Genomic DNA, 71835 nt, shown 5'->3' on the forward strand with positions numbered 1-71835 from the left:
ACATGGAGATGTGAACTAGATTATTGACCCTAGTAAACCCTTTGGGTGTTGGTCACATGGCGATGTGAACTATGGGTGTTAATCACATGATGATGTGAACTATTAGTGTTAAATCACATGGCGATGTGAACTAGATTATTGACTCTACTAAACCCTTTGGGTGTTGGTCATGTGGCGATGTGAACTATGGGTATTAATCACATGTCAATGTGAACTATTAGTGTTAAATCACATGGCGATATGAACTAGATTATTGACTCTAGTGCAAGTGGGAGACTGAAGGAAATCTTCCCTAGAGGCAATAATAAAGTTGTTATTTTATATTACCTTATTCATGATAAAGGTTTATTATTCAAGCTAGAATCGTATTGATCAGAAACTTAAATATATGTGTGAATACATAAACAAATACCGTGTCCCTAGTAAACCTCTACTAGACTAGCTCGTTCATCAAAGATGGTTAAGGTTTCCTAACCATGGACATGTGTTGTCATTTGATAACGGGATCACATCATTAGGAGAATGATGTGATGGACAAGACCCATCCGTTAGCTTAGCAGTATGATCGTTCAGTTTTATTGCTATTGCTTTGTTCATGTCAAATACATATTCCTTCGACTATGAGATTATGCAACTCCCGGATACCGGAGGAATGCCTTGTGTGCTATCAAACGTCACAACATAACTGGGTGATTATAAAGATGCTCTACAGGTATCTCCAAAGGTGTTTGTTGAGTTGGCATAGATCGAGATTAGGATTTGTCACTCCAAGTATCGGAGAGGTATCTCTGGGCCCTCTCGGTAATACACATCATAAGCTTGCAAGCAAACGACTAAGGAGTTGGTCACGAGGTGATGTATTACGGAACGAGTAAAGAGACTTGCCGGTAACGAGATTGAACTAGGTATGAAGATACCAACGATCGAATCTTGGGCAAGTAACATACCGATGGACAAAGGAAATTACGTATGTTGTCATAATGTTCGACCGATAAAGATCTTTGTAGTATATGTAGGAGCCAATATGGGCATCCAGGTTCCGCTATTGGTTATTGACCGGAGAGGTGTCTCGGTCATGTCTACATAGTTCTTGAACCCATAGGGACTGCACGCTTAATGTTCGATGTCGATTTGGTATTATATGAGTTATGTGGTTTGGTGACCGAATGTTGTTCGGAGTCCCGGATGAGATCACGGACATGACGACGAGCTCCGGAATGGTCCAGAGGTAAATATTGATATATAGGACGATGCTATTTGGTCTCCAGAATAGTTTCGGAATGCACCAGAAAGTTATCGGAATGCCGGAAGGGGTTCCCGAGGCACCGGGAGAGTGTTGGGCCTTAGTGGGCCAAGTGAAAGGGAACACACCAGCCCACATGGGCTAGTGCGCCCCCTTTAGGGCAGCCACACCTAATACATGGTAAAGGGGGGCGCCACCCCCTCTTACCATATCCCGGGGAAGGGAGGAAGGAAAGAAGGGGGCGCCTCCCCCCTTTCCTTCCCCCTTGTGCCATTATATGGCAAGGGGGCGCACCAAAGGGAGGATCCCTAGGGCTGCCTCCACACCTGTTGGGGCGCCCTAGGGGCTGCCTCCTCCCCTCCCACACCTATATATATGTGGGGAGGGGTGCCGCATAAGACACAGCTTATTTCACGCCGTGTGTCGGCACTCCTCCGCCTCTAGTTTACTCCTCCACTCTAGATCATCGCAGTGCTTAGGCGAAGCCCTGCGGGATTGCTTCACCACCACCGTCACCATGCCATTATGCTGATGGAACTCATCTACTACCTCGCCCCGCTTGCTGGATCAAGATGGTGAGGACGACACCGAGGTGAACGTGTGCAGAATGCGGAGGTGACGTACGTTTGGTACTTGATAGGGCGGATCGCGAAGGTGTACGACTACATCAACCGCATTGAATAAACGCTTCCGGTACGGTCTACGAGGGTACGTAGACACGCTCTCCCGCTCGTTGCTATGCATCTCCATAGATAGATCATTGTGTGTGCGTAGAATTTTTTTTGTTTTCCATGTAACATTTCCCAACATCTTTGTTGGGCAATTTTGTCCTACACAACTAAAACAATGTCAAATGGTGCAATCACTTCATATGGTACAAATGATGTGCAAAACTTGGGACGTGAAAATGAACTCACGTAGTCGGATTCCACGGTTCCACTTGGAGGTGCATTGCGAACTTCTTCCAAGCAAGCAGCCCAATGGCTACAAATAGGCTTGATCATGTCCCAACGACCTTGGAGTGACCGAAAGGTCCGTGGAGACCTATTGGGATGCTTCCCCATCATGCGCAAGTATTGATCTTCGATTCTTTGCCAATTCCTCTTGGCGGTTTGAGATGTACCCGTGCAAGCATCAAGAGACACCGCACTCCAAGCCTTGATCAAGGTTTGATCTTCCAAGATCGTGTAGTTCTTTGATCTCACGCTTTTTTTGCTTGCGCTTGCTCATACGCCCCCCCTCATCTACCTCCTCCACTTCATATTCACCACCGTGATCATCCAAGCCACCCTCCATTTCATTGTAATCGAAATCAGCGAACGGGGCTTCATCGATGTCGACGGTGTTGCTGTCCAACAAGTTCACGAACTCGGTAGTGGCATTGTTCGAACCACCGCTATATAGTGAGTGACAACAAGTCATGAGATACCGCAATGGCAAAAAGCGAAGGAAATAGAAGGGATCGACGATGCATACCTTCCGGCCATTTTGTCGAACACCTCGCCTGCGGTGGAAGCAGTGCCATTGAACGGCATCGTCGGGGAACCTCTTGCCGGGGCAGAGGGAGTGGATGAAGGCGCCGGCCTCTTTATAGGAACCTTCTTCCGCTTGACGCCCGGAACCTTTCCCACCTTCTCCGCCGGCGGCCGGGCAGATCGCGCAGCGGCGGCGGCGCCCGGGGCACGTGCCTTCCCGGTGTGGCCAGCCGGATTCCCGCCCTGCACGACCATGTTGCCCTGCCGCTTGCGGGCAGGCGCGGTGGTGTCTTGAGCGACGGTGGGGGAGACATGGCCTGCAACGAGATCCGCCGGAGGGGATTGCGCGTGTGTGACCTCGACGGTGACGGGGGACGGCTCGGAGGCTTCCATGGCGGCGAAGAACGGCCGGGGAAGATGGACCGACGCGTGCGGTGGCGGGGCAATAGCGGCCGAGGGAGGGGGGCGGGAATGGCCGCGCGAAAATATCCCTCGCGCCAAATCTCGCTGCGGATAGGGGGCAAGCTCGGGTCGGCCTCTCACCCCGTGAATCTAAAGGTTGAGGGTGAACTTTTGCCGCGCCCCGCAAAACAATTTACGGGTCGGACGCGTTTGCGGGGTCTTATCGGGCAGCATTTTCCGCGTCGACCCATATTTTGGCGGTTATTTTGTGGGTCACGGCTTTATACGGGTTCTGCTAGAGATGCTCTGACAGGCCTAAGCTTCCAACATCACAGGATCGGAAATGCCTGGACACACCATTACTAAGGCAGGAAAGATAATCCGCATGTTCGTCTCTGCAAACTGCACTAAGCTGGCCGATCTTGAGACCGCCCCATCTACCTTGATCTTTACAAACCCTAATGGTGGGGAGTCCACTTTTCTTCATTAGCAGGACATCGGGAGCTCAGTAATTGGCAAATAGACATATGTGACTTGCGGGCTTCAAGGACAGATATGAAAAATTTGAGAAACAAATGTTTGGAGAGGGGGTTTTGAAACTCATTCTCACAAATGGCTTTCCTTCGAGGATCCCAAACTGGCCACAAGGTCACCAACAAGATGACAAAGTTGAGCATGCGGTATAAAATCAAGCATAGTGAAAATCCATCTTTTTACCATCGGGTTCACCCGTTTCATTCATGTGTGTCGATGATAAGTTAAATCATGTATCAACATGTCTCCCTTCGGTGCAAAGACAGGCCCCCAAAAACCCGAGACCCACAAAGACACCAGAAGTTTTGTGATACCTCCCAAAGGTATCTACTTTTTCAAATACTTTTGCTCTTGTTTTGGCCTCTAATTTGAATGGAACTAACCCGGACTAGCGTTGTTTTCAGCAGAACTACCTTCATGTTATTTTTGTGCAGAAATAAAAGTGCTCAAAATTTGACAAGGAATTTTAAAGAATTATTTTTGGAATATGTGAAGATTTATGGAATAAAGATGGACCATATGGGGGGCCACCAGGCCACCACACGGCACACTTTCACACTTTTGCATAATGGTTCAACGGTTCCTCATATCAGGATGCAGGTATGCACTTGCACACTTTCACATAATTGTGGAAAGACGTGTATAAAGGATTAGGAACCCCAAGCTTTAAGGTTGCGTATACTTCCTTTCTCCTTGAGAGGAAGAGCTAAGGAATGGCTTCTAGCCTTGCCTAGAGGAACCATTACCTCTTGAAACATATGTTGCGACATGTTTATGACCAAGTTTTGCCCACCTACAAAGATAAATGCAATTACGTTATAATATTACTGGTTTTAAGCAGGAAGACCACGAGCCACTAGTGCTTGCATGAGATAGAATAAATGAGGCAATTAGAAATTGTCCAAACCATGAGAAGAAGAAATGGTTAATCCTTCATTTATTTTATAATGCTCTTAATCCCATGAGACTCAACTACGTTGGAGATGACATCCTGCTGGAGGGCTTCGATTCAAGAGGTGAGCATCTCGTCGATCGTAGACATGTAGTTTCTCACCATCTCCTCGAGCTGGCCTTGGAACCATGACTCCATCGAAGGATTGCGAACGAAATTCTGATGAATTTGGGTGGAATTTTTGTGGGGGATTTGTAGAGGCCAAGGATCTGTAGCTCCAAATTTGCGGGACGATGTTGTTGTGAGACTACCTAAAGCTATTGTGATGGTTGCGCCGCTGCTCTGATCGACGACCTGATGCTTCTGCGAAGAGCGCGACGTTATGGATTACTACTGCGCTGCTGCAATGACGACGATGCATCCACAATGACACATTGCTGCAATGGTGGTGGTGCTTTTGCGACGATGTTAGAGGTGCTACAAACAAGGGTCGTGCTTCCACAATGGTGGAGGTGCTGCAAATGATGGTGGTCCTTCTGCAACATTTGTGCTGCTTCTATGAAAACAGTGGTGTTTCAGTAACATTCGTGTTGCTGCGAGTGGAGTAAAGTGCGGGTGCGACTGGCGCCGCATGTTTGCATGGAGGCATGAGGGAATGTTGGCCAAGTGATGTAGCGTTCGCGCGCCTTTGCATCGAAAGACTAGCGACCCGACCGATCTAGTCAGGTGACGCCTAGCACTCCAATTTTTTAGAGTTACAGTGCTATTAGGCATCGATTGTGTGCTAACTCCATATTTACATGCGCTAACTAGAGATCAGATGGCTGAAATTAGAATTTCAGCTAGTCACTTTTTTTCTTTGACAAACGGCGAACTCTACCATGGATTGTGATGCATGCCTACAACGGCTTGGTACGTATGTGAGTAAACAGTCAGCAGCGTGAATAAAGCATGGCCTACTTTATAGATACATGAATGTGCTAAAATTTATATCTAAAATGGTATAGTTGAAGGAAATATGCCCTAGAGGCAATAATAAAGTTATTATTTATTTCCTTATATCATGATAAATGTTTATTATTCATGCTAGAATTGTATTAACCGGAAACATGATACATGTGTGAATACATAGACAAACAAAGTGTCACTAGTATGCCTCTACTTGACTAGCTCGTTGATAAAAGATGGTTATGTTTCCTAGCCATGGACAAAGAATTGTCATTTGATTAATGGGATCACATCATTAGGAGAATGATGTGATTGACTTGACCCATTCCATTAGCTTAGCACTTGATCGTTTAGTATTCTGCTATTGCTTTCTTCATGACTTATACATGTTCCTATGACTATGAGATTATGCAACTCCCGTTTACCGGAGGAACACTTTGTGTGCTACCAAACGTCACAACGTAACTGGGTGATTATAAAGGTGCTCTACTGGTGTCTCCGAAGGTACTTGTTGGGTTGGCGTATTTCGAGATTAGGATTTGTCACTCCAATTGTCGGAGAGGTATCTCTGGGCCCACTCGGTAATGCACATCATTATAAACCTTGCAAGCATTGCAACTAATGAGTTAGTTGCGGGATGATGTATTACGGAACGAGTAAAGAGACTTGCCAGTAACAAGATTGAACTAGGTATTGAGACACCGACGATCGAATCTCGGGCAAGTAACATACCGACGACAAAGGGAACAACGTATGTTGTTATGCGGTTTGACCGATAAAGATCTTCGTAGAATATGTGGGAGCCAATATGAGCATCCAGGTTCCGCTATTGGTTATTGACCGGAGATGTGTCTCGGTCATGTCTACATAGTTCTTGAACCCGTAGGGTCCGCACGCTTAAAGTTCGATGACGGTTATATTATGAGTTTATGTGTTTTGATGTACCGAAGGTAGTTCGGAGTCCCGGATGTGATCACGGACATTACGAGGAGTCTCGAAATGGTCGAGACATGAAGATTGATATATTGGACGACTGTATTTGGACACCGGAATGGTTTCGGATGAGATCGGGATAATACCCGAGCACCGGGAGGTTATCGGAACCCCCCGGGAGGTATATGGGCCTTAATGGCTTTAGTGGAAAGGAGGGGAAAGGAGCAAGGGAGGGGGCGCCCCCCCCCCCCAAGCCCAATCCGAATTGGGAGGGGGCCGGCCCCCCTTTCCTTCCTCCCTCCTTCCTCTTCCTTCCCTCTCCCTCTCCAAATAGGAAAAGGAGGAGTCCTACTCCCGGTGGGAGTAGGACTCCCCCCTTGGGCGCGCCACCTCCTCCTGGACGGACCTCTCCTCCCCTCCTTTATATACGGAGGAGGGGGCACCCCATAGACACAACAATTGATCTCTTGATCTCTTAGCCGTGTGCGGTACCCCCCTCCACCATAATCCACCTCGATAATATCGTAGCGGTGCTTAGGCGAAGCCCTGCGTCGGTAGAACATCATCATCGTCACCACGCCGTCGTGTTGACAGAACTCTCCCTCAAAGCTCAGCTGGATCGGAGTTCGAGGGACGTCATCGAGTTGAACGTGTGCTGAACTCGGAGGTGCCGTGCGTTCGGTACTTGATCGGTCGGATCGTGAAGACGTATGACTACATCAACCGTGTTGTGCTAACGCTTCCGCTTTCGGTCTACGAGGGTACGTGGACACACTCTCCCCTCTCGTTGCTATGCATCACCATGATCTTGCGTGTGCGTAGGAATTTTTTTGAAATTACTACGTTCCCCAACAGTGGCATCCGAGCCTGGTTTTATGCGTTGATGTTATATGCACGAGTAGAACACAAGTGAGTTGTGGGCGATACAAGTCATACTGCTTACCGGCATGTCACACTTTGGTTCGGCGGTATTGTTGGATGAAGCGGCCTGGACTGACATTACGCGTACGCTTACGCGAGACTGGTTTTACCGCCGTGCTTTGCACACAGGTGACTACCGGGTGTCAGTTTCTCCAACTTTAGTTGAACCGAGTGTGGCTACGCCCGGTCCTTGAGAAGGTTAAAACAGCACTAACTTGACGAACTATCGTTGTGGTTTTGATGCGTAGGTAAGAACGGTTCTTGCTCAGCCCGTAGCAGCCACGTAAAACTTGCAACAACAAAGTAGAGGACGTCTAACTTGTTTTTGCAGGGCATGTTGTGATGTGATATGGTCAAGACATGATGCTATATTTTATTGTATGAGATGATCATGTTTTGTAACCGAGTTATCGGCAACTGGCAGGAGCCATATGGTTGTCTCTTTATTGTATGCAATGCAATCGCCCTGTAATTGCTTTACTTTATCACTAAGCGGTAGCGATAGTCGTAGAAGCAATAGTTGGCGAGACAACAACGATGCTACGATGGAGATCAAGTTGTCGTGCCGGTGACGATGGTGATCATGACGGTGCTTCGGAGATGGAGATCACAAGCACAAGATGATGATGGCCATATCATATCACTTATATTGATTGCATGTGATGTTTATCTTCTATGCATCTTATCTTGCTTTGATTGACGGTAGCATTATAAGATGATCTCTCACTAAATTTCAAGATAAAAGTGTTCTCCCTGAGTATGCACCGTTGCCAAAGTTCGTCGTGCCCAGACACCACGTGATGATCGGGTGTGATAAGCTCTACGTCCATCTACAATGGGTGCAAGCCAGTTTTTGCACACGAAGAATACTCAGGTTAAACTTGACGAGCCTAACATATGCAGATATGGCATCGGAACACTGAGACCGAAAGGTCGAGCGTGAATCATATAGTAGATATGATCAACATAGTGATGTTCACCATTGAAAACTACTCCATTTCACATGATGATCGGTTATGGTTTAGTTGATTTGGATCACGTGATCACTTAGATGATTAGAGGGATGTCTATCTAAGTGGGAGTTCTTAAGTAATATGATTAATTGAACTTAAATTTATCATGAACTTAGTACCTGATAGTATTTTGCATGTCTATGTTGTTGTAGATAGATGGCTCGTGCTGTTGTTCTGTTGAATTTTAATGTGTTCCTTGAGAAAGAAAAGTTGAAAGATGATGGTAGCAATTACACGGACTGGGTCCGTAACTTTAGGATTATCCTCATTGCTGCACAGAAGAATTATGTCCTGGAAGCACCGCTAGGTGCCAAACCTGCTGCAGGAGCAACACCAGATGTCATGAACGTCTGGCAGAGCAAAGCTGATGACTACTCGATAGTTCAGTGTGCCATGCTTTACGGCTTAGAACCGGGACTTCAACGATGTTTCGAATGTCATGGAGCATATGAGATGTTCCAGGAGTTGAAGTTAATATTTCAAGCAAATGTCCGGATTGAGAGATATGAAGTCTCCAATAAGTTCTACAGCTGCAAGATGGAGGAGAATAGTTCCGTCAGTGAGCATATACTCAGAATGTCTGGGTATAACAATCACTTGATTCAACTGGGAGTTAATCTTCCGGATGATAGCGTCATTGACAGAATTCTTCAATCACTGCCACCAAGCTACAAGAGCTTCGTGATGAACTATAACATGCAAGGGATGGATAAGACTATTCCCGAGCTCTTCGCAATGCTAAAGGCTGCGGAGGTAGAAATCAAGAAGGAGCATCAAGTGTTGATGGTCAATAAGACCACCAGTTTCAAGAAAAAGGGCAAAGGGAAGAAGAAGGGGAACTTCAAGAAGAATAGCAAACAAGTTGCTGCTCAAGAGAAGAAACCCAAGTCTGGACCTAAGCCTGAGACTGAGTGCTTCTACTGCAAGCAGACTGGTCACTGGAAGCGGAACTGCCCCAAGTATTTGGCGGATAAGAAGGATGGCAAGGTGAACAAAGGTATATGTGATATACATGTTATTGATGTGTACCTTACCGGAGCTTGCAGTAGCACCTGGGTATTTGATACTAGTTATGTTGCTAATATTTGCAACTCGAAACAGGACCTACGTATGTTGTTATGCGGTTTGACCGATAAAGATCTTCGTAGAATATGTGGGAGCCAATATGAGCATCCAGGTTCCGCTATTGGTTATTGACCGGAGATGTGTCTCGGTCATGTCTACATAGTTCTCGAACCCGTAGGGTCCGCACGCTTAAAGTTCGATGACGGTTATATTATGAGTTTATGTGTTTTGATGTACCGAAGGTAGTTCGGAGTCCCGGATGTGATCACGGATATGACGAGGAGTATCGAAATGGTCGAGACATGAAGATCGATATATTGGACGAGTGTATTTGGACACCGGAATGGTTTTGGATGAGATCGGGATAATACTGGAGCACCGGGAGGTTATCGGAACCCCCGGGGAGGTATATGGGCCTTAATGGGCTTTAGTGGAAAGGAGGGAAAAGGAGCAAGGGAGGGCCCCCCCCAAGCCTAATCCGAATTGGGAGGGGGGTCGGGCCCCCCCCTTTCTTTCCTCCCTCCTTCCTCTTCCTTCCCTCTCCCTCTCCAAATAGGAAAAGGAGGAGTCCTACTCCTGGTGGGAGTAGGACTCCCCCCTTGGGCGCGCCACCTCCTCCTGGCCGGCCCTCTCCTCCCCTCCTTTATATACGGAGGAGGGGGGCACCCCATAGACACAACAATTGATCTCTTGATCTCTTAGCCGTGTGCAGTACCCCCCTCCACCATAATCCACCTCGATAATATCGTAGCGGTGCTTAGGCGAAGCCCTGCGTCGGTAGAACATCATCATCGTCACCACGCCGTCGTGCTGACGGAACTCTCCCTCAAATCTCGGCTGGATCGGAGTTCGAGGGACGTCATCGAGTTGAACGTGTGCTGAACTCGGAGGTGCCGTGCGTTCGGTACTTGATCGGTCGGATCGTGAAGACGTACGACTACATCAACCGCGTTGTGCTAACGCTTCCGCTTTCGGTCTACGAGGGTACGTGGACACACTCTCCCCTCTCGTTGCTATGCATCACCATGATCTTGCGTGTGCGTAGGAAATTTTTTGAAATTACTACGTTCCCCAACAATAGTCTCTCAAGCTTTTGACACGTCCTACAATTGAATGCCATCAAGCACCAAAATAATCATAGTCTAGCGCAAAAGCATGCTTACAGTAGACATTATCATCAAGATGTGGCGCCGAGCATCAATTACAACTGTGATTTTCCGCCTCCCCATCCTTGTCGTCCTCCTTCACCTTCCCATTTATGATTGGCAACCCCCACCTCAATATAATAGAATTCCATTTTATTTTTTAAAATCAAGTACTGTAATAGTATTGAAACATTAAAACGCCCTACACAGAAAAATATTATAGAAAATCTGATGACAAAAATTCAAGTAAGCATCAAAGAACAAAGACGTGTACAAAAAATAAAATAGAAACTCGGTCCTTTGCGGCCACAAAACATAAACCCACTAGATACTTGGGCCTGGTCTGAAACTTAACGGAAACTTACTCGATATCTAATAAGACTAATGAAAAAACAAACAAAAAATTATAATAAAAAAATAAATTAGCGGCATTAGTATTACCCTTAAAGGAAAATAAAATATAAAATACAAAATTCACATAATTTATGCATAAATTGTGTTTTATATAATATGCAACTGTAAGTGTATAATAGTCAATTTTTAGCAAAAGCCTTCTAAGAAGGAATTAGTTAGTTGCATTGGTGTTAGCTTAAAGGAGAAAGAAAATGAAACGAAAACAAAAGTAAAGAAATTTTTTAAAAATCAAAGTTTTCTAAGAAATAATAAATTAGTGGCATTGGTATTACCCTTTAAGAAAGATAATGAAAAATAAAAATTTGACAAAACATTCACACAATTTATGCATAAATTTTGTCTTTTATAATATGTGAAAATAAGCACCTAATAGTGGAATTTTTGCGAAAAAAAATCTAAGAAGGAATTAATTAGTGTCATTGGTGCCGATAAATGGCGAGTGGACATGCAGCCACGCGAGGTTGTTATCCCGCTCGTCCATTCCCACATGATCCGTGCCGTTCGAATACATCAAGCGTGTATAATGATTTTTTTGCACCGTATACAACTTGTATGGCTTGCGTATTACCTATGACCTCGCCAGCAGCAGGCCCACAGTGCAGCCTCAAGCAATGAAGGCGCTGCACATTAAGTACATGTCAGTCTCACCAACTATCTGCACCACGCTCCCCTCGGTCTTTTTAAATGCCTGGCTTGCTTGTTTCTACTGCTCAACTATTTTTCTCCGTGATCACTCCATACATCACAGTCTCGCCGGAGTTCACAAGCATGGGTTCATCCATGTCCCGGCACAACTCCATACCACCAAAACGGACATACATCACAGTCTCTCTCTCTCTCTCTCTCTCTCTCTCTCTCTCTCTCTCTCTCTCTCTCTCTCTCTCTCTCTCTCTCTCTCAGCAGTTCATTGGCTTCTCTAGCATCTCCAAAACGGACACGGCCATGGGGTCGTGTTTTTGTAGCAAAATTCCTAATCTCGGGCTGGCCTGCATGAGAGCTTCTGTTCTGTTTGAGGATATCAACCAACCAACCAGGCTGAGAAGCAGCAAACCTGCTATTGGAAATTGGAATACAGGATTGTACATGCATAGCAAGCAAGAACCAAGTAGCAAAAACTCGAGCAACAACCTTCACCATCCGACGAACTGGATACCATGCACTACGTTGATGAAGGATCCATATATAGTGCAGGCTGGGTGAGTAACTTTTACTTACTAGGAGCAGGCACCATTTACTATGACCCAGGTCACGAACAATAATTACACTGACGGGTACCCTGCAACCCTGCACCCTAACCATAAACACAACAGCCTTTCTCCACCAAATTCAGTAATGGCTGGACAATGTCTACTGCATTAATGTTGTGTATTCACTCACTTTCCTAAGTATTGCCAGAGTGTTCAGTTAAGCACTATATTAAGTGTGAATCGCATGGCAGCAATCGTCGGTCAGGATAACATCCTCGCATAGCACCATGTCCCAAAAATTCGCGTCCCATTGGTGCTACCTTAAAGAAAAAAGGAAATGAAATGAAAACTAAAGCAAAATTTAAATAATGAATTAAGAAAGAATGACTAAGTAGCATTGATATTAACCTTTAATTAATAAAAATAATCTTGTACACGACTTTGCAGTAAATTGCACTTTTTGTACTCCCTCCGTCCCAAAATTCTTGTCTTAGATTTGTCTAGATACGAATGTATCTAATACTAAAACGTGACTTGATACATCTGTATTTAGACAAGAATTTTGGGACGGAGGGAGTAATTGCAAAAGGTAAACATATAATAGTGCAATTTTCACACTGCAGTATGGCTAAATATAAGGCTTTTTAGATATTTCAATGCGTACTTCATACGGAGAAAATAAGTGAATCTACACTATAAACTATGTTTATATATTCGTATGTAGTCCGTATTGAAATCTCTAAAAGGACTTGTATTTAGAAACGAAGGGAGTCCTATATACATTTACACTCACCCATCTTGAAAACGCCCATGTAGTAAAAAAACAAAAAATGACTAAAATGAAAAACAAAAATGCACACAAATAGAAGAAAAAGACAGACAATGAGCAACGGGCTTCAAGCCCGATAAAAAATCAACTGACCGCAACAAGGACAAGTCAAAAAATCAACATCTTCTAAAATATTCAACACGAATCTTTTGTTTTTTTTTTTTGAGGGAATTCAACACGAATCTTGACAATAGAATCAATGGTCAGAAAATTGGCTTACTCAAATTTAACAACCAGGCAACTTATACATAGCTAAAGTGATATTTTCAATCTTTCGTCAGTTACAAATTTCTAGGGAAAGGCCTAGATATTGCAAGATCAAGGAGCATTACTGCAGCGAGCACATGCCGGACGATGGGCTTGTCGCTGTTGATCTTGGGCAGCGCTTAGCTGACACTATCCGCAGCAGTGGCTCGGCACTGACACGGAGCACGACTCCATCGAAATAAGAACCGGAATGGAAGAGAATGATCCAAATGTTTAATTTTATTTGATCCCCGATCAGCCGTACACGACCTCAGCTGCAAATGTTTACATGCCCAGCTCGACAACAATTCAACACACACACGACACGAGATGAACCAGGAAGAAAAACACACGCACGGCCGAAGCGCCATCGCCGCCGGAAGAATAAGACGAAGACGAACCCCCGCCGCGTCCGTAATACTGTATATATATGGTTTACTTGCCGACGATGAGCGAGACGAGCGCGTCCTTGAAGTGCCCGTGCGCGCTGCCGGCGACGGCGTCCTCGAGCTTGGCCCCGAACTGCTCCTGGTAGGCCGCCCGGATGCCGTCCATGTCCACGTCCGACCGCGTCACCGCCACCCGCGCCAGGGCCTCCTTCCCGTGGTGGTCCGCGCCCTCCCTCAGCGCCGCCGCCATCACCTGGCTGAAGTACCTCTCCGGCGTCGCCAGGCACTGCACGGCCTCCCTCAGAGCCTCCTCGCTTCCGAGATCCTCCTCGATGTACTTGCCGTGCAGCTCCTTGTAGTACTTGAAGGTCTGGACGAGGTGAGGCTTGCTCCTGGTGGTGAGGATCCTGACCACCTCCTCGTTCTCCACCAGCTTGCCGCCGCCGGCGCTCTTCACCGCCGCGCCCAGCGCCTTGGCCTCCGCCTTGGCCGTGTCGTCGCTCACCTTGGGCCCTTCGTACCGGTACGCGCTCACCAGCCCCACCAGCAGCTGCACATCCACAAACACGTACATCAGACTCGACCTCCTCCATGGCCATGGCTCTCAAGAAGAAAGAAAGAAAGAAAGAAAGAGCTTACGCTGCAGTATGGCTTGTCCTTGGCGCGGTAGGCGACGTCCTCCTCGAGGGAGTGGTGGAAGAGCGCCATGTAGGCCTTGCGCGCGCCGAGGAGCTCCTCGGCGGAGCGGGTGCAGGCGACCTCCACGACGATGGCGGCCGGGTGGGCCTGGTGGAGGACGTGGTGCGCGAGGCGGGCGTCGCGCTCCCACGGGTGCATCGCCCACAGCACCATGAGGTTCTTGAAGCGGGAGAACTCGGCGGCCAGGTGCAGCATGTACTCGTCCTCGCACCGCTCGATCACCCCGTGCTGCTTGAACAGCCCCGGGAAGCTCTTCCGGAACCCGGACCGCTTCTCCGGCTGCCTCCGCCAGTTCGCCAGCGCTGCCACCATCGTCGGCTCGTCCACGCCCAGGCCTCCCAGACCTTCATCGTCATAGATTTCAAATAATCACAACGAAAATCCATATCGATCAACTCCAAGAAACGATCGCACAAACACAATGGTACGAGTATGAACGATGCACAATGTCCTCCTAGGAGTCAGCGATTATCGATGCAGCAAACCTGAGAAGGCCTTGGTGAGAGCCTGAACTTCGTCGGCCATTGTTGCCCTGACAAAAATGCTAGCCAAAGATTTGAGGAGATGGAGACGATGGGTATGAAACGCTGAATTCGCTGTGTGCTCTGCCCCTCCTTCTGGACGATCTTTATACTCGGGAACGGTGTGCTTTGGTCTTTTGGAAGGCAATTATGGGCAGAGCTGGTATTTCAATTGGGGGTATAATTTTCACAGCTAATCGAAGAAAAGGCTCGTCAATGGTTTACACATGGGTACACATCCGATCCCATCTAATTAATGAAGTGACAACTCACGACGCGACGGGTTGGTGCATACTGCATTGCATCGTGCAACACGGGGTGATTATAGACCACGACCGCTATAATTGTCAGTTGTACATTGTACTGCTCCCTTATAACGCTGCGGTCACATCAGATATAGTAATTTCTTCGGTACATTATTTTGCAAGATACAATGGAAGAGTGAGGTGAAATTAACGAACAAAGAGCTGTGTAACGTGTGAAGAAGTAACTCAACAAGGCGAGAGAGAAATAATACTTGTACGGCTAAGCCATTCGACCTATTCAGGTGTGGGAAAAACGCCGAGAGAAAAATTGCGATGGGACACGCCATGTGTACCTGGCAGCCCAGACCCACATGATAGATCGTTAAAGCGTTAAATGGGGGTAAAAATTGATGATTTTTTTTTCGCTAAATGGAGTAGTAAAGAAACGGACGGAAACTTTCGCAAAATAGGTTTAACACAAAATGGCAAAACTTTCACTAAATGGGGTAGTCTGGATTTAAAAACTGTTAGATGAGGTAATTTGCATCAAAAATACCAAAGTAAGGGTAAAAACTGAAATTCTCTGTAAAATTAATAAAATTACTAGATGCTTCTCTAACAAACTAATGACCTACACCGTGTTACAATACAACACGTCATCGCAAGCGTGGACAGGGAAATGCGATCGTGTGATCAACTTATGTTAGTCATAGTGGGGAGTAACTTTGACTAGTGTCATGCATATGACGCTAGTCTATGTTACTATCTTCATAGTACAAACTAACTTAGAAATAGTATCATAATTGATTGCATGCATTTATTAGATTGTAGACTCATTTTGCTTTGGGTTGTGTTATGTCACAGTAATAGTATAGCCATGGCTATATGGAGGTGCCATGTCATATATATAGTCATCTACTATACTCACTCATATAGTAAGGTGGGCTATAAGCACCTCTCTTTCTCTTTCTTTCTATTTATTGTATTTGTCTATAAGTAATCATATAGTTAGGCTCTTGCATGAGAGCTCACTCCTCATTTTGTGATGTCTCTCTTGTGTTACTCCAAATACCTCTTTCCTCATTAACTACATGCCACATGAGTAAACTTGTATTGAAACGAGTTATGTTACTAGCTAAGTTACTCTCACGATGACCAGCCTTAGGAAGTAGAGAAGAGCTTAAATAGTTTTAATATTGCAAAATATTCTTTTCGGGAACATTGCAAATATTTTGATGCCAGAAGGATTCAAATAGCTCAGCCAATATTTCCAGCATATGAGTGATGACAGGAGGGAGAATCATCATTGAGAGACTTCTATAAGATCTGGAGCACATGGTGAAGGTCCCAAGTCGTCATGGTCCACGGATATGGAAGAACACATCACATGAACAGATCAATTTTCCTCCAAATGGTTGCACCTATTCAAATCACATGTCCTTCTAATATTTGATATTTCTGGGTGTTACTGATCTTCCGGAGTGTGTCCTGGAGTCTGTCTCCTGCTGTTAGCGCCATCCAGAAAATCTTGTTGGAAAAAACTTGTACCAAGTGTTTTACTAACTTCTGGTTTATAGCTATCCTGGCTATGCCTGAGGGCATAAATTTGTCTGAACTGAATGTGATTTCATAGCGATGGAATGGAATCGGGGGTGCGGCCCATTTCTTTGAAAAAAAAATATTATGCGCTCATAATGTACTCAGAATTCTCACTTCATATTGATGATCATAGTGGCAATGTAAACCCTACTGTCCACGGTGTCATCCTTATCGTCTCCACCAGCACCCTCATTATTTTCTTCCAATCATGCATGGTTGGTTTATGTCTTATTCAATTTTAAGGCTGTTCCGGAACACAACTTCTGTTTCAAGTTTCTGCACAGCAACCGGACATCATATAACAGCTTGTTGTCTTTGGCTTCTCTCTAACACAATCAGAGCCGATTAGAGAAACATTTCCAATCACCAATTATAATGCAGTTTTGTAGGTTCACACCACAGTCGTCCATATCTACCAACAGTATAAAGATGTGACAAGCGATTATTTCAGCTGAAACTTGTGGCGAGGGAATCACACGAACAATTAGACGGTGTGAAAAACATGCACTGCCATCTTCAATCATGCAGCAAGCCTATTATTATTCTTGAGGAAACTGGGCGCATGGTAAGGACAAGATCATTAGTGACTTGCACACAACCAAATCACCTACTATGATATTGGAGCTTCAGATATGGTTGTTGATTTGTTTGCATAACTTAGCCATTGGACATCTGCCACATATATAGCGATCCTATCACAGTTGTCCATACATCTTTCGTCAAAGGCCGGGTTTGATATTAGAAAACCATTGGTCAGACGAGTGTGATCCACGAGAACACTTGTTTTCTCTAATATTCTAACCAAGCAGGTCTAAAATCAGCTCAACCTTGCCAACTGTCTTTCTAGTTTTCTTTTCTGAAATATAAAGAGCTCTGCACAGTTGTTTTGATGCCACTTTTTTTACCCCTCTTATTACAGGCAGCCTCCGTTGAAAGAAAGAGTTTAACAAAGTAAGAGAATATAAAAGGCAGCGTGTGGGTTTCATGGAGAAAGCAAAAAAGGCTTTGAAATGCTTTGCGAAATGTGGCGTGTTCTCCGCTTTTGAACCCGGCGCATGGAACGTGCGGGCATGTCCTCCGTTTTTTTGAACACTTTTGAAAGGCTCTTCAGTTTATCTTGGAGCCCATGACGCTTCTCGTTCTAAATGACGGGCTAAAGTAGTAAAGCGTGAGCAAATTACGCATCTTTGCATGGTGGAAACAGTGTGGTTTTGGAGATTTGTTTGGAGTTCTCCTTTAGAAGGAAACCTTACCGGTTAAGCAATGCCCATGTGTTTCCAAGATTCTGCTTCCAGCATGAGAATGTCTGCTTTTGTTTGTCTGATTATTTTTTTATCGTTGTTACTGCTAAGCTCCTTTGTTGTTGCACATGCTGATCTTCCCAGATAGTGGTGGGTGAGTGGGAGGAACAGCTGGTTTGAAACTGCAGAAGAGAATAGAGAGGGGAGAGGAGAAATAAATTCATCAAGGCGCCTGTAGCTCAGTGGATAGAGCGTCCGTTTCCTAAGCGGAAAGTCGTAGGTTCGACCCCTACCTGGCGCGTTTTATTTTCTGTATATTTCTTTTGTGCTTAGTTGGTTCACTGTTTTTGAAGGATTTTTTCGTTGTTGTTCTTGTTGTTTTCTCAAAGAGGAGAGAGGATATGAAGAAGTGTGAAACATGTAAAAGAGGGTGTAACGGTGATAACACTCTCCGCCCATCTTCTACAAGGGAGGGAGTACTAATTTTCCTTAACTCCCAAGTTTCAGTAAGAAAAGGGAACAATTCATTAAGTATTACTCACCCTTTTTCCAGCAAACAAATCTAATTATCTCTTCAATGCTGATTAAATAGGAGCAACGAACATACCCAAAATGCCCCTCGTATGACCTGTACTACACAACACTAGCCAGGCTACAATCCAATTACAAGCTGGATAACAGTGGAACCATTAAAACTCATGACTAAGAACCTAAAACGAGCCAAGAAAAACACGATCAAAAGATGCACGCGAAACACACGAGGAAATAATTAGCCAAAAAGCCCATTGCCGGTGAAGCTTTCAACTCTGGTGGTGTGTGCCATGTGTGGCTGGTGCTGCTGCCTCGAGTGCATCCATAACATCCCTCCCCTCAATCTCCTCTTCCTCCACTTCTCCTCAACTCCAGGAAGAGAGGGAGAAGAAGGAGCACGAACCCTCAGCCCCATGGCCTCCATCTCGGTCCCGGACCCCGTCCCTTCCCCAACCGAGGACGCAGAGAGCATAAGAAAAGCAGTACAAGGTACAAAGATTCAATCCAGTTTACCTCGTTTTTGTAGCTCTCCTGGTCAATTTTTTGTGCGAGGTGGCTGCTGTTAGTCTGTTTTGTTGCTGTCATTTTAAAATTTTGGAGGGCAGAGAAATTGGGACAATGATTGTTCTTGGTGGCGAGTGATTGCCAGTAGGAGTCCATTGATATTGATGTTGTTGTTTTTCGCTCCGACGCGAGAAGAATCCGTACTGAAATCGAGAAATGGGCAGGGTGGGGGACGGACGAGAACGCGCTGATCGAGATCCTCGGCCACCGGACGGCGGCGCAGCGCGCGGAGATCGCCGTGGCCTACGAGGGCCTCTACGACAAGCCCCTCCTCCGCACGCTCCAAGACGAGCTCTCCAGCCACTTCAAGGTAAGATACACCTTCACCTTCGCCTCCATGGCTGGCGACCTCCTTAGGCTTCTTCCTTCCTCCCCGGGCACCGTCCAAAATCTGATCTCCATGCCTGCGCGTTGATCTGGTCTGGTGGTTTTCAGGGCGCGATGACGCTGTGGGCGATGGACCCGGCGGCGCGGGACGCCAAGCTGGCCTACAAGGCCCTCAGGAAGAAGGGCGGGGACCGGCACGCCTGGGTGCTCATCGAGGTCGCCTGCGCGTCGTCGCCGGACCACCTCGTCGCCGTCAGGAAGGCCTACTGCTCCGCCTACGGCTCGTCGCTCGAGGAGGACGTCGCCGCCTGCCCGCTCTACAAGGAGCCCCTCAAGCAGGCAAGGCCGTGCGGATCCTGGCATTCTCCTCTCTTTTTTTGGTCGCCGCCGTGGGTTCATTTCTTGCTGTTGCCGTTGCTGGTCACCTGAGCGTTCGTGTATGTGTGCGCGTGCAGTTCTTGGTGCGCCTGGTGAGCTCGTACCGCTACGGCGGCGAGCACGTCGATGGCGAGCTGGCGAGGGCGGAGGCGGCCGATCTGCACGGCGCGGTGGCGGCCAAGAAGCAGCCGCTGCACGGCGACGTGGTCCGCATCGTCAGCTCCAGGAGCAAGCCGCAGCTCAAGGCGACGTTCCAGCACTACAAGCAGGAGCACGGCAAGGCCATCGACGAGGTCTACTTTCTGCAGCGCCATTATTTTTCTACAGTTAAAAAAGAACTGAACACACAAAAATGAACTACAGTACCTATTTTTATGCGCCGCAAATTCACAGGTTCTCGAGGGCAATCGCAACGACAAGCTCTCCGCGATGCTGAAAACCGCGGTCTGGTGCCTGACATCGCCCGAGAAGCATTTCGCAGAGGTAATACTCAAAAGTTCAACCTTTTCCAGGCTGCTTCTGTTCTGATGTTCTTCATGGCTCTGCCTTCTCCAGGTGATCCGGAGCTCAATCATCGGGCTCGGCACCGACGAGGAGTCCCTGACCAGAGCGATCGTCTCGCGCGCCGAGGTCGACATGAAGAAAGTCAAGGAGGAATACAAGGTGAGGTACAAGACGACGGTGACCAAGGACGTCGTCGGCGACACTTCCGGGTACTACCAGGGCATCCTGCTCACCCTCATCGGGGCCGAGTAGCCATTGCTAGGATCATCCAAGCTCGGAGGATGCAGTTCAATGGCGTATTGTTTGCTACTTAGACCGTTCGATCGAACAGAGTGACATTGTCGTGTGTACAAGTACAATCTAGAGAGTGAAGTGTTGATGTTGTGAAATAAGACCCTTGGCAGTTCATTTATTGGTGTATTCAGCACTATACTTCCATCACGATTTGACTTATCCGAAGATACACGGTGCCATGGTATCATAAACTCATTTTATGCACAATAGTTGCGGCGATTCGACTCTAAGTAACACAGAACGAACGGTAGAACCAAACACACATCCTATTTCATCAACAGGCGGGTGCAGTCTCACTTCTTCCTTGCAAGAGCAGCTGCGATCCCACCGACGATAAGTCCTACTGCAGTTGTGGCGATTCCTATGCCAATCACACCATCTGCACGGAACAGGGCTATCAGTATCTGTAGCCAGCATACATTGCTTGATTTTGAAAACTCAGCATAAATTACTCATAGCGCACTGTTGTCACTTCAACAGATAAAATTATCACATACTCCCTCCGTCCCATAATATAAGAGTGTTTTTTACGCTACAACGCTCAACGCTCTTATATTATGGGACGGAGGGAGTAGTTTTCTACTGAGGATTGAGGAACATATAAAAAAGATCAAACTGCCAATTGGATCGTAGAAAAGTATGGTTGATTAATTCTTACCTTTAGCAATTTTATCCTCTATTGCCTTCTTCAGAGATGATGCCTGCCTCCAATCTGGTTGAATCTACAAGAAAGGGGTCAAGATAAATTAAAAGGGGGAATTTAAAAGGTGGCAATATCCTTAAACGGTTGAAAAACATATGCACTTGTATTCAACTAGTATGGAATATAAAGATGATGGTCCCAGATTACCCCTTAAACAGTTGAAAAACATATGCACTTATATTACCCCATAAAGTTTGTTTTGCATATTTTTGTCTGAATTTTAATTGTATCCCAAGTTTAAAGTGTATACTGTAGCTCACATAGATAAGTATGTCTAACTAACATGTCCGGCACAAAAATGCTACTTGGGAATTAGGCTCAAGCATAGCCAAATCTTGAAATGGAGTAGCACACAAGGAATCAGCAACAAGCATAGCCACGTTCTTGAACTGCTTAGCAAGAATTAATCGACAAGGATAGGTGTGGAATAAATAGAAGTATAGAACACGTGACACAACAGTTGAATGACTTTGCTGTTTGCATAACAATTACAAAATACTGTTATCTGCATAGCCACATATCAATTGTCTATCAGTCCTACCGCAGAAAAATAGATTGTATATCACAACAGCTGCAAGATTAATGAGAGGGAGGGTGATTTAAGGGACGATTTCTTGGATGGTGCATATGTAGGAAAATTATTTTCGAGCCTGATTAAGAAATCAACAAACTGAAGGAGCCACAAATATCAAGAACCTTTACTTTAGTTGCACAAACCTTGGTGGAATCAAATATTTGGTTTGTCACTATGTCATCCAGCACAGAAACAGTACAAGTAAATAGTTACGCAAGCAATATGCAAATAAATTCCACATGTGTCACCCAGCAAACCAGCATAGAAATAACACTAGTTGGTTGTTACACAAGCAAATAAGATGATGGGTTACCACAAGTTCACAATACATAGCCACTTGCATCAACTGCATGTATGACATTATCAAATATTTGATTTGCAGTTAAGCTCAAAACCAGTGAAATATTTCTTTCCCTTTTACGAGCAGAAACACTAACCACACATCAAGAAAGAATGCATTATATAAGGCAACCAGAAGGTAGTGCAAGAATACCTCCAAACAACGGTCCGCAAGTTGCCGGCTCCTTACATAGTTACCATTTCTGTAGTGCCCAACAGCCAGCAAATACAACTTTTCTCTAGTCTGCAGTGGGCTGGTGGTTTTATCAAGAGAAGCTGTGCAAGTAGAACAAACAATTTGATCAAAACAGAGTTGAGAAGAATAGATAGCAAAGTAAGACAATAGGTTGCAAGGAGTAAATTTTCTACCATGCAAATAAAAAAGTTATCTGACCTTCAATCATGCCAATTCCACGGTTCACATCATCAGTCTGCTTGGAATGGACGAGAGCCCAAGATAGCCTCATAATGCTATCATTTTTCTGTTCCTCGGTTGCAGCCTCAGCAACCTCTCTTTCACATCCCTAGGTACATATAACCATGAATATAAGCTCTGCTTGCTCATCGAAGATATTTAACAAAACAAAATAATTTGTGAACATTGAAGGGGAACAGAAAGCATATATTTAACAATAGTAACAGAAAAAAATATATGACTTAGACAGTTCGTGTTCGCAAACAGGCATAAATTCTGAGTAAGACATTTCAGAGCTCAGTTAACCATCTAATGATTTTAGTAAAAGACATGTACTATACGAGACCAGATGGGCATCCAACATTGCAATTTGGTAAATTCGTGCTATTGTCACTACAAAATCACATCAACTAACTGAACATACATGTCATGCCAAAGCACCAACGGGTCAAACACATAAGACTAATCTCCCACCACCAACGGTTCAAACATATAAACCATGAATAATCATCGGAATCAGAACTATAAGTTCTAGTTGCTCGTCTAACATAATTAACATAACAGGATAGTCTGTGAACATTGCAAAAGAACAGAAAGCACATATATACTGAACAAAAGCAACAGCAAAGAATATATGATTGAACAGTTCGTGCTTGTGAACACTACATAAACAGATAACAGTAACCGAATGAACATGTCCAAGTTCCGAGTGGACATTTCATAGTGAGTTAACTATGTGATGACTTTAGCAAAGTCCATAGCATCCGATACTACAAGAGACAAAATGGGAATCCAAGTATCCAACATCCGAACTTGGTAAATCCAGGCTACTGCCACTAAATAATGGCATCATCAACTAACTGAACAAACGTGGTAAGGCACCATGATTCAACAATCACGGCTAGTCTCCCACCACCAGGACAGCATCAAGCACCACGAAGCTTTGCAATAGCGACCCACTCTCCTTCTCTACATATATTTTCGTGCTTCGCATAATATGATGCGTGCATCCTAGAACCAATTAACCCCCCCACCCCCCCCCCCCCCCCCCCCCCTACAGCGCAGGACACCACAGCAGCGAAAGATCCATTAAGTAAAGCGAGGGGCTAAGGGGAGAGAGGTGGGGAGCTCTTACGGCGATGATGTCGCGGTCGCACCAGGGGATGTTGTCGCCGCCGGAGAAGAAGGAGCCCACCGACTCGAAGAACTTGCTCATCTGCGCCTCCATGGCTCTCGGCCGATCTGCTTGGGGGGGGGGGGGGGGGGGGGGGGGGGGGGGGGGGTCGATTTGGGGGGAGGAGGCGGTGGCCGGTGTTGGTGGTGGGTGGACGAGGGTTTCTGGACGCGGAAGGAAGCAGCGTCGTATGTATCTATGGGCCAGGAGAGGAGAGAAAGAGAAAGAGAATGCAACCAACCAACGACGGATTCGAGCGCAAGTCAAGTCCGCCGCGTGGATTTGCGTTTGCTTAGCCCACGAGGCCACGACTTGTCTCGCATACGTCTCGTGGGTCCCACGTTTTAAGCAGATCTTATGGTGTCCTTTTTTTTCTTTTTGATAATCAATTCGAATGAATAGATCTAAAATGAAATGTTGGTAATTTCCCTCAAAATAAATAAAATGTTTTTCTATGGACACAGATCTATTATAAAGGTTGGTAAGAAATGCAGTGCAATCCAAACATAATAAAAAATGCATCGAGCACCACCGAACGACCACCGTTGTCGTCAGGATGAGCTGCTGACGCACCACTGTTGTTGCATCGCTACTGGAGCCATTTTGACCCTATCCATGATAGTCGGAAAGTCTTCATGCACATGCTCCTAAGGACCAGAGCCGGAGTTGTCGCCATTGAACCATTGAATCGGTCTGAAGTGTCTGAAACCAAATCTCGTTGGCTAGCACACATGGCGAGAAACCCTAACCTCATCGTCCTAATGAGACATCGGGAATCTACGTCGAAGCTCCATCGACTATATCCCAATGGACGAACTCAAGAAGGATCTGACCACAAAAGACCAGCTCGAAAATAAAGAGCCGCCATTTGTCGAAACAGTACCAGAGGAAAAGAAAACTAATCTAAACTACTAATCGAAGCCGAGGCACCAAGATCCCCTCCCCTGAGCAGCGGGTAGATGGGAGGTGGATCCACGGCTCGCCAACAAAGCTTGGAGGGAAGAGTATCTAGTGGTCGCGAGGGGAAAGAGGACATAAGTGCTGCTATTTGCTAATAACACTCCCATTCTACTTTAGAAGCACGCCAAAAAATATTATTACTCACTCTGATCTGAATCAATTAATTCGGATCGGAGTTGTATTAGAGTTGTGTCAATTAATTTAGATAGGAGGGAGTAACAAAGTCTAGTGCAAAGTAGCCCAAAATAAAATACTCTAAAACGGTCTTTGTTGGGTTTTTCCTAACCATTGCATAGGGGCAGTTCAGAAAGCATGTCTGCCGGACAACAGTCAACACGGTTGTTCCCCACGTATCTTGACATCTTGTAGTATTGCACCATGTATTCCCCCTGTATTTGTTAGGTGTATTACTTTTCTGCATATTTCATTCAGTACGCATACCCCCTCTGCTGTATATACAAGTTATAAGTTGCTTAGCCAGCTAACCCTTCTTCATCAGACATGGAAACGCCCAAGTGTGTTCACTGACAGATGCTTGTGATGAACATAAAAATGGTTTCCCCCAAGAAACCAAACAACGAGCGTGTCTATCTTTCATCATATAAAAAGAAGGATTTACAGGCACCCTAATCCTTTTGTACAATTGTTCTCAAATTACAACTGCATACAAATAGCTGTAAGCCTGGGAGAAAAACACCACCCCTTCTCTAACTGTCGGTAGTTACATGACTGAACATAGACAGATTAACTGATTGTTCTAGCCTAAGTGGATACAGCACAACTGAAAATCTTGATATATCAGCCGCTAAGCATCTACACACCGAGAAATCTTCACCGTCGCCCCAACCAGAAAAAATGGATGCATGTCGAATGTTGACCTTGATAAGCATGCTAGGCATGGATGAACAGTAATACCTTTGGTGGCACCACAGTTCCGGGCTATGGCACCATGTTGAATTAGGGGTGCAAAATGTGGTGGCTGAGACTTCCGCGACAACCTAGGATCTGACCTCATACCTTCCAGCCTGAGTTTGGGCTCGAAAACCTTTGTATGGTGCGCTTGGTGTATTTTTCACGTCCAGTTTATCAATTTGAAGCCCAGACAGCGCAGCCCCCATAATCCTGAATTTCACCTGAAATATTGGAAATGCGTGCAGATGAGCGAGTCCTTCCTCGAGACGTAGATTTCCAGAGAGGGATGGTGCTTTGTCTTTTGGAATATGCCCAATTGTCCACACACAGGTCTGCATAAATAAACAAATGCTATTATTAGACAGGCATTTCGAGGTATATATGGAGTGCTCGGGTGTGGAAAACATCGTATTTATTCAGTAAAAATCAATTAGTATATGATTGATTCACCAGCGTACCATTACGTTTTCTAGTTCCTAGCTTCCTTAAGAAGGGAGCTAGGTCATAGGTTCACGTGGGAAAACGAAAAAACTAGTATCAATCGAAGTTATAGAAATTTGGTGGCAAGCAATGTACTGACCTGATCGGCAAGGATGTCGACTGTGCCGTGGTTTGCAGTCAAATCAGCAGAAGCAATAAGGGGAGGCAACTGAAACTGCACTATTATAGAATCAATAGGTTTCCCAGGATCATTCCGAATCCCCACCATCACATGAACACGGCAATTCCCAGAATCAGATGATAATTGTGGTTTCACGTAAATTGGTGTGGTCTTCAATTTCTTAACCCTGATTATTTGCAATCAAATGATGAGAATATATAACAGGCAACCCAAGGTAGCAAAAACATAGAAGAACCCATTGACAGTGGATATTTATGCACCTATAACTCATAAGCTTGAACTGCCCATCAGGAGGAACAAATGATAGGATCTGATTGGATTCCCATGGTCTAAATCGGACACAAGGGTGGAACCTCACATCATTGATAATTGTAGGATTTGCAAATGACAATGTCAACTCTGGTAACCCTGGAAGACTTGAATTCACTTCAATTTCACCACATGCCTCACATTTCACTAGAACCCCTTCCCTGCAAATCCGATCAACCAATAAAAATGTCAACATCAGAAAAATTATTTCAGAGTCGTGGGTGCTAAAAGACAACAAAGTGAGGTAGATGGATCTACTCCTCACAAAGAAGAGAACATATATGACCTTCTACACTGCTAACCACCACTTTGCCTACTCGATTAAATCTTGGAGCTTAAATTGTGTTTAATAGTTAGTGAGACGTATATTAACTAATGGTGGATTTCGAACGACATTCAGTAGTTGGTACTTTGGATATACTAAAGTCCAGCTTTAGTTTCCTGCAGATAGTTTAACAAAGTGTTACTGTGACTTAAGGTCCTAGAAGCCAAAGCCACAAATTGATAATAATTTCTATTTACTTATAGGAAACTAAAATGTGTGAACATAATACTTGTTCACACATGATCAAGGGATCTAAAAGCCAAATTTATAGATGTGAGGAAATTTACTATATATAGAGCATCTAAAAGGAAAAAAGGTCAGAATACCTGTTCACACATGCATCTAGTTCCTCAACTATGTTAACATAGACTTCATTGCTTGCATCCTTGACAATTGTTGTTCTCCAAGGTACAAAAGAAGCAGTTGCATCTGGAAGTTTGCTACCAATAGTAGAACTCTTACCAGTCATAACATTTAACATTTTGCTGACCATATTTGGTTGGGCAACCAACTCTTTCAAGATGTTTGGCTCAGTAGTGAGTGGAAAGCCATTGTCCATCATTTCATCTAGAATCTGGATTAATGTATGAATAATATAGTTTAGTGAACCTATATAAATGTCAAATATTTGGTTTTACTAATCATGGATTAAACTTGATGATCGTTATTAAAAGTTCGAATGCAACACACATTCCGGATTGATGTTGCTTTGACAGAATGAACTTAACAGTGGACTAGCATATGCATTGCCTTCATCAATCGATGGAAACAGAATACTTGGATAGAAGCACCTAATTTTTAAGAAGTAAATAGATAGCCTTATGTATTGAAATTTCATGAGCTTTGTACCTCTCTATAATGTGACGGGTAAGAAAATATACCTGATAAACAATTACGAAGTTGTCTTTGATTGTGTCTTCATTTATATCTCCAAGGTAATCTGTCAAGACATCAGCCACACGAGAGAGGAACTGGATACAATGGAATCATATGAGCACACCCGTATAAAAGAGACTGAAAGCTAAAACTGTAGACAATCAGGCTATCTGCTATTTCAGGGATCGATAACTTTGGGAAGTATATTCAATATTGACCATTCCAGGCAAGGAAAGACTTGTGGATAACAATAACATTTTTAGCTACAATCTGCAAATCCTTACTGAAAATGCTTTCAACATCACAGAGTACTAAATGTCTTGCTGTTTAATACTCCCTCCGCCTGAAAAAACTTGTCCCAAAGTTGTCCCTCAAATGGATGTATCTAGCACTAACTTGGTGCTAGATACATCCATTTGAGAGACAAGCTTTTCCGGACGGAGGGAGTATAACATTATATGTCTTCAAAAAACTAGTTATTTCATACATATCATGTATTGAACTATTGATAAATCAGCAAGATTAATTGTTGTTGTGATTGTGGATGTTAGATACTATTCAGAAAGTGTAACATTGTATCAAAGCATACACCATGCCCGGCAGGAAACAGGGAGCAATCTCAACCCAAATTAAAACTGGTAGCTTTTTCTTAGACAACTATGCTAGACTATGTCTTCTAGGCAAGCAAATGACATTGAATTAAAGACGAAAGTGTGTAAGGATATGAAGCACGGACCTCGATAGCCATCAAGGGGGGCATCTCCACTTGGGTGCATGCCAAGAATGTCACCCCACTGCGATATACTCGAAACAAGTAGTGTGTTGGGGACACCACAACCTGCAAGACCTTCCAGAGTCCGAGACACATAATAAGTGGCGGTCCAATGAAATAGGCATGAACTCAACACTACAACAGCTCAAAATTTACTACCCCCTCCATCCCATAATGTAAGACGTTTATACATTAGGTAGTTAAGAGTGTTTCTGGGAGTAGTTTATACTAGATTTCTCTACAGCTCAAAATTTACTAGTTTAGACTAGCAACAGCAATGACACAAGATACTGAAGGTATCGGGAATCAAGAACTAGGAGCTGCCCATGAAGTAGTGAGCAAAGGGGGCGGTAAAATTAAGCAGGACCAGAGGCTGTATTACCTTGGACGGGTCGCCGGCGGCGTGGGCGAGAACGTACTCCCAGAACCAGCCGCAGATGGCGCGGTCCACGCGGTGCGCCGTCATCTGCTTCTCCACCATCACCTCCCTGCCGATCCCGGGAGCCCAGCCCAACGAATCGCATCAAATTCAGTTCGGATCAGTCCAAGGGTCGGAGGGATCCGGCCGGAAAAGGCGGGGGGGCAACGGAAATCGGAGGGCTGCGGCGCTGAGATTACCCGGAATCGGAGAGGAGGAAGACGCACTGCAGCATTCCGCTCCCTTTCGCGGCTGGGCGCGGCGGGGTGGTGCGAGGATCTTAGGAGCGACCGGCGGAAGACGCCGTGCCGGAGAAGAAGCAGGAGCAGTGGAACGAGACGAACCTGGAGTCGTGACTTGGCTGAAGCTTATTACAAAGGGTGCCATTCGGTTTGTATGGTTAATCCGGTCTGTTTTTGCGAAATTGCCACCGATTTATTTCTTTGAAAATATCCACCGAACCCGATTCACCGAACTGAGCGCCAACGGTGGACTTCAGTTCAGAGCATGTCGGCTCGATCGCACACCAAACGCTGCTCCTTCTTATCTACACGGCCACTCTGTTTCGAATTATAAGATGTTTTTGGATATTTTGATAAAAGTTACATACAGACTAACGCTAAAACACCTCCACATACATTCGATTCAAAAAGGGTTTCAACACCTTATAATTTGAAACTGATGAGTAGTAATCTTGTGCATTGCGTGTCCACCGATACAAAATTAATCAATAAAAAAACAAGATATTCTTTTAGAAACATGGTACAAAAATAAATTCAGCAAATATACATGCACACATGAAAAGTCTAGAACCCATGTGAACATATTCCACAATGAAAACTTAACAATTTAAGCTATGCTTAGTTAAAAATATGTTTCAAACCCATACTTAAAAACTTTTTTTAGGGGAGAGCCCCTGGTGTATTTGGAACCAAAAGATTAGCGCTCTAACTTGTGCGCCAATTGATTAGCTTCCCGCAGACAATGCTTGAACGAGATCGATGCAATCCTTCCCACAATCAAGAAAATTTCTGCTAGAACCGTTGTATATGGACTCCGGTGTGGACATGCTGGGCCATGGCTCTCCCCATGCTAATTCTTTTTTCTGAAAACAATTCCAGATTCTTAGCATAAAATGGTCTAAATTTATATGGTCCCCTCCCCCTCGAATGGTTTATCTCTCCTGACCTCATTGGTATAATATTTCTGGCTTGGTCCCTGATGGACTGCAAATCTTGATAATTCATGTGCATGACTAAATGGGTTCCAAGCAATCAGATTCGACCGTCGTTGGCTGATACGTCTCCAACATATCTATAATTTTTTATTGTTCCATGCTGTTATATTATCATTCTTGTATGTTTTACAATCAATTTATAGTCATTTTATATCATTTTTTGGTACTAACCTATTGACACAGTGCCAAGTGTCAGTTGTTGTTTTCTACATGTTTTTTTAATCACGGGAAATCAATACCAAACGGAGTCCAAATGCAACGAAACTTTTTGTGGAATTTTTATGAACCAGAAGACACCCAATGGGCCGGAGAAGCACATGGGGGGTGCTCCGAGGGGGCACAGCCCACCAGGGCGCGCCTGGGTCCCCAGGCGCGGCTAGGTGGGTTGTGCCCACCTCGGTGGCCTCCCACACCGCCTCTTTGCTCTATAAATACCCCAATATTTCAGAAACCCTAGGGGAGTCGATGGAAATCAATTCCAGCCGTCGGAAGTTCCAGGACCACCAGATCCAATCTAGACACCATCACGGAGGGGTTCATCATGTCCATTGGTGCTCTTCGATGATGCGCGAGTAGTTCATTGTAGATCTACGGTCCGTAGTTAGTAGCTAGATGGCTTCCTCTCTCTCTATTCATTCTCAATACAATGGTCTCTTGGAGATCCATATGATGTAACTCTTTTTGCGGTGTGTTTGTTGGGATCCGATGAACTTTGAGTTTATGATCAGATCTATCTTTTTATCCATGAAAGTTATTTGAGTCTTCTTTGATCTCTTATATGCATGATTGCTTATAGCCTCGTATTTCTTCTCCGATATTTGGGTTTTGTTTGGCCAACTTGATCTCTTTATCTTGCAACGGGAAGAGGTGCTTTGTGATGGGTTCGATCTTACGGTGCTTGATCTCAGTGGTAGAAGGGGAACCGACACGTATGTATCGTTGCTATTAAGGATAACAAGATGGGGTCTTGGGAAAGGATGAAATTGATGCTAAGGAATTGCCCAACTCATGGGTTAAATCTTTGGATGATCATACAAAAATTTTATGCGGGGTTGAATTTTGTTTCTCGTAATCTTTTAGATTCCGCCGCGGATGGTACTTTTATGTAAATTACTTTGGGTGAAGCCAACAAATTGCTTGATAATATTATGGCAAATTATTCACAATGGCATACCGAAAGAGCTCCTTGAAGGAAATATGCCCTAGAGGCAATAATAAAGTTGTTATTTATATTTCCTTATATCATGATAAATGTTTATTATTCATGCTAGAATTGTATTAACCGGAAACTTGATACATGTGTGAATACATAGATAAAACAAAGTGTCCCTAGTATGCCTCTACTAGACTAGCTCGTTAATCAAAGATGGTTAAGTTTCCTGACCATAGACATGTGTTGTCATTTGATGAACGGGATCACATCATTAGAGAATGATGTGATGGACAAGACCCATCCGTTAGCTTAGCATAATGATCGTATAGTTTATTGCTGATGCTTTCATCATGACTTATACATGTTCCTCTGACTATGAGATTATGCAGCTCCCGAATACCGGAGGAACACCTTGTGTGCTATCAAGCGTCACAACGTAACTGGGTGATTATAAAGACGCTCTACAGGTGTCTCCGATGGTGTTTGTTGAGTTGGCGTAGATCGAGATTAGGATTTGTCACTCCGTGTATCGGAGAGGTATCTCTGGGCCTACTCGGTAATGATCATCACTATAAGCCTTGCAAGCAATGTGGCTAATGAGTTAGTTACAGGATGATGCATTACGGAACGAGTAAAGAGACTTGCCGGTAACGAGATTGAACTAGGTATGATGATACCGACGATCGAATCTCCGGCAAGTAACATACCGATGACAAAGGGAACAACGTATGTTGTTATGCGGTTTGGCCGATAAAGATCTTCGTAGAATATGGAGGAGCCAATATGAGCATCCAGGTTCCGCTATTGGTTATTGACCGGAGATGTGTCTCGGTCATGTCTACATAGTTCTCGAACCCGTAGGGTCCGCACGCTTAACGTTCGATGACGATTTGTATTATATGAGTTATGTGATTTGGTGACCGAATGTTGTTCAGAGTCCCGGATGAGATTACGGACATGACGAGGAGTCTCAAAATGGTCGAGAGGTAAAGATTCATATATAGGACGATAGTATTCGGACACCGGAAGTGTTATGGGGGTACCGGGTACGTATCGGGTCACCGGAAGGGGTTCCGGGCACCTCCGACAAAGATATGGGCCTTATTGGGCCAAGGGCGGGATAGACCAGCCCCTAGTGGGCTGGTGCGCCCCATATATTCCAAATAGGAGGAGAAGGAAGGAGGAGAAGAGAGAAAGGAAAGAGGAGGATTCGGCCTCCCCTTCCCTTCTCTCCCCCCTCTCTTTCCTTCCCCCTCCAACACTTTTGGAAGGGGGGAGGCCGAATTGGACAAGGCCCCCAAGTAGGATTCCTCCTACTTGGGCGCGCCCTTGCTGCTCCCCTCCCCCTCCCACCTATATATACGTGGGGAGGGGGCGCCTAGAACACACAACAAACATTGTTAGCCGTGTGTGGCGCCCCCTCCACAGTTTACGCCTCCGGTCATATTCACGTAGTGCTTAGGCGAAGCCCTGCGCGGATTACTTCACCATCACCGTCACCATGCCGTCGTGCTGACGGAACTCTCCCTCGACACTTTACTGGATCAAGAGTTCGAGGGACGTCATCGAGCCGAACGTGTGCAGAACTCGGAGGTGCCGTACGTTCGGTGCTTGGATCGGTCGGATCGTGAAGACGTTCGACTACATTAACCGCGTTACTAAACGCTTCCGCTTTCGGTCTACGAGGGTACGTGGATACACTCTCCCCGCTCGTTGATATGCTTCTCCTAGACAGATCTTGCGTGATCGTAGGCAATTTTTTTGAAATACTACGTTCCCCAACAGTGGCATTAGAGCCAGGTCTATGCGTAGATGTTATATGCACGAGTAGAACGCAAAGAGTTGTGGGCGATAATAGTCATACTGCTTACCAGCATGTCATACTTTGATTCGGCGGTATTGTTGGATGAAGCGGCCCAGACCGACATTACATGACCGCGTTCATGAGACTGGTTCTACGGCTGTGCTTCGCACACACGTGGCTAGTGGGTATCTGTTTCTCCAGCTTTAGTTGAATCGAGTGTGACTACGCCCGGTCCTTGTTGAAGGTTAAAATAGCACACTTGATGAAAAATCGTTGTGGTTTTGATGCGTACGTAAGAACGGTTCTTGCTAGAAGCCCGTAGCAGCCACGTAAAACTTGCAACAACAAAGTAGAGGACGTCTAACTTGTTTTTGCAAGGATTGCTGTGATGTGATATGGTCAAGACGTGATGATATATAAATTGTTGTATGAGATGATCATGTTTTGTAACAGTTATCGCCAACTGGCAGGAGCCATATGGTTTTCGCTTTATTGTATGAAATGCAATCGCCATGTAATTGCTTTACTTTATCACTAAGCGGTAGCGATAGTCGTAGTAGCAATAGTTGGCGAGACGACAACGATGCTTCGATGAAGATCAAGGTGTCAAGCCGGTGACGATGGTGATCATGGCAGTGCTTTGGAGATGGAGATCAAAGGCACAAGATGATGATGGCTATATCATATCACTTATATTGATTGCATGTGATGTTTATCCTTTATGCATCTTATTTTTCTTAGTACGACGGTAGCATTACAAGATGATCTCTCACTAAATTTCAAGGTACAAGTGTTCTCCCTGAGTATGCACCGTTGCGACAGTTCGTCGTGCCGAGACACCACGTGATGATCGGGTGTGATAAGCTCTACGTTCACATACAACGGGTGCAAGCCAGTTTTGCACACACAGAATACTCGGGTTAAACTTGACGAGCCTAGCATATGCAGATATGGCCTCAGAACACTGAGACCGAAAGGTCGAGCGTGAACCATATAGTAGATATGATCAACATAATGATGTTCACCATTGAAAACTACTCCATCTCACGTGATGATCGGACATGGTTTAGTTGATATGGATCACGTGATCACTTAGATGATTAGAGGGATGTCTATCTAAGTGGGAGTTCTTATGTAACATTATTAATTGAACTTAATTTATCATGAACTTAGTCCTGATAGTTTTTGCATATCTATGTTGTAGATCAATAGCTTGCAATGTAGCTCCCCATTTATTTTTTGATATGTTCCTAGAGAAAAACTATGTTGAAAGATCATAGTAGCAATGATGCGGACTAGGTCCGTGATCTGAGGATTATCCTCATTGCTGCATAGAAGAATTATGTCCTTGATGCACCGCTAGGTGACGGACCTATTGCAGAGCAGATAACAGACGTTATGAACGTTTGGCAAGCTCGGTATGATAGCTACTTGATAGTTTAGTGCACCATGCTTTACGGCTTAGAACCGGGACTTCAAAAATGTTTTGAACGCCACAGAGCATGTAAGATGTTCTAAGAGATGAAGTTGGTATTTCAGACTCATGCCCGAGTCGAGAGGTATGAGACCTCTGACAAGTATTTTGCCTACAAGATGGAGGAGAATAGCTCAACCAGTGAGCATGTGCTCAGAATGTCTGAGTACTACAATCGCTTGAATCAAATGGGAGTTAATCTTCCAGATAAGATAGTGATTGACAAAGTTCTCTAGTCACTATCACCAAGTTACTAGAACTTCGTGATGAACCATAATATGCAAGGGATGAACAAGACAATTCCCGAGCTCTTCGCGATGCTGAAATCAGCGAAGGTAGAAATCAAGGAAAGCATCAAGTGTTGATGGTTGACAAGACCACTAGTTTCAAGTAAAAGGGCAAGGGAAAGAAAGGGAACTTCAAGAAGAATGGCAAGTAAGTTGCCACTCCCATGAAGAAGCCCAAAGCTAGACCCAAGCCTAAAACTGAGTGCTTCTACTGCAAAGGAAATGGTCACTAGAAGTGGAACTGCCCTAGATACTTGGCGGATAAGAAGGATGGCAAAGTGAACAAAAGTATATTTGATATACATGTTATTGATGTGTACTTTACTAGTGTTTATAGCAACCCCTCAGTATTTGATACTGGTTTAGTTGCTAAGAGTAGTAACTAAAAACAGGAGTTGCAGAATGAACACATACTAGTTATGGGCGAAGTGACGATGTGTTATGGAAATGATTCCAAGGTTGATAAGATCAACATCGCACACTCCCTATACCTTTGAGATTAGTGTTGGACCAAAATAAATGTTATTTGGTGTTTGTGTTGAGCATGAATATGATTGGATCATGTTTATTGCAATACGGTTATTCATTTAAGTCAAAGAATAATTGTTGTTCTGTTTACATGAATAAAACCTTCTATGGTCATACACTTAATATAAATTGTTTATTGAATCTTGATCCGAGTGATACACATATACATAATATTGAAGCTAAAAATGCAAAGTTAATAATGTAGTGCAACTTATATGTGGCACTGTTGTTTAGGTCATATTGGTGTAAAGTGCATGAAGAAACTCCATGCTGATGGACTTTTGGAATCACTTGATTATGAGTCACTTGATGCTTGTGAACCATGCCTCATGGGCAAGATGACTAAGACTCCGTTCTCCGGAACAATGGAGCGAGCAACTGACTTATTGGAAATAATACATACTGATGTATGCGATCCGATGAGTGTTGAGGCTCGCGGCGGGTATCGTTCTTTTCTGACCTTCATAGATGATTTGAGCAGATATGGGTATATCTACTTGATGAAACATAAGTCTGAAACATTTGAAAAGTTCAAAGAATTTCAGAGTGAAGTGGAAAATCATCATAACAAGAAAATAAGGTTTCTACGATCTGATCGTGGAGGTGAATATTTGAGTTATGAGTTTGGTCTTCATTTGAAACAATGTGGAATAGTTTCGCAACTCACGCCACCTGGAACACCACAACGTAATGGTGTGTCCGAACGTCATAACCGTACTTTATTAGATATGGTGCGATCTATGATGTCTCTTACCGGTTACCACTATTGTTTTGGGGTTATGCATTAGAGACAGCTACATTCACGTTAAATAGGGCACCATCTAAATCCGTTGAGACGACACCGTATGAACAATGGTTTGGCAAGAAACCTAAGTTGTCGTTTCTTAAAGTTTGGGGCTATGATGCTTATGTGAAAAAGTTTCAACCTGATAAGCTCAAACCCAAATCGGAGAAGTGCGTCTTCATAGGATACCCAAAAGAAATTGTTGGGTACACCTTCTATCACAGATCCGAAGGCAAGATCTTTTTTGCTAAGAATGGATCCTTTCTAGAGAAGGAGTTTCTCTCGAAAGAAGTGGGTGGGAGGAAAGTAGAACTTGATGAGGTAATTGTACCTGCTCCCTTATTGGAAAGTAGTTCATCACAGAAATCAGTTCCAGTGATTCCTACACCAATTAGTGAGGAAGCTAATGATGATGATCATGAAACTTCTGATCAAGTTACTACCGAACCTCGTAGGTCAACCAGAGTACGATCCGCACCAGAGTGGTACGGTAATCCTGTTCTGAAGGTCATGTTACTTGACCATGACGAACCTGAAGGAAATATACCCTAGAGGCAATAATAAAGTTGTTATTTATATTTCCTTATATCATGATAAATGTTTATTATTCATGCTAGAATTATATTAACCGGAAACTTAGTACATGTGTGAATACATAGACAAAACAGAGTGTCACTAGTATGCCTCTACTTGACTAGCTCGTTGAATCAAAGATGGTTAAGTTTCCTAGCCATAGACATGAGTTGTCATTTGATTAACGGGATCACATCATTAGAGAATGATGTGATTGACTTGACCCATTCCGTTAGCTTAGCACTTGATCATTTAGTATATTGCTATTGCTTTCTTCATGACTTATACATGTTCCTATGACTATGAGATTATGCAACTCCCGAATACCGGAGGAACACTTTGTGTGCTACCAAACGTCTCCACGTAACTGGGTGATTATAAAGGTGCTCTACAGGTGTCCCCGATGGTACTTGTTGAGTTGGCATAGATCGAGATTAGGATTTGTCACTCCGATTGTCGGAGAGGTATCTCTGGCCCCTCTCGGTAATGCACATCACTATAAGCCTTGCAAGCAATGTGACTAATGAGTTAGTTGCGGGATGATGCATTACAGAACGAGTAAAGAGACTTGCCAGTAACAAGATTGAACTAGGTATTGAGATACCGACGATCGAATCTCGGAAAAGTAACATACCGTTGACAAAGGGATCAACATATTTTGTTATGCGGTTTGACCGATAAAGATCTTCGTAGAATATGTGGGAGCCAATATGAACATCCAGGTTCCGCTATTGGTTATTGACCGGAGACGTGTCTCGGTCATGTCTACATAGTGCTCGAACCCGTAGGGTCCGCACGCTTAACGTTCGGTGACGACCGGTATTATGAGTTTATGTGTTTTGATGTACCGAAGATAGTTCGGAGTCCCGGATGTGATCACGGACATGACGAGGAGTCTCGAAATGGTTGAGACATAAAGATTGATATATTGGACGGGACGGCTATATTCGGACACCGGAAGTGTTCCAGGTGATTTCGGAGAAAACTGGAGTGCCGGAGGGTTACCGGAACCCCCCGGGAGAACTAATGGGCCACACGGGCCTTAGTGGAGAGAGAGAGAGAGGCCGGCCAGGGCAGGCCGCGCGCCCCCTCCCCCTCTGGTCCGAATTGGACTAGGGAAGGGGGCGGCGCCCCCCTTTCCTTCTCCCTCTCCTCCTTCCTTTCCCCCTCCTAGTAGGAGTAGGAAAGGGGAGTCCTACTCCTACTAGGAGGAGGACTCCTCCTATCCTGGCGTGCCCCAAGGTTCGGCCGGCCTTCCCCCTTACTTCTTTATATACGGGGGCAGGGGGCACCCTAGGACACACAAGTTGATTGTTTCCAACCGTGTGCGGTGCCCCCTCCACCATAATCCACCTCGGTCATATTGTCGTAGTGCTTAGGCGAAGCCCTGCGCCGGTAGCTTCATCATCACCGTCATCACGCCCTCGTGCTGATGAAGCTCTCCCTCGACACTCTGTTGGATCGTGAGTTCGTGGGACGTCACCGAGCCGAACGTGTGCAGATCACGGAGGTGCCGTACTTTCGGTACTAGGATCAGTCGATCGTGAAGACGTACGACTACATCAACCGCGTTGTCATAACGCTTCCGCTTACGGTCTACGAGGGTACGTGGACAACACTCTCCCCTCTCGTTGCTATGCATCACCATGATCTTGCGTGTGCGTAGGAATTTTTTTGAAATTACTACGTTCCCCAACAGTGGCATCCGAGCCAGGTTTATGCGTAGATGTTATATGCACGAGTAGAACACAAGTGAGTTGTGGGCGATAATAGTCATACTGCTTACCAGCATGTCATACTTTGATTCGGCAGTATTGTTGGATGAAGCGGCCCGGACCGACATTATGCGTACGCTTACACGAGACTGGTTCTACCGACGTGCTTCGCACACAGGTGGCTGGCGGGTGTCAGTTTCTCCAACTTTAGTTGAATCGAGTGTGGCTAGCTCGGTCCTTGTTGAAGGTTAAAACAACACATACTTGACGAAAAATCGTTGTGGTTTTGATGCGTAGGTAAGAACGGTTCTTGCTCAGCCCGTAGCAGCCACGTAAAACTTGCAACAACAAAGTAGAGAACGTCTAACTTGTTTTTGCAGGGTATGTTGTGATGTGATATGGTCAAGACATGATGCTAAATTTTATTATATGAGATGATCATGTTTTGTAACGAAGTTATCGGCAACTGGCAGGAGTCATATGGTTGTCGCTTTATTGTATGAAATGCAATCGCCATGTAATTGCTTTACTTTATCACTAAGCGGTAGTGATAGTCATAGAAGCAATAGTTAGCGAGACGACAACGATGCTACGATGGAGATCAAGGTGTCGCGCCGGTGACGATGGTGATCATGACGGTGCTTTGGAGATGGAGATCAAAGGCACACAAGATGATGATGGCCATATCATATCACTTATATTGATTGCATGTGATGTTTATCCTTTATGCATCTTATTTTGCTTAGTTTGACGGTAGCATTATAAGATGATCTCTCACTAAATTTCAAGGTACAAGTGTTCTCCCTGAGTATGCACTGTTGCGAAAGTTCGTCGTGCCGAGACACCACGTGATGATCGGGTGTGATAAGCTCTACGTTCACATACAACGGGTGCAAGTCAGTTTTGCACACGCAGAATACTCGGGTTAAACTTGACGAGCCTAGCATATGCAGATATGGCCTCGGAACACTGAGACCGAAAATTCGAGCGTGAATCATATAGTAGATATGATCAACATAGTGATGTTCACCATTGAAAACTACTCCATCTCACGTGATGATCGGACATGGTTTAGTTGATATGGATCACGTGATCACTTAGATGATTAGAGGGATGTCTATCTAAGTGGGAGTTCTTTAGTAATATGATTAATTGAACTTTAATTTATCATGAACTTAGTACCTAATAGTATTTTGCATGTCTATGTTGTTGTAGATAGATGGCACGTGCTGTTGTTCCGTTGAATTTTAATGCGTTCCTAGAGAAAGCTAAGTTGAAAGATGATGGTAGCAACTACACGGACTGGGTCCATAACTTGAGGATTATCCTCATTGCTGCACAGAAGAATCACATCCTGGAAGCACCGCTAGGTGCCAAACCCGCTGCAGGAGCAACGCCAGATGTCATGAACGTCTGGCAGAGCAAAGCTGATGACTACTCGATAGTTCAGTGTGCCATGCTTTACGGCTTAGAACCGGGACTTCAACGATGTTTTGAACGTCATGGAGCATATGAGATGTTCCAGGAGTTGAAGTTAATATTTCAAGCAAATGCTCAGATTGAGAGATATGGAGTCTCCAATAAGTTCTACAGCTGCAAGATGGAGGAGAATAGTTCTGCCAGTGAGCATATACTCAAAATGTTTGGGTATAACAATCACTTGATTCAACTGGGAGTTAATCTTCCTGATGATAGTGTCATTGACAGAATTCTTCAATCACTGCCACCAAGCTACAAGAGCTTTGTGATGAATTATAACATGCAAGGGATGGATAAGACAATTCCCGAGCTCTTCGCAATGCTAAAGGCCGCGGAGGTAGAAATCAAAAAGGAGCATCAAGTGTTGATGGTCAACAAGACCACCAGTTTCAAGAAAAAGGGTAAAGGGAAGAAGCGGAACTTCAAGAAGAACGGCAAGCAAGTTGCTGCTCAAGTGAAGAAGCCCAAGTTTGGACCTAAGCCTGAGACTGGGTGCTTCTACTGCAAAGGGACTGGTCACTGGAAGCGGAACTGCCCCAAGTATTTGGCGGATAAGAAGGATGGCAAGGTGAACAAAGGTATATGTGATATACATGTTATTGATGTGTATCTTACTAATGCTCGCAGTAGTACCTGGGTATTTGATACTGATTCCGTTGCTAATATTTGCAACTCGAAACAGGGACTACGGATTAAGTGAAGATTGGCTAAGGACGAGGTGACGATGCGCGTGTGAAATGGTTCCAAAGTCGATGTGATCGCGGTCGGCACGCTATCTCTACATCTACCTTCAGGATTAGTTTTAGACCTGAATAATTATTATTTGGTGCCAGCGTTAAGCATGAACATTATATCTGGATCTTGTTTGATGCGAGACTGTTATTCATTTAAATCAGAGAATAATGGTTGTTCTATTTATATGAGTAATATCTTTTATGGTCATGCACCCTTAAAGAGTGGTCTATTTTTATCGAATCTCGATAGTAGTGATACACATATTCATAATATTGAAGCCAAAAGATGCAGAGTTGATAATGATAGTGCAACTTATTTGTGGCACTGCCGTTTGGATCATATTGGTGTAAAGCGCATGAAAAAACTCCATTCTAATGGACTTTTGGAATCACTTGATTATGAATCACTTGGTACTTGGGAACCATGCCTCATGGGCAAGATGACTAAAACTTCATTCTCCGGAACAATGGAGCGAGCAATAGATTTGTTGGAAATCATACATACTGATGTATGTGGTCCGATGAATGTTGAGGCTCGCGGCGGGTATCATTATTTTCTCACCTTCACAAATGATTTGAGCAGATATGGGTATATCTACTTGATGAAGCATAAGTCTGAAACATTTGAAAAGTTCAAAGAATTTCAGAGTGAAGTGGAAAATCATTGTAACAAGAAAATAAAGTTTCTACGATCTGATCATGGAGGAGAATATTTGTGTTACGAGTTTGGTCTTCATTTGAAACAATGCGGAATAGTTTCACAACTCACGCCACCTGGAACACCACAGTGTAATGGTGTGTCCGAACGTCGTAATCGTACTTTACTAGATATGGTGCGATCTATGATGTCTCTTACTGATTTACCGCTATCATTTTGGGGTTATGCTTTAGAGACAGCTGCATTCACGTTAAATAGGGCACCATCGAAATCCATTGAGACGACACCTTATGAACTATGGTTTGGCAAGAAACCAAAGTTGTCGTTTCTTAAAGTTTGGGGCAGCGATGCTTATGTGAAAAAGCTTCAACCTGATAAGCTCGAACCCAAATCGGAGAAATGTGTCTTCATAGGATACCCAAAGGAGACTGTTGGGTACACCTTCTATCACAGATCCGAAGGCAAGAGATTCATTGCTAAGAATGTATCCTTTCTAGAGAAGGAGTTTCTCTCAAAAGAAGTGAGTGGGAGGAAAGTAGAACTTGATGAGGTAACTGTACCTGCTCCCTTATTGGAAAGTAGTTCATCACAGAAATCTGTTCCTCTGACTCCTACACCAATTAGTGAGGAAGCTAATGATGATGATCATGTAACTTCAGATCAAGTTACTACCAAACCTCGTAGGTCAAGCAGAGTAAGATCCCCACCAGAGTGGTACGGTAATCCTGTTCTGGAGGTCATGTTACTTGACCATGACGAACCTACGAACTATGAGGAAGCGATGATGAGCACAGATTCCGCAAAATGGCTTGAGGCCATGAAATCTGCGATGGGATCCATGTATGAGAACAAAGTGTGGACTTTGGTTGACTTGCCCGATGATCGGCAAGCCATCGAGAATAAATGGATCTTCAAGAAGAAGACTGACGCTGACGGTAATGTTACTGTCTACAAAGCTCGACTTGTTGCGAAAGGTTTTCGACAAGTTCAAGGAGTTGACTATGATGAGACCTTCGCACACGTAGCGATGCTTAAGTCCGTCCGAATCATGTTAGCAATTGCTGCATTTTATGATTATGAAATTTGGCAAATGGATGTAAAGACTGCATTCTTGAATGGATTTCTGGAAGAAGAGTTGTATATGATGCAACCTGAAGGTTTTATCGATCCAAAGGATGCTAACAAAATGTGCAAGCTCCAGTGATCCATTTATGGACTGGTGCAAGCATCTCGGAGTTAGAATAAACGTTTTGATAGTGTGATCAAAGCATATGGTTTTATACAGACTTTTGGAGAAGCCTGTATTTACAAGAAAGTGAGTGGGAGCTCTGTAGCATTTCTAATATTATATGTGGATGACATATTGTTGATTGGAAATGATATAGAATTTCTGGATAGTATAAAAGTGTACTTGAACAAGAGTTTTTCAATGAAAGACCTCGGTGAAGCTGCTGATATATTGGGCATCAAGATCTATAGAGATAGATCAAGATGCTTAATTGGACTTTCACAAAGCACATTCCTTGATAAAGTTTTGAAAAACTTCAAAATGGATCAAGCAAAGAAAGGGTTCTTGCCTGTGTTACAAGGTGTGAAGTTGAGTCAGACTCAATGCCCGACCACTGCAGAAGATCGAGAGAAAATGAAGGTGTTCCCTATGCTTCAGCCATAGGCTCTATCATGTATGCAATGCTGTGTACAAGAGCTGATGTGTGCCTTGCTATTAGTTTAGCAGGGAGGTACCAAAGTAATCCAGGAGTGGATCACTGGACAACGGTCAAGAACATCCTGAAATACCTGAAAAGGACTAAGGATATGTTTCTCGTTTATGGAGGTGACAAAGAGCTCGTCGTAAATCGTTACGTTGATGCAAGCTTTGACACTGATTCGGATGACTCTAAGTCACAAACCGGATACGTATTTATATTGAATGGTGGAGCTGTCAGTTGGTGCAGTTCTAAACAAAGCGTCGTGGCGGGATCTACGTGTGAAGCGGAGTACATAGCTGCTTCGGAAGCAGCAAATGAAGGAGTCTGGATGAAGGAGTTCATATCCGACCTAGGTGTCATACCTAGTGCATCGGGTCCAATGAAAATCTTTTGTGACAATACTGGTGCAATTGCCTTGGCAAAGGAATCCAAATTTCACAAGAGAACCAAGCACATCAAGAGATGCTTCAATTCCATCCGCGATCAAGTCAAGGAGGGAGACATAGAGATTTGTAAGATACATACAGATCTGAATGTTGCAGACCCGTTGACTAAGCCTCTCTCACGAGCAAAACATGATCAACACCAAGACTCCATGGGTGTTAGAATCATTACTGTGTAATCTAGATTATTGACTCTAGTGCAAGTGGGAGACTGAAGGAAATATGCCCTAGAGGCAATAATAAAGTTGTTATTTATATTTCCTTGTATCATGATAAATGTTTATTATTCATGCTAGAATTGTATTAATCGGAAACTTAGTACATGTGTGAATACATAGACAAAACAGAGTGTCACTAGTATGCCTCTACTTGACTAGCTCGTTGAATCAAAGATGGTTAAGTTTCCTAGCCATAGACATGAGTTGTCATTTGATTAACGGGATCACATCATTAGAGAATGATGTGACCGACTTGACCCATTCCGTTAGCTTAGCACTTGATCGTTTAGTATATTGATATTGCTTTCTTCATGACTTATACATGTTCCTATGACTATGAGATTATGCAACTCCCGAATACCGGAGGAACACTTTGTGTGCTACCAAACGTCACAACGTAACTGGGTGATTATAAAGGTGCTCTATAGGTGTCTCCAATGGTACGTGTTGAGTTGGCATAGATCGAGATTAGGATTTGTCACTCCGATTGTCGGAGAGGTATCTCTGGGCCCTCTCGGTAATGCACATCACTATAAGCCTTGCAAGCAATGTGACTAATGAGTTAGTTGCGGGATGATGCATTACGAAACGACTAAAGAGACTTGCCGGTAACGAGATTGAACTAGGTATTGAGATACCGACGATCGAATCTCGGACAAGTAACATACCGTTGACAAAGGGAACAACGTATGTTGTTATGCGGTTTGACCGATAAAGATCTTCGTAGAATATGTGGGAGCCAATATGAACATCCAGGTTACGCTATTGGTTATTGACCGGAGACGTGTCGGTCATGTCTACATAGTTCTCGAACCCGTAGGGTCCGCACGCTTAACGTTCGGGTGACGATCGATATTATGAGTTTATGTGTTTTGATTTACCGAAGCCAGTTCAGAGTCTCGGATGTGATCACGAACATGACGAGGAGTCTCGAAATGGTCGAGACATAAAGATTGATATATTGGATGACTATATTCGGACACCAGAAGTGTTCCAGGTGATTTCGGAGAAAACCGGAGTGCCGGAGGGTTACCGGAACCCCCCCGGAGAACTAATGGGCCACATGGGCCTTAGTGGAGAGAGAGAGGGCTGCCCAGGGCACGCGGCGTGCCCCCTCCCCCTCTGGTCCAAATTGGACTAGGGGGGGAGGCGCCCCCTTTCCTTCTCCCTCTCCTCCTTCCTTTCCCCCTCCTAGTAGGAGTAGGAAAGGGGAGTCCTACTCCTACTAGGAGGAGGACTCCTCCTCTCCTGGCGCACCCCAAGGGCCGGCCGGCCTTCCCCCTTGCTCCTTTATATACAGGGCAGGGGGCACCCTAGGACACACAAGTTGATTGTTTCCAGCCGTGTGAGGTGCCCCCTCCACCATAATCCACCTCGGTCATATCGTCGTAGTGCTTAGGTGAAGCCCTGCGCCGGTAGCTTCATCATCACCGTCATCACGCCGTCGTGCTGACGAAGCTCTCCCTCGACACTCTGCTGGATCGTGAGTTCGTGGGACGTCACCGAGCAGAACATGTGTAGATCGCGGAGGTGTCGTACTTTCGGTCCTAGGATCGGTCGATCGTGAAGACGTGCGACTACATCAACCGCGTTGTCATAACGCTTCCGCTTACGGTCTATGAGGGTACGTGGACAACACTCTCCCCTCTCGTTGCTATGCATCACCCTGATCTTGCGTGTGCGTAGGAATTTTTTTGAAATTTCTACGTTCCCCAACAGAACCTACAAACTATGAGGAAGCGATGATGAGCCCAGATTCCGCGAAATGACTTGAGGCCATGAAATCTGAGATGGGATCCTGACACGTCTCCAACGTATCTACAATTTTTGATTGCTTCATGCTATATTATATTCTATTTTGGATGATTAATGGGCTTTGTTATACACTTTTATATTATTTTTGGGACTAACCTATTAACCGGAGGCCCAGCCCAAATTGTTGTTTTTGCCTATTTCAGAGTTTCACAGAAAAAGAATATCAAATGGAGTCCAAACAGAATGAAACCTTCGGGAACGTGATTTTCGGAACAAACGTGATCCAGAGGACTTGGACCCTATGTCAAGAAAGCAACCAGGAGGGCACGAGGTAGGGGGCGCGCCTACCCCCCTGGGCGCGCCCTCCACCCTCGTGGGGCCCATGTTGCTCCATCGACGTACTTCTTCCTCCTATATATACCTACGTACCCCCAAACCAACAGAAGCATCCACGAAAACCTATTTCCACCGCCGCAACCTTCTGTACCCGTGAGATCCCATCTTGGGGCCTTTTTCCGGCGTCCTGCCGGAGGGGGCATTGATCACGGAGGGCTTCTACATCAACACCATAGCCTCTCCAATGATGTGTGAGTAGTTTACCGCAGACCTTCGGGTCCATAGTTATTAGCTAGATGGCTTCTTCTCTCTCTTGGAATCTCAATACAAAGTTCTCCACGATTCTCATGGAGATCTATTCGATGTAACCTTCTTTTGCGGTGTGTTTGTTGAGACCGATGAATTGTGGGTTTATGATCAAGTTTATCTATGAACAATATTTGAATCTTCTCTGAATTCTTTTATGTATGATTGGTTATCTTTTCAAGTCTCTTCGAATTATCAGTTTGGTTTGGCCTACTAGATTGATCTTTCTTGCAATGGGAGAAGTGCTTAGCTTTGGGTTCAATCTTGCGGTGTCCTTTCCCAGTGACAGTAGGGGCAGCAAGGCACGTATTGTATTATTGCCATCGAGGATAACAAGATGGGGTTTATATCATATTGCATGAGTTTATCCCTCTACATCATGTCATCTTACTTAAAGCGTTACTCTGTTCTTTTGAACTTAATACTCTAGATGCATGCTGGATAGCGGTCGATGTGTGGAGTAATAGTAGTAGACGCAGGCAGGAGTCGGTCTACTTGTCACGGACGTGATGCCTATATACATGATCATACCTAGATATTCTCATAACTATGCTCAATTCTATCAATTGCTCAACAGTAATTTGTTCACCCACCGTAATACTTATGCTCTCGAGAGAAGCCACTAGTGAAACCTATGGCCCCCGGGTCTATTTTCCATCATATTAATCTTCCAACACTTAGCTATTTTTATTGCCTTTTATTTTACTTTGCATCTTTATTATAAAAATACCAAAAATATTATCTTATCATATCTATCAGATCTCACTCTCGTAAGTGACCGTGAAGGGATTGACAACCCCTTTATGGCGTTGGTTGCGAGGTTTTTATTTGTTTGTGTAGGTGCGAGGGACTCTTGCGTGGCCTCCTACTGGATTGATACCTTGGTTCTCAAAAACGGAGGGAAATACTTACGCTACTTTGCTGCATCACCCTTTCCTCTTCAAGGGAAAACCAACGCAGTGCTCAAGAGGTAGCAAGCGGTAGCTTGCCATGTTTGCATCCTTGGCGTCCCAGTCACCAGACGACTGTTGGACCACCAAGTCAGAGTCACCGTAGCACAGAATCCGGTGGATGCCGAGTTCTTTGGCAAGCCGGAGTTCGTGTACCAGCGCCTCATACTCGGCCACATTGTTGGAGGCGGCAAAATAGATTTTCAATGTGTATCTGAGCTTGTCGCCTTTGGGAGAGGTGAGGACGATGCCGGCTCCCAAACCGGTGCGCATCTTCGAGCCATCAAAGTGCATCCGCCAATGAGTGGAGTCCGGCGCTGGCGGCAGGTACTGGGTCTCGGCCCAGTCGACGAGGAAGTCGGCCAGCGCTTGAGACTTGATGGTGGTGCGAGGCTGATAGAAGATGGTGTAGGGGGCCAAATCTATGGCCCATTTGGCCACTCAGCCTGAAGCATCTCGGTTGCCTGTGATCTCAGCAAGCGGAGCTGTGCAAACAACTGTGATGGGGTGTTCTTGAAAGTATGGCTTCAATTTCTTGGCGGTGAAATGCACACCATAGCACATCTTCTGGTAGTGAGGGTAGTTCTGCTTGGAAGCCGACAGTACTTCACTCAAATAATATACCGGTCTCTGGACCGGCAAAACCTTGCCGTCTTCCTTGCGCTCTACCACAATGACTGTGCTGACCACCCGGCTGGTGGTGGCGATGTAGAGGAGCATGGGCTCCTCAGCAGCCGGCGCAGCCAGGACAGGCGGCGTGGTCAACATCTTCTTGAGCTAGAGAAAAGCCTCATCCGCCTTGTCATTCCACTCGAAGTGAGTGGTTTTCTTCAGGAGTTGGTACAGGGGAACGGCCTTCTCGCCTAGCCAGCTGATGAAACGGCTGATGGATGCCAAGCAGCCGGTGAACTTCTGGATGTCTCTCAGTCGGGTAGGCTTCTCCATCCTCTCGATGGCCTTGATCTTCATAGGGTTGCACTCAATGCCGCGTTCCGAGACCAGGAAGCCAAGGAGCTGGCCGGCTGGTACTCCGAACACGCACTTCTCTGGGTCGAGCTTGATCTGAAATCGGCGCAGATTTTCAAAAGTCTCCTTGAGATCTTCTAGGAGGGTGCCACGTTTCTCTGTCTTCACTACAACATCATCCACATAAAAGTGGGCGTTTCTGCCGAGCTGCTTGAGGAGGCATTTTTGCATGCAACATTGAAACGTGTCGGCATTCCTCAAGCCGAACGTCATCGTCAAGTAGCAGAAGGCTCCGAATGGCGTGATGAAAGAGGTCTTCAGCCTATCGGCCGGGTCCAACTTGATCTGGTGGTACCCTGAATATGCATCCAAAAAACTCAACAGCTCGCATCCGGCTGTGGAGTCTATCACTTGGTCGATCCGTGGCAAGGCAAATGGATCTTTGGGGCAAGCATTGTTGAGGCTGGTATAATCAATACACATACGCCACTTGTTGTTCTTCTTCAGTACAAGGACTGGGTTGGCTAGCCAATCTGGATAGAATACTTCCATAATGAAGCCGGCTGCTAGAAGTCGGGCTATCTCCTCACCAACAATTCTTCTCTTCTCTTCTGACAGGCGGCGGAGGGGTTGCTTGACCAGTTTGGTGTCAGGTCGGACATGTAGCTTGTGCTCGGCGAGATCCGTCGGAACACCCGGCATGTCTTTGGGAGACCATGCAAAGATGTCCCGATTCTCACGGAGGAAATCGACGAGCTCGCTTTCCTATTTGCCGTCGAGGTTTGCATCTATGACAGCGTACCTCTCCGGGTGCTCTGGGTCCAACGGTATCTTCTTTGTCTCCTTGGCCGGCTTGAAGGAACCTTAAGCCTCCGACTCCTTGGGCTCAGGGGACATGTCCAGCTGCTTGCCGGCCATGGCCACAACTCGGTCAAGGAGCCGCTTCTCGGCGGCGATCACAAGGGACTCGGCCAGCCGACTGCTAGCGGCCGCACAGTCGGACGACTTCTGGTAATCTCCGGAGACGGTAATGACCCCTTTGGTGCTTGGCATTGATAACCCACAAGTATAGGGGATCAATTGTAGCCTCGTTCGATAAGTAAGAGTGTCGAACCCAATGAGGAGCTAAAGGTAGAACAAATATTCCCTCAAGTTCTATGGACCACCGATACAACTCTACGCACGCTTAACGTTCGCTTTACCTAGAACAAGTATGAAACTAAAAGTACTTTGTAGATGTTTTTGGGTAGGTTTGCAAGATAATAAAGAGCACGTAAATAAAAAGTAGGAGCTGTTTAGATAAAGACACAACTAAGTTAGTTTTAGTAGAAAGCTTTTTGTCACACAAGAAAGTTATTTGTCCCTAGGCAATCGATAACTAGACCGATAATCATTATTGCAATTTTATTTGAGGGAGAGGCATAAGCTAACATACTTTCTCTTATTGGATCATATGCACTTATGATTGGAACTCTAGCAAGCATCCGCAACTACTAAAGATCATTAAGGTAAAACCCAACCATAGCATTAAAGTATCAAGTCCTCTTTATTCCCATACGCAAACAACGTACTTACTCGGGTCTGTGCTTCTGTCACTCACGCCACCCACCATAAGTGAATCATGAACGTACTGCAACATCCTACAGCAGGAATCCCTCACGCTTGCGCAACACGGAGAGCACCATAAGACAACACCAATAATAAAACATGCAACTCAAACCAATCATGGTCATCAATTAACCCATAGGACAAAACGGATCTACTCAAATATCATAGGATAGCCATACATCATTGGGAAATAATATATAGCGTTGAGCACCATGTTTAAGTAGAGATTACAGCGGGTAAAATAGGGGTTACACCACTGCATAGAGGGGGAAGAGTTGGTGATGACGGCGGTGAAGTTGTTGGTGTAGATTGCGGTGACGATGATGGCCCCGACGGCACTCCGGTGCCACCGGAAGCGAGGGGGAGAGAGCCCCCCTCCTTCTTCTTCTTCCTTGACCTTCTCCTTAGATGGGAGAAGGGTTTCCCCTCTGGTCCATGGTCTCCATGGTGTGGGAGGGTCGAGAGCCCCTCCGAGATTGGATATGTCTCTCTGTCGCTCTCCGTTTCTGCGCTCCCTGATTCTGCCCTTTCACCGTTTCTTAAATTCCCAGAGATCCGTAACTCCGATTGGGTTGAATTTTGGACACGATCTCTATCCGGATATTAGCTTTCTTGCGGCGAAAGAAGGGCACCAACCGCCTTACGGGGTGGCCACGAGGGCCCAAGGCGCGCCTGACCCCCTGGGGCGCGCCCCCTGCCTCGTGGCCCCCTCGGGCATCGTATCGCGTTGATTCTTCTTTCCAAAAATCACATATATTCCAAAAAAACCTCTGTCAGTTTTTATCCCGTTTGAACTCCGTTTGATATGGATTTTCTGCGAAACAAAAAACATGCAACAAACAGGAACTGGCACTGGGCACTGGATTAATATGTTAGTCCCAAAAATAGTATAAAAAGTTGCCAAAAGTATGTAAGAGTTGTAGAATATTGGCATGGAATAATCAAAAGTTATAGATACGATGGAGACGTATCAGTATCCCCAAGCTTAATTCCTGCTCGTCCTCGAGTAGGTAAATGATAAAAAGATAATTTTTGATGTGGAATGCTACCTAGCATAATCTTGATCACATAATCTAATCATGGCATGAATATTAAGACACGAGTGATTCAAAGCAATAGTCTGTCATTTGACATTAAGACAATAATACTTCAAGCATACTAATAAAGCAATCATGTCTTTTCAAAATAACATGGCCAAAGAAAGTTATCCCTACAAAATCATAGTCTGGCTATGCCCCATCTTCATCACACAAATATTCAAATCATGCACAACCCCGATGACAAGCCGAGCAATTGTTTCATACTTTTGACGTTCTCAAACCTTTTCAACTTTCACGCAATACATGAGCGTGAGCCATGGACATAGCACTATAGGTGGAATAGAATATGCTGGTGGAGTTTGTGTGGAGAAGACAAAAAGGAGAAAGTCTCACATCGACGCGGCTAATCAATGGGCTATGGAGATGCCCATCAATTGATGTCAATGCGAGGAGTAGGGATTGCCATGCAACAGATGCACTAGAGCTATAAGTGTATGAAAGCTCAAACTGGAAACTAAGTGGGTGTGCATCCAACTTGCTTGCTCATGAAGACCTCAGGCATTTGAGGAAGCCCATCATCGGAATATACAAGCCAAGTTCTATAATGAAAATTCCCACTAGTATATGAAAGTGATAACTCAAGAGACTCTCTATATGAAGAACATGGTGATACTTTGAAGCACAAGTGTGGTAAAAGGATAGTAACATTGCCCCTTCTCTCTTTTTCTCTCATTTTTTTGTTTTTTTGGTGGGCTTCTTTGGCCCCCTTTTTTTATTTGGGCTTCTTTGGCCTCTTTTATTTTTTGAAGTCCGGAGTCTCATCCCGACTTGTGGGGGAATCATAGTCTCCATCATCCTTTCCTCACTGAGGCAATGCTCTAATAATGATGATCATCACACTTTTATTTACTTACAACTCGATACTAGAACAAAGATATGACTCTATATGAATGCCTCCGGCGGTGTACCGGGATGTGCAATGATCTAGCGTAGCAATGGCATCAAAAAACGGACAAGCCATGAAAATATCATGCTAGCTATCTTATGATCATGCAAAGAAATATGACAATACATGCTCAAGTCATGTATATGATGATGATGGAAGTTGCATGGCAATATATCTCGGAATGGCTATGGAAATGCCATGATAGGTAGGTATGGTGGCTGTTTTTAGGAAGATATAAGGAGGCTTATGTGTGATAGAGCGTATCGTATCATGGGGTTTGGATGCACCAGTGAAGTTTGCACCAACTCTCGAGGTGAGAAAGGGCAATGCACGGTACCGAAGAGGCTAGCAATGATGGAAGGGTGAGAGTGCGTATAATCCATGGACTCAACATTAGTCATAAAGAGCTCACATACTTATTGCAAAAATTTATTAGCCATCGAAACAAAGTACTACATGCATGCTCCTAGGGGGATAGATTGGTAGGAAAAGACCATCGCTCGTCCCCGACCGCCACTCATAAGGAAGACAATCAATAAATAAATCATGCTCCGACTTCATCACATAACGGTTCACCATACGTGCATGCTACGGGAATCACAAACTTGAACACAAGTATTTCTACAATCCACAACTACCCACTAGCATGACTCTAATATCACCATCTTTATATCGCAAAACTATTTCAAGGAATCAAACATATCATATTCGGTGATCTACAAGTTTTATGTAGGATTTTATGACTAACCATGTGAATGACCAGTTCCTGTCATCTCTCTAAATAGATATAAGTGAAGCAAGAGAGTTTAATTCTTTCTACAAAATATATGCCCATGCTCTAACAAATATAAGTGAAGCAAAAGAGCATTCTACAAATGGCGGTTTTCTATGTGAAGAGAAACAGGCAATCCAAACTTCTAATGATATAAGTGAAGCACATGAAGCATTCTATAAAGCCATACTCAAAAGATATAAGTGAAGTGCAACGAGCATTCTATAAATCAACCAAGTACTATCTCATACCAGCATGGTGCATAAAATAAAAGTGAAAAACAAATGCAAAAGACGCTCCAAGATTTGCACATATCGCATGAACGAAACGAATCCGAAAACATACCGATACTTGTTGAAGAAAGATGGGATGCCTTCTGGGGCATCCCCAAGCTTAGACACTTGAGTCTCCTTGAATATTTACTTGGGGTGCCTTGGGCATCCCCAAGCTTGAGCTCTTGCCTCTCCTCCTTTTCCTCATATCGAGACCTCCTCGATCCTCGAACACTTCATCCACACAAAACTCAACAGAAAGTTCGGTAAGATCCGTTAGTATAATAAAGCAAATCACTACTCTAAGTATTGTTGCAAACCAATTCATATTTTGTTTTTGCATTGTAGCTACTTTAATATAACTTTTCCATGGCTTAATCCACTGATAGAAATCGATAGTTTCATCAAAACAAGCAAACTATGCATCAAAAACAGAATCTGTCTTAAACAGGACAGTCTGTAGTAATCCGAACATTCACCATACTTCTGGTACTCCAAAAATTCTGAAATAATTATGAAAAATAAACAATTTGTATAGAAAGACAGTGAAAAAAGTTTCAGAACCGTTTGACGTTCCAGTAAAAATGTAAAATCGCGCACTACAGCCAAAGTTTCTGTCTTGCACCGCACAAACCAACAAGCAATCTAAACATCCTAAAGGCAAATCTTGGCACATTATTTTTATAATACAATGGATTTTTGTTGAAAATTTTCTGTAATCAAGATTCACAAAGTTTCCGTGAGCATGAACAAAGTTCAAGGCTAGCTCCCACTTTAACAATGCTCGTCTTTCTCACTTTCGCTTTTCTTTTTGAAAAAGTTTTAGGTTCCCCTCTTTATTTTTTTTGTTTTTAAACTTTATAAAAGCAGACAATAGAAATAAATGACTCTCTAAAACTTCCGGGTTGTCTCCCTGGCAGCGCTTTCTTTAAAGCCATTAAGCTAGGCATATAGTGCTCAAGTAATGGATCCACCCGGATCCCAAGGTATATCAAAGCCAATTTTAATTAACAATGATTTGTAATTTAGTAGTGAGCACAAAGCAACATATATCATGCAACAATGAAGTCTAACTCTCTTCCTATGCATTGGCATGTCATAAAAGAACAATTCATGCACACATAGTAAAGGCCAATGCATAGTATAAACAATTTCTTGCAATTTTTTCGTGTTGGAAACATAGAGAGGTGGAGATGTAGTTCCTCTCTCATAATAATTGCAAGTAGGAGCAGCAAGCACATGCATATTATATCTATCAAAATCATCATGTGTAGTAGTAAAACGCAACCCATCAATATAATCCTTAATAAGGGCAAACTTCTCCGATATAGTGTAGTTTGGAGAATTCAAAAAGATAATAGGACTATCATGCGTGGGTGCAATAGCAACAATTTCATGTTTAACATAAGGAACTATAGCAATTTCATCTCCATAAGCATAATTCATATTGGCATCTTGGCCACAAGCATAGCAAGCATCATCAAAAAGGGATATTTCAAAAGAATCAACGGGGTCATAACAATCATCATAGCATTCATCCTTCGGTAAGCACGAAGGGAAATTAAACAATGTATGAGTTGAAGAGTTACTCTCATTAGAAGGTGGGCACGGGTAGCTAATCCGCTCTTCCTCCTTTTGTTCTTCGCTCTCCTCATCATCTTTTTCATCCAATGAGCTCACAGTGTCATTAATTTCTTCTTCCAAGACTCCTGCAAAATATTAGTCTCTTCTTGGACAGCGGAGACCCTCTCAATAAAATCATCAATATCGGAATTGAATTCATAATTCTCATAGCAATATTTAAGGATAGCTAAATTTTCAGGTCTATAAACTGAATCATCAAAATTTTCACACTCTTTAAACAAAGATTCAATTTCATAAGCACCCATAAAAGCAATGAATTCTTCTATTTGTTCCACATCATAGTAATCATATATACCATTAGCATAAGAAGCCAAGGTTTTATCATCATTAAATTTGCATGAAAAGGGAAGGTGTGGAGCCTTCATCCTAGAGCAACAAGTATAATCATATCTCAAGCATAGTTCCCGAGAATACCAATGCAACATATGAATTTGATCCCATAATAGTTTCCCTTTTTGAGTCAAGCGATAATCCCTACAGTATTCACGTTGATCCAACATGTCTCCCATTACATAATTGAATGGGGTTTTCTCAGGATTATCAAAGTAGTACATAATATTTTTCACATAACCAGCATAAAGGGTTTTAGGAGGTTCCCCATCTCCATGAGTAGCAAGTACACCTAATTTTTTGGTATTTCGTGTTCCATATCCATAACTAAAGATAGAGAACAACTTAGAACAACAAATAAAAATTACTTAGTGATAAAGCAAACAAGCACACACGAGAATATTCACCCCACGCTATTACTCCCCGGCAACGGCGCCAGAAAAAGGTCTTGATAACCCACAAGTATAGGGGATCAATTGTAGCCTCTTTCGATAAGTAAGAGTGTCGAACCCAACGAGGAGCTAAAGGTAGAACAAATATTCCCTCAAGTTCTATCGACCACCGATACAACTCTACGCACGCTTAACGTTCACTTTACCTAGAACAAGTATGAAACTAAAAGTACTTTGTAGATGTTTTTGGATAGGTTTGCAAGATAATAAAGAGCGCGTAAATAAAAAGTAGGGGCTGTTTAGATAAAGACACAACTAAGTTAGTTTTAGTAGAAAGATTTTTGTCACACAAGAAAGTTATTTGTCCCTAGGCAATCGATAACTAGACCGGTAATAATTATTGCAATTTTATTTGAGGGAGAGGCATAAGCTAACATACTTTCTCTTCTTGGATCATATGCACTTATGATTGGAACTCTAGCAAGCATCCGCAACTACTAAAGATCATTAAGGTAAAACCCAACCATAGCATTAAAGTATCAAGTCCTCTTTATTCCCATACGCAAACAACCTACTTACTCGGGTCTGTGCTTCTGTCACTCACGCCACCCACCATAAGCGAATCATGAACGTATTGCAACACCCTACAGCGGGAATCCCTCGCGCTTGCACGACACGGAGAGCACCATAGGACAGCACCAATAATAAAACATGCAACTCAAACCAATCAGGATCATCAATTAACCCATAGGACAAAACGGATCTACTCAAACATCATAGGATAGCCATACATCATTGGGAAATAATATATAGCGTTGAGCACCATGTTTAAGTAGAGATTACAGCGGGTAAAAGAGGGGTTACACCGCTGCATAGAGGGGGGAAGAGTTGGTGATGACGGCGGTGAAGTTGTTGGTGTAGATTGCGGTGACGATGATGGCCCCGGCGGCACTCCGGTGCCACCGGAAGCGAGGGGGAGAGAGCCCCCCTCCTTCTTCTTCTTCCTTGACCTTCTCCTTAGATGGGAGAAGGGTTTCCCCTCTGGTCCATTGTCTCCATGGTATGGGTGGGGCGAGAGCCCCTCCGAGATTGGATCTGTCTCTCTGTCTCTCTCCGTTTCTGCGCTCCCTGATTCTGCCCTTTCACCGTTTCTTAAATTCCCGAAGATCCGTAACCCCGATTGGGCTGAATTTTGGACATGATCTCTATCCGGATATTAGCTTTCTTGCGGCGAAAGAAGGGCACCAACCGCCTTACGGGGTGGCCACGAGGGCCCAGGGCGCGCCTGACCCCCTGGGGCGCGCCCCTGCCTCGTGGCCCCCTCGGGCATTGTATCCCGTTGATTCTTCTTCCCAAAAATCACATATATTCCAAAAAAAATCTCCGTCAGTTTTTATCCCATTTGGACTCCGTTTGATATGGATTTTCTGCGAAACAAAAACATGCAACAAACAGGAACTGGCACTGGGCACTGGATCAATATGTTAGTCCCAAAAATAGTATAAAAAGTTGCCAAAAGTATGTAAGAGTTGTAGAATATTGGCACGGAACAATCAAAAGTTATAGATACGACGGAGACGTATCAGGCATCTTCATCTTGAGGTAAGCATAGTGCGGCACTGCCATGAATTTGGCCATGGCAGGTCGGCCAAGCAGTGCATGGTAAGGGCTCTCGAGGTCAACTACTTCAAACCAGACAGGCTCTCGGCAGAAATGATCTTTGTCTCCAAAGAGGAAATCTATCTTGATCTTGCCGATTGGCGAGTGGGAAAGACCTGGAACTATGCCATGGAAAACAGTCCGACTGGGCAGGAGATGCTTTGGCTTGATGCTCAACTTCTCCTTGGTGTCACGATACAAGATGTTGATGTTGCTACCGCCATCTATCAGGACTCGGGAGAAACGAGCGCCCGCCTTTCCGTAGCAAAAGTGGCTTCCAACACCAGAGCGTAGGAACCCAGAGAAGGCATCACTTCCGGGTGGTCGGCTCGGCTCCAACTGATTGGCTTCTCTGACCAGTGCATGAACTCTGGGGCTTCAATGGCCACGACATTCACCTCTCGGGACTGTTGGCGCCGGTTGCGCATGTCATCAGCCACATTGGTGAAAACAACATAGGCTCCTTGCTCTTCTGGGTACTCATCTTGGATGGCGGCAACTGGCCGGGCCGCCTGCTGCTGCGGAGGAGGAGGCGGCGGCGGCTGGCCAGTAGGCGGAGGAGGCAGCAACCCTTCGCCCTTGGAGATTCGGGCGAGCCAGTGACACTTCCAGGCAATGTGGTTGGACGGCTTCGCGCCGCTGTGAAACTTGCAGGGTGCATCGAGGGTTTGCTCGTAGGAGAAGGCGGGCAACCAATTTGGCTTGCCGCCTCTCTGGCGTTTGGGAGCAGGCTGCCCCTCCGGCTGCTGGTCTTTGACTGTCGCCACCTGCTGGCTGGTGGAAACCGGCTGTGGCGCCTTGCGCTTGTTGTCGTTTTGTTGCTGACGCCGACTGGAGTCACCAGCCGGAGTCCGAGGGGCCTGAGGAGCCACTTTGACGGATGCATCGACTTGAATCTCCGTCTTCATGGAGGAGTCGGCCATGGCGTACTTGTCTGCTATGATCAGCAGCTCGTCGAGGGTCGCCGGCTCGTCGCAGAGAAGTCGGTGTTTGAGCAGGGTGCCTTCTCTGCACCCGGCCGTGAAGTACTCGATGGCCTGCACCTCGTGCACGCCTTCACAAGAGTTGCGCAGCTCGGCCCAACGTGTGAGGTAGTCGCGAGTTGATTCGGTGGGGCCCTGGACACACAAAGAGAGCTGGCGGGGCTTGGGCGGCCGCTTGTACATGCTGGTGAAGTTGCGGATGAAGGCTTCAGTGAAATCTACCCAGCTATTGATGCTGCGGGGCTTCAGGTTGTTCAGCCATGTCCGGGTGGTGCCCTAGAGCATGAGCGGAACGTACTTCACGGCAACGCGCTTGTTGCCGTTTGCTATGCTGACGGCTGTGGAGTAGTCAACCAGCCAGTCTTCCGGCTTCACGGAGCCGGTGTACTTGAGCGTGTCTCTTGGGAGCGTGAACCCTTTGGGGAAGGGCTAGTCGCGGATGCAGGGGGCAAAACAGGGCGGGCCCAGCGCGTCTTCTTCTTCTAGCGCCAGCGATCGATTGAGACGGTCGATCCGGTGGCGGGCATCGTTTTCTCCAATTCCTTCTCGGGGGCCAAGCCGGCCTCCAAGACTCGGGTGATCAACAGGCGGCGGGGAGACGCGCCTTTCTCTGCGCGGGGGAGGCTGATAGTCGCCGGGTCGTTCCACCGCTCGCGGGCGGCCGTCTTGGTCGCGCTTGATGGTGATATGCGTCCGGCTGCGGCTTGCAGCCGGCTCCTTGTCTTGTCGTCCACGGGCGCCGCCAGTCGGCATTCGGGATGTCGCGCCGTGCTCTCGGCGAGGAGGCGGGTCGTCGTTCTGCCGGTTGGGTGCTTCGGTTGCGGCAGCCGGCTTCTTGTTGCTCGGTAGCTGCGTCAATGAGCCGCTGGACGCGCTCCGTCATGTGGTGACGCTCGTCGCCCTCGAGGTTGTCCAGCTCGTCTGCTGCCGCATGGGCAGCTCGTATGTTTTCCCTGGGCGTGGCGTAGACGGGGCGGTCGGCCCTGAACGGGCTGGCGATGGTCGCGCCGTGTTGCCGGACTGTGCCGATGCGGCTGGGCCCACCAGGAGCCGGCGTGCCGCCAACAGCGTGATCCATCTCGCGCTGGTAAGCCTCTGAGAGGCGTCTCATGCTGCCTAGCTTCTTGGCACTCTCGACGAGCTGGACGCGGCGGGCTTCCAGCGTCTCAGCGTCGGCGTCTTCTGCGATGGGTGCAGACAAGTCTCGTAGCGCCGCCTCGAGCGGATCTCGGGCACCGTCACCGGAAGCTCCATCGTGGCTGATGACGAGCACCTGTGACGGTGCTGCCACCGCTGTCGGCGCGAGGGAGAGGGTCGTCGACGACCACCACGTTAGTGGGGAACGCGTCGAGGGATGCCGTGTCAGAGTCGACAAGCATCGGATCTGTGGAGCCAACCGACTCCAAGTCGACGGCCGGCTCATTGGCGATGTGGAGCTGGTCGAGGAAGCTGACGAGGCGGCTTTCGGGGCCGTCTATGCCTACGTTGGATCCAGGCTCGTCGGAGAGGTGGATATCGCTAACGAGGTCAGCGAGGCAGCTCGCCGCGCAAGCGACCTCCGTGCCAAGCAACGCGTCGGCGCAGACACCGTCTGGCGTGCCAGGCTGGCTGTGCTCGCCAGGGAGGAAGAGGGTTCCCGTCTAGAACAGATCTCCGGACGACGGTGCACCTAGCCCCACGGTGGGCGCCAAATGTCGGGGTTTTGGTGCGACATATGCCAACGGGTGGCTTATCATGGTGGGGGATAGTAAGACGTCGCCGGTGCCAGGAAGCGGGATGAGGCGTAGACACGTACGCCGGCGAACTTTACCCAGGTTCGGGGCTCTCCTAGGAGATAACACCCCTAGTCCTGCTCTGCGGGATCTCCGCATAATCACAATATCAATAAGTGGCTACAAGGTGCTCCTTGAGCTGTTTGCTAGAGGAGGAAGAAGGGCAAGGCTAGCTCTCTCCTCTCTCTATGTATGTGGTGGTGTGGTCTAAAGATCTGAACCCTTTGCATGGGTGCCCTGGGGGGTTTATATAGGCCTACCCCCCAGGGGTACAATAGTAAACTGGCCGGGTGTAGGTCCAGGCTGTTAGTGTCTCTTGTGGCCGGCTTCTCCGCTGGCTGCTGGGGCCCGCCGACTGGTGGGCCCCGTCGGCTGTCCTGTACTTGGCCGACAGGCCGCGCCCGCTACTTGCGGGTCCTGCCGGCTGCTTGTTACTGTAGCCGCGCCTCTAATGACGCTTGCTTTGTCGGGGAGGGCATGGCTACAGTCCCGCCGCCCGGCGGGCGTTCACTGTAGCCATCCCCCATCTCTTCTAGTTAATGGTGCACAAACTCCTAGGAAGGGGGAGGGTCGCCCTCTAGGTGCCGGCCTCCCCCTCGGCCGGCTGGCCAGGCTTGCCGCCTTCTTGCTTCTCGCTGGCGGGTAGGGCCCGCCGCCTGCGGGCCGTACTAATAGCCCGTCGTGGGGGCATGGCCCTTCTGACTTGGGTGATGTCACGGGCGGAGGGGCCACAGTGCTGCGCCGTACGGGAGATCTCCGGTTGGCGCGGTACACTGTGGCCTCGACCCGCCCTGGATTCGGGGGTGGCAGGCTCTGTTGTAGCCATGCCCCATCTCATCGTCTTCATGGGGGTGCGGACTTTGAGGGCGCCTGGGGCCGCCTGCTAGGAACCGGCCTCTCTGGAGGCCGCTTGCTAGAAGGCGGCCCGCTTCTTGGCCGTCTTTTGAGGTCCTCCGCCTTCTGGCAGCCGGCTGCTTGGACCAGCCGGCCATGAGAAGGCGGCACCCTACATATAAATTTCTTCTAGATCAATATCGAGGAATTTCTCGAGGTTATATTCTGGAATAAGCTTAGTTTGACGTTTCATTTCTTCATAACCCAAAAGAAAACTAAGTTCATTATGATGTGCAAGGGAAATCAAGTCATCACAATTTTTGGACACGATTCGATCATGAAACAATTTGCATTTGATATTTAAATTACCATGTTCATTGCAAAGTTCACAAGTATGGCTAAGGTATTTTAAATTTTCAGCACTAACATTTAGCCTTTCTTGCAACCATTTAGTTTCCAAATACTTATGCCTCTTGCAAAATCTATTTTCCCTATTTGGTATGTCCTTGCAAACTCTATGCACTCCACAAAAATCGACATGCTTATAAGAGATATTTTCATCATAACTAGTGCAATCATCATTAGTACTATGGATATTCAAGGAGTTCATACTAACAACATTGCAATCATGCTCATCATTCAAAGATTTAGTGCCAAACATTTTAATGCGTTCTTCTTCTAACACTTTGGCACAATTTTCCTTTCCATCATACTCACGAAAGATATTAAAAAGATGAAGCGTATGAGGCAAACTCAATTCCAATTTTTTGTAGTTTTCTTTTATAACTAAACTAGTGCTAAAACAAGAAACAAAAATATTCGATTGCAAGATCTAAAGATATACCTTCAAGCACTCACCTCCACGGCAACGGTGCCAGAAAAGAGCTTGATGTCTACTACACAACCTTCTTGTTGTAGACGTTGTTGGGCCTCCAAGTGCAGAGGTTTGTAGGACAGTAGCAAATTTCCCTCAAGTGGATGACCTAAGGTTTATCAATCCGTGGGAGGCATAGGATGAAGATGGTCTCTCTCAAACAACCCTGCAACCAAATAACAAAGAGTCTCTTGTGTCCCCAACACACCCAATACAATGGTAAATTGTATAGGTGCACTAGTTCGGCGAAGAGATGGTGATACAAGTGCAATATGGATGGTAGATATAGGTTTTTGTAATCTGAAAATATAAAAAGAGCAAGGTAACTAATGATAAAAGTGAGTGTAAACGGTATTGCAATGTGTAGAAACAAGGCCTAGGGTTTATACTTTCACTACTGCAAGTTCTCTCAACAATAATAACATAATTGGATCATATAAATATCCCTCAACATGCAACAAAGAGTCACTCCAAAGTCACTAATAGCGGAGAACAAACGAAGAGATTATGGTAGGGTATGAAACCACCTCAAAGTTATCCTTTCTGATCGATCTATTCAAGAGTCCGTAGTAAAATAACATGAAGCTATTCTTTCCGTTCGATCTATCATAGAGTTCGTACTAGAATAACACCTTAAGACACATATCAACCAAAACCCTAATGTCACCTAGATACTCCAATGTCACCTCAAGTATCCGTGGGTATGATTATACGATATGCATCACACAATCTCAGATTCATCTATTCAAACCAACACAAAGTACTTCAAAGAGTGCCCCAAAGTTTCTACCGGAGAGTCAAAACGAAAACGTGTGCCAAGCCCTATGCATAAGTTCACAGGGTCACGGAACCCGCAAGTTGATCACCAAAACATACATCAAGTGAATCACGTGAATATCCCATTGTCACCACAGATAACACATGCAAGACATACATCAAGTGTTCTCAAATCCTTAAAGACTCAATCCAATAAGATAACTTCAAAGGGAAAACTCAATCTATTACAAGAGAGTAGAGGGGGAGAAACATCATAAGATCCAACTATAATAGCAAAGCTCGCGATACATCAAGATCGTATCACCTCAAGAACATGAGAGAGAGAGAGATCAAACACATAGCTACTGGTACATACCCTCAGCCCCGAGGGTGAACTACTCCCTCCTCGTCATGGAGAGCGCCGGGATGATGAAGATGGCCACCGGTGAGGGTTCCCCCCCTCCGGCAGGGTGCCGGAACAGGGTCCCGATTGGTTTTTTGTGGCTACAGAGGCTTGCGGCGGCGGAACTCCCGATCTATTCTGCTCCCTGATGGTTTTAGGGTATATGGATATATATATAGGCGAAAGAAGTCGGTCAGGGGAGCCACAAGGGGCCCACGAGGGTGGGGGTTGTGCCCAGGGGGGCAGGCGCGCCTCCCTACCTCGTGGCCACCTCGAAGCTTCCTTGACTTCAACTCCAAGTCTCCTGGATCACGTTCGTTCCAAAAATCACGCTCCGGAAGGTTTCATTCCGTTTGGACTCCGTTTGATATTCCTTTTCTGCGAAACACTGAAACAAGGGAAAAAACAGAAACTGGCACTGGGCTCTGGGTTAATAGGTTAGTCCCAAAAATCATATAAAAGTGCTTAGTAAAGCCCATTAAACATCCAAAAGAGATAATATAATAGCATGGAACAATCAAAAATTATAGATACGTTGGAGACGTATCAAGCATCCCCAAGCTTAATTCCTTCTCGGCCTCGAGTAGGTAAATGATAAAAACAGAATTTTTGATGTGGAATGCTACCTAGCATATTTATCAATGTAATCTCTCTTTATTGTGGCAAGAATATTCTGATCCATAAGATTCAAAACAAAAGTTTAATATTGACATGAAAACAATAATACTTCAAGCATACTAACAAAGCAATCGTGTCTTCTCAAAATAACATGGCCAAAGCAGGCTATCCCTACAAAATCATATAGTCCGGCTATGCTCTATCTTCATCACACAAAATATTTAAATCATGCACAACCCCGATGACAAGCCAAGCAATTGTTTCATACTTTGGATGTTCTCAAACTTTTTCAATCTTCACACAATACATGAGCGTGAGCCATGGACATAGCACTATAGGTGGAATAGAATGGTGGTTGTGGAGAAGACAAAAAGGAGAAGATAGTCTCACATCAACTAGGCGTATCAATGAGCTATGGAGATGCCCATCAATAGATATCAATGTGAGTGAGTAGGGATTTCCATGCAACGGATGCACTAGAGCTATAAGTATATGAAAGCTCAACAAAAGAAACTAAGTGGGTGTGCATCCAACTCGCTTGCTCACGAAGACCTAGGGCATTTTGAGGAAGCCCATCATTGATATATACAAGCCAAGTTCTATAATGAAAATTTCCCACTAGTATATGAAAGTGACAACATAAGAGACTCTCTATCATGAAGATCATGGTGCTACTTTGGAGCACAAGTGTGGTAAAAGGATAGTAGCATTGTCCCTTCTCTCTTTTTCTCTCATTTTTTTCTTTGGCCTTTTCTCTTTTTTTATATGGCCTTTCTCTTTTTTTAGCCCGGAGTCTCATCCCGACTTATGGGGGAATCATAGTCTCCATTATCCTTTCCTCACTTGGGACAATGCTCTAATAATGATGATCATCACACTTTTATTTACTTACAACTCAAGAATTACAACTCGATACTTAGAACAAAATATGACTCTATATGAATGGCTCCGGCGGTGTACCGGGATGTGCAATGACTCATGAGTGACATCTATGAAAGAATTATGAACGGTGGCTTTGCCACAAATACAATGTCAACTACATGATCATGCAAAGCAATATGACAATGATGGAGCGTGTCATAATAAACGGAACGGTGGAAAGTTGCATGGCAATATATCTCGGAATGGCTATGAAAATGCCATAATAGGTAGGTATGGTGGCTGTTTTGAGGAAGATATATGGTGGGTGCATGATACTGGCGAAAGGTGCGCGGTATTAGAGAGGCTAGCAATGGTGGAAGGGTGAGAGTGCGTATAATCCATGGACTCAACATTAGTCATAAAGAACTCATATACTTATTGCAAAAATCTATTAGTTATCGAAACAAAGTACTACGCGCATGCTCCTAGGGGGATAGATTGGTAGGAAAAGACCATCGCTCGTCCCCGACCGCCACTCATAAGGAAGACAATCAATAAATAAATCATGCTCCGACTTCATCACATAACGGTTCACCATACGTGCATGCTACGGGAATCACAAACTTTAACACAAGTATCTCTCAAATTCACAACTACTCCACTAGCATGACTCTAATATCACCATCTTCATATCTCAAAACAATCATAAAGAATCAAACTTCTCATAGTATTCAATGCACTTATATGAAAGTTTTTATTATATCCCTCTTGGATGCCCATCATATTAGGAATAAATTCATAACCAAAGAAAATTACCATGCTGTTCTAAAGACTCCCAAAATAATATAAGTGAAGCATGAGCGTTCATATATTTCTTCAAAATAAATCCACCGCCGTGCTCTAAAAGATATAAGTGAAGCACTAGAGCAAACAACAAACTACTCCGAAAGATATAAGTGAAGATCAATGAGTAGTCGAATAATTATGTAACTATGTGAAGACTCTCTAACATTTAAGAATTTCAGATCTTGGTATTTTATTCAAACAGCAAGCAAAACAAAATAAAATAAAATGATGCTCCAAGCAAAACACATATCATGTGGTGAATAAAAATATAGCTCCAAGTAAAGTTACCGATGAACGAAAGAGGACGAAAGAGGGGATGCCTTCCGGGGCATCCCCAAGCTTTGGCTTTTTGGTGTCCTTGGATTTACCTTGGGGTGCCTTGGGCATCCCCAAGCTTAGGCTCTTGCCACTCCTTATTCCATAGTCCATCGAATCTTTACCCAAAACTTGAAAACTTCACAACACAAAACTTAACAGAAAATCTCGTGAGCTCCGTTAGCGAAAGAAAACAAAACACCACTTCAAGGTACTGTAATGAACTCATTATTTATTTATATTGGTGTTAAACTTACTGTATTTCAACTTCTCTATGGTTTATAAACTCTTGTACTAGCCATAGACTCATCAAAATAAGCAAACAACACACGAAAAACAGAATCTGTCAAAAACAGAACAGTCTGTAGTAATCTGTAACTAACGCAAACTTCTGGAACTCTAAAAATTCTACCAAAATAGGACGACCTAAATAATTTGTTTATTGATCTTCTGCAATTGGAATCAGTATCATATCACGTTATGGTAATTTTTAACAATTGTTTTCGTGAACAGAAAGTTTCTGGAATTTTCAGCAAGATCAAATAACTATTATCCAAGAAGATCCTATAGGTTTAACTTGGCACAAACACTAACTAAAACACAAAACCACGTCTAAACAGAAGCTAGATGGATTATTTATTCCTAAACAGAACCAAAAAGCAATAAGATAAAAATAAAATTGGGTTGCCTCCCAACAAGCGCTATCGTTTAACGCCCCTAGCTAGGCATGATGATTTCAATGATGCTCCCATAAGACATAAGAATTGAAACATAAAGAGAGCATCATGAAGAATATGACTAGCACATTTAAGTCTAACCCACTTCCTATGCATAGGATGTTGTGATCAAACAACTTATGGGAACAATAATCAACTAGCATAGGAAGGCAAAACAAGCATAACTTTAAAACTTTAAGCACATAGAGAGGAAACTTGATATTATTGCAACTCCTACAAGCATATATTCCTCCCTCATAATAATTTTCAGTAGCATCATGAATGAATTCAACAATATAACCAGCACCTAAAGCATTCTTTTCATGATCTACTTGCATAGAAATTTTATTACTCTCCACATAAGCAAAAAATTTCTCATTCGGGATAGTGGGAGTATCGTAAGAGACTCGAATACTATAAATTGTTTCCACATTAAAAGAGTAATATTCAGAAAAAGGGTAATCATAATCATGACAAGTTTTATAAATATAATCATCACTACTTTTTATAGCATAAGTATCATCACAATAATCATCATAAGTAGCAACTTTGTCCTCATCATAATCAATTGAAACCTCTTCCGAAATAGTGGATTCATCACTAAATAAAGTCATGACCTCTCCAAATCCACTTTCATAATTATTATAAGATTCAACATCCTCCAAAATAGTGGGATCATTACTTACTAAAGTTGACACTCTTCCAAACCCACTTTCATCAATATAATCATCATAAGTAGGAGGTATGCTATCATCATTATAAATTTGCTTATCAAAACTTGGGAGGCTAAAAATATCATCTTCATTAAACATAGCATCCCCAAGCTTGGGACAAACATTAATTGCAGCAAAAATATTCTCAAAAACATCATCTTCATCAAACATAGCATCCGCAAGCTTGGGCCTTTTCATATCATAAGCATAATCACTCTCATCATTAATAGTATGGATAGCACCAATAGTATAGCAATTATCATCATCACGATGAGTAATAGGAGCAACATCATTTGGGAGAGATACCTTTCTACCTTTGCTCCTCCGTCTTTTCTTTTTCTTCTTCACATCATGTGTAGGTTCAATCCTCTTTTTGGAGCTCCTTATTAATGAGATTGGTTGAATAGAAGGCTCCTCCTCGTTACCTGATTCATCATAAGAAATAATAGGAGAACATTGGGAAGTCTCTTCCCTTTCGTTAGTATTCTCTTCATCTTCTATTTGTTTTCTTTTCTTTATGTAATTGGCAATATAAGGATTTTCAATGCAATTCACCGCACAATACATATAAATTTCTTCTAGATCAATATCGAGGAATTTCTCGAGGTTATATTCTGGAATAAGCTTAGTTTGACGTTTCATTTCTTCATAACCCAAAAGAAAACTAAGTTCATTATGATGTGCAAGGGAAATCAAGTCATCACAATTTTTGGACACGATTCGATCATGAAACAATTTGCATTTGATATTTAAATGACCATGTTCATTGCAAAGTTCACAAGTATGGCTAAGGTATTTTAAATTTTCAGCACTAACATTTAGCCTTTCTTGCAACCATTTAGTTTCCAAATACTTATGCCTCTTGCAAAATCTATTTTCCCTATTTGGTATGTCCTTGCAAACTCTATGCACTCCACAAAAATCGACATGCTTATAAGAGATATTTTCATCATAACTAGTGCAATCATCATTAGTACTATGGATATTCAAGGAGTTCATACTAACAACATTGCAATCATGCTCATCATTCAAAGATTTAGTGCCAAACATTTTAATGCATTCTTCTTCTAACACTTTGGCACAATTTTCCTTTCCATCATACTCATGAAAGATATTAAAAAGATGAAGCGTATGAGGCAAACTCAATTCCATTTTTTTGTAGTTTTCTTTTATAACTAAACTAGTGCTAAAACAAGAAACAAAAAGATTCCATTGCAAGATCTAAAGATATACCTTCAAGCACTCACCTCCCCGGCAACTGCGCCAGAAAAGAGCTTGATGTCTACTACACAACCTTCTTCTTGTAGACGTTGTTGGGCCTCCAAGTGCAGAGGTTTGTAGGACAGTAGCAAATCTGCCTCAAGTGGATGACCTAAGGTTTATCAATCCGTGGGAGGCATAGGATGAAGAAGGTCTCTCTCAAACAACCCTACAACCAAATAACAAAGAGTCTCTTGTGTCCCAACACACCCAATACAATGGTAAATTGTATAGGTGCACTAGTTCAGCGAAGAGATGGTGATACAAGTGCAATATGGATGGTAGATATAGGTTTTTGTAATCTGAAAATATAAAAACAGCAAGGTAACTAATGATAAAAGTGAGTGTAAACGGTATTGCAATGTGTAGAAACAAGGCCTAGGGTTTATACTTTCACTAGTGCAAGTTCTCTCAACAATAATAACATAATTGGATCATATAAATATCCCTCAACATGCAACAAAGAGTCACTCCAAAGTCACTAATAGCGGAGAACAAACGAAGAGATTATGGTAGGGTACGAAACCACCTCAAAGTTATCCTTTCTGATCGATCTATTCAAGAGTCCGTAGTAAAATAACATGAAGCTATTCTTTCCGTTCGATCTATCATAGAGTTCGTACTAGAATAACACCTTAAGACACATATCAACCAAAACCCTAATGTCACCTAGATACTCCAATGTCACCTCAAGTATCCGTGGGTATGATTATACGATATGCATCACACAATCTCAGAATCATCTATTCAAACCAACACAAAGTACTTCAAAGAGTGCCCCAAAATTTCTACCGGAGAGTCAAGACGAAAACGTGTGCCAACCCCTATGCATAAGTTCACAAGGTCACGGAACCCGCAAGTTGATCACCAAAACATACATCAAGTGAATCACGTGAATATCCCATTGTCACCACAGATAACACATGCAAGACATACATCAAGTGTTCTCAAATCCTTAAAGACTCAATCCGATAAGATAACTTCAAAGGGAAAACTCAATCTATTACAAGAGAGTAGAGGGGGAGAAACATCATAAGATCCAACTATAATAGCAAAGCTCGCGATACATCAAGATCGTATCACCTCAAGAACACGAGAGAGAGAGATCAAACACATAGCTACTAGTACATACCCTCAGCCCCGAGGGTGAACTACTCCCTCCTCGTCATGGAGAGCACCGGGATGATGAAGATGGCCACCGGTGAGGGTTCCCCCCCCCTCGGCAGGGTGTCGGAACAGGGTCCCGGTAGGTTTTTGGTGGCTACAGAGGCTTGCGGCGGCGGAACTCCCGATCTATTCTGCTCCCCGATGGTTTTAGGGTATATGGATATATATAGGAGAAAGAAGTCGGTCAGGGGAGCCACGAGGGGCCCACGAGGGTGGGGACGCGCCCAGGGGGCAGGTGCGCCTCCCTGCCTCGTGGCCACCTCGAAGCTTCCTTGACTTCAACTCCAAGTCGCCTGGATCACGTTTGTTCCAAAAATCACGCTCCCGAAGGTTTCATTCCGTTTGGACTCCTTTTGATATTCCTTTTCTGCGAAACACTGAAACAAGGGAAAAACAGAAACTGGCACTGGGCTCTGGGTTAATAGGTTAGTCCCAAAAATCATATAAAAGTGCTTAGTAAAGTCCATTAAACATCCAAAAGAGATAATATAATAGCATGGAACAATCAAAAATTATAGATACGTTGGAGATGTATCAAGTAGCTCCATGCGGAGCATTGTTGACATTGAAAATTTGCAAAATACATACGGCTCTGAATATGGCAGACCCGTTGACTAAACTTCTCTCACAAGCAAAACATGATCACACCTTAGTACTCTTTGGGTGTTAATCACATAGCGATGTGAACTAGATTATTGACTCTAGTAAACCCTTTGGGTGTTGGTCACATGGCGATGTGAACTATGGGTGTTAATCACATGGCGATGTTTTCCATTGGTGTTAAATCACATGGCGATGTGAACTATATTATTGACTCTAGTGCAAGTGGGAGACTGAAGGAAATATGCCCTAGAGGCAATAATAAAGTTGTTATTTATATTTCCTTATATCATGATAAATGCTTATTATTCATGCTAGAATTGTATTAACCGGAAACTTGATACATGTGTGAATACATAGACAAAACAAAGTATCCCTAGTATGCCTCGACTAGACTAGCTCGTTAATCAAAGATGGTTAAGTTTCCTGACCATAGACATGTGTTGTCATTTGATGAACGAGATCACATCATTAGGAGGAGGATGTGATGGAGAAGACCCATCCGTTAGCTTAGCATAATGATTGTTAAGTTTTATTGATATTGCTTTCTTCATGACTTATACATATTCCTCTGACTATGAGATTATACAACTCCCGAATACCGGAGGAACACCTTGTGTGCTATCAAATGTCACAACGTAACTGAGTGATTATAAAGATGCTCTACAGGTGTCTCCGAAGGTGTTTGTTGGGTTGGCATAGATCGAGATTAGGATTTGTCACTCTGAGTATCAGAGAGGTATCTCTGGGCCCTCTCGGTAATGCACATCACTATAAGCCTTGCAAGCAATGTGACTAATGAGTTAGTTACGGGATGATGCATTACAGAACGAGTAAAGAGACTTGCCGGTAATGAGATTGAACTAGGTATGAGGATACCAACGATCGAATCTCGGGCAAGTAACATACCGATGACAAAGGGAATGACGTATGTTGTTATTGCGGTTTGACCGATAAAGATCTTCATAGAATATGTAGGACCCAATATGAGCATCCAGGTTCCGCTGTTGGTTATTGATCAGAGATATGTCTCGGTCATGTCTACATAGTTCTCGAACCCGTAGGGTCCGCATGCTTAACGTTCGATGACGATTTGTATTATGAGTTATGTGTTTTGGTGACCGAAGATTGTTCGGAGACCCGGATGAGATCACGGACATGACGAGGAGTCTCGAAATAGTCGATAGGTAAAGAATGATATATTGGACGATAGTATTTGGACACTGGAATGGTTTCGGGACGTTTCGGATATTTATTGGAGTACCGAGGGGTTACCGGAATCCCCCGGGGAAGTAATGGGCCAACATGGGCCATAGGGGAGAGAGAGGGGAGCCCACAAGGGGTGGCACCCCCCCATGGGCTGTCCGAATTGGACAAAGGGGAAGGGGGGCGGCCCCCCTTTCCTTTCCCCCTCTCCCTCTCCTTCCCCCTTTTCCCCCTCCATGAGAAGGAATAAGAGGGGGGGCGAATCCTACTAGGACCGGGAGTCCTAGTAGGACCCCCCTCATGGCGCGCCCCCTAGGGCCGGCCTCCTCCATCTCCCTCCTTTATATACGTGGGCAGGGCACCCCTTGGAGACACAACATTGATTCCTAGCCGTGTGCGGCGCCCCCCTCCACAGTTTACGCCTCCGGTCATATTCACGTAGTGCTTAAGCGAAGCCCTGCGTGGATCACTTCACCATCACCGTCACCACGCCATTGTGCTGATGGAACTCTCCCTCGACACTTTGCTGGATCAAGAGTTCGAGGGACGTCATTGAGCTGAACGTGTGCAGAACTCGGAGGTGCCATACGTTCGGTGCTTGATCGGTCGAAACGAGAAGAAGTTCGACTACATCAACCGCGTTGTCAAACGCTTCCGCTTTCGGTCTACGAGGGTACGTGGACACACTCTCCCCCTCACGTTGCTATGTATCTCCTAGATAAATCTTGCATGAGCGTAGGATTTTTTTTTTTTTTAAATTACATGCAACATGTTCTCCTTTTGAAACCTTCCCCCTCATGTTGCTATGTATCTCCTAGATAAATCTTGCGTGAGTGTAGGATATTTTTTTAAATTACATGCAACATGTTCTCCTTTTGAAACCTCCCGACGTTGCCACCAAATATACCAGGACTTCCGTTAGACCTGCCCTAGACTGGGTATTACACGGGGAAAAAGATCTTCCAAGGTGCCCTAGAATAAATATTAAAGTTGTTGAAATGAAAGTATCAAGATAAATAATGAGACGGACATTCAAGACAAATTATAAGAGAACACAAATTTATTAATATAACTTCCAACGATCGAAAAAACTCATGGGCATCTAGCTTTTCTAAAGCATAATTCATATCCAGCTTCTAAAATAATAATATATCACAACCTCTTGCGATGGTCTTCAAAAACGAAATCACAATGCAGCAAA

At 44.5% G+C, this 71835-nt stretch overlaps 4 protein-coding genes and 1 non-coding gene across 6 annotated transcripts; 2 read left to right on the plus strand and 3 right to left on the minus strand.

The window, feature by feature from the left end:
- Positions 1 to 13469: 13469 nt before the first annotated feature.
- On the minus strand, positions 13470 to 15119 carry LOC109733385 (annexin D4). The gene is made up of 3 exons (XM_020292595.3): positions 14821 to 15119; positions 14276 to 14679; positions 13470 to 14186 (listed from the first exon to the last, which is right to left on the minus strand). Exons 1-3 carry the CDS (start codon positions 14858 to 14860, stop codon positions 13683 to 13685), a joined length of 948 nt encoding a protein of 315 aa, XP_020148184.1. The 5' UTR covers positions 14861 to 15119; the 3' UTR covers positions 13470 to 13682.
- Positions 15120 to 18169: 3050 nt separating this feature from the next.
- Positions 18170 to 18242, plus strand: TRNAR-CCU (transfer RNA arginine (anticodon CCU)). Its single transcript has one exon. It is a non-coding gene; the product is annotated as a tRNA-Arg (tRNA).
- A 417-nt stretch (positions 18243 to 18659) lies between these two features.
- On the plus strand, positions 18660 to 20704 carry LOC109733386 (annexin D3). Its single transcript, XM_020292597.4, has 6 exons — positions 18660 to 18961; positions 19201 to 19346; positions 19472 to 19702; positions 19819 to 20034; positions 20135 to 20224; positions 20297 to 20704. The coding sequence occupies exons 1-6, from the start codon at positions 18763 to 18765 to the stop codon at positions 20495 to 20497; spliced, it is 1083 nt and encodes a 360-aa protein (XP_020148186.1). The 5' UTR covers positions 18660 to 18762; the 3' UTR covers positions 20498 to 20704.
- On the minus strand, positions 20627 to 23931 carry LOC109733387 (mitochondrial fission 1 protein A). The gene is made up of 5 exons (XM_045227317.2): positions 23706 to 23931; positions 22550 to 22679; positions 22310 to 22431; positions 21198 to 21261; positions 20627 to 20918 (listed from the first exon to the last, which is right to left on the minus strand). Exons 1-5 carry the CDS (start codon positions 23796 to 23798, stop codon positions 20833 to 20835), a joined length of 495 nt encoding a protein of 164 aa, XP_045083252.1. The 5' UTR covers positions 23799 to 23931; the 3' UTR covers positions 20627 to 20832.
- Positions 23932 to 25242: 1311 nt separating this feature from the next.
- LOC109733388 (AP-3 complex subunit mu) lies at positions 25243 to 29328 on the minus strand. 2 transcript variants are annotated; one of them, XM_020292600.4, is made up of 8 exons: positions 29139 to 29328; positions 28903 to 29008; positions 28485 to 28586; positions 27754 to 27843; positions 27199 to 27446; positions 26499 to 26708; positions 26197 to 26404; positions 25243 to 25948 (listed from the first exon to the last, which is right to left on the minus strand). In XM_020292600.4, exons 1-8 carry the CDS (start codon positions 29171 to 29173, stop codon positions 25703 to 25705), a joined length of 1245 nt encoding a protein of 414 aa, XP_020148189.1. In that variant the 5' UTR covers positions 29174 to 29328; the 3' UTR covers positions 25243 to 25702. The 2 variants fall into 2 exon arrangements, with proteins under 2 accessions (XP_020148189.1, XP_020148188.1); XM_020292599.3 differs by having other exon boundaries at positions 28485 to 28595.
- Between the last annotated feature and the right edge of the window lie 42507 nt (positions 29329 to 71835).

The sequence above is a fragment of the Aegilops tauschii genome, chromosome 1 (genome assembly GCF_002575655.3).
Source record: "Aegilops tauschii subsp. strangulata cultivar AL8/78 chromosome 1, Aet v6.0, whole genome shotgun sequence".
Classification (NCBI taxonomy): domain Eukaryota; kingdom Viridiplantae; phylum Streptophyta; class Magnoliopsida; order Poales; family Poaceae; genus Aegilops; species Aegilops tauschii.

Coding starts and splice junctions, on each gene's coding strand:
- LOC109733385 (XM_020292595.3), bottom strand. CDS start 14,860: ATGGCCGACGAAGTTCAGGCTCTCACCAAGGCCTTCTCAG. Junction 14,680..14,820: donor TCTCACCAAGGCCTTCTCAG/GTTTGCTGCATC, acceptor ATGACGATGAAG/GTCTGGGAGGCCTGGGCGTG. Junction 14,187..14,275: donor AGGACAAGCCATACTGCAGC/GTAAGCTCTTTC, acceptor GTGGATGTGCAG/CTGCTGGTGGGGCTGGTGAG.
- LOC109733386 (XM_020292597.4), top strand. CDS start 18,763: ATGTGTGGCTGGTGCTGCTGCCTCGAGTGCATCCATAACATCCCTCCC. Junction 20,035..20,134: donor ACGGCAAGGCCATCGACGAG/GTCTACTTTCTG, acceptor GCAAATTCACAG/GTTCTCGAGGGCAATCGCAA. Junction 20,225..20,296: donor CCGAGAAGCATTTCGCAGAG/GTAATACTCAAA, acceptor TGCCTTCTCCAG/GTGATCCGGAGCTCAATCAT.
- LOC109733387 (XM_045227317.2), bottom strand. CDS start 23,798: ATGGAGGCGCAGATGAGCAAGTTCTTCGAGTCGGTGGGCTCCTTCTTC. Junction 22,432..22,549: donor TGGAATTGGCATGATTGAAG/GTCAGATAACTT, acceptor CTACTTGCACAG/CTTCTCTTGATAAAACCACC. Junction 20,919..21,197: donor AGAGGATAAAATTGCTAAAG/GTAAGAATTAAT, acceptor TGTTCCGTGCAG/ATGGTGTGATTGGCATAGGA.
- LOC109733388 (XM_020292599.3), bottom strand. CDS start 29,173: ATGCTGCAGTGCGTCTTCCTCCTCTCCGATTCCGG. Junction 27,844..28,484: donor CCCCCTTGATGGCTATCGAG/GTCCGTGCTTCA, acceptor CATTGTATCCAG/TTCCTCTCTCGTGTGGCTGA. Junction 27,447..27,753: donor ACTTCGTAATTGTTTATCAG/GTATATTTTCTT, acceptor ACATTAATCCAG/ATTCTAGATGAAATGATGGA.